At 41.5% G+C, this 72,089-nt stretch overlaps 1 protein-coding gene and 2 pseudogenes across 5 annotated transcripts, besides 1 other annotated feature; 2 read left to right on the forward strand and 1 right to left on the reverse strand.

Annotated features, from left to right (window-relative positions):
- The first annotated feature begins 5,580 nt into the window (after window positions 1-5,580).
- ZNF723 (zinc finger protein 723) lies at window positions 5,581-52,030 on the forward strand. 5 transcript variants are annotated; one of them, XM_047439223.1, is made up of 9 exons: window positions 5,581-5,819; window positions 14,463-14,696; window positions 16,983-17,089; window positions 17,193-17,388; window positions 17,784-17,904; window positions 18,549-18,670; window positions 41,624-41,750; window positions 42,561-42,656; window positions 50,481-52,030. In XM_047439223.1, the coding sequence occupies exons 6-9, from the start codon at window positions 18,668-18,670 to the stop codon at window positions 51,794-51,796; spliced, it is 1,542 nt and encodes a 513-aa protein (XP_047295179.1). In that variant the 5' UTR covers window positions 5,581-5,819; window positions 14,463-14,696; window positions 16,983-17,089; window positions 17,193-17,388; window positions 17,784-17,904; window positions 18,549-18,667; the 3' UTR covers window positions 51,797-52,030. The 5 variants fall into 5 exon arrangements, with proteins under 5 accessions (XP_047295179.1, XP_024307420.1, XP_047295181.1 ...); XM_024451652.2 differs by lacking the exon at window positions 5,581-5,819 and adding an exon at window positions 13,438-13,856; XM_047439225.1 differs by lacking the exons at window positions 5,581-5,819; window positions 18,549-18,670 and adding an exon at window positions 13,438-13,856.
- BNIP3P35 (BCL2 interacting protein 3 pseudogene 35) lies at window positions 33,795-34,284 on the reverse strand (annotated as a pseudogene).
- Window positions 54,568-54,969, forward strand: VN1R88P (vomeronasal 1 receptor 88 pseudogene; annotated as a pseudogene).
- Window positions 64,178-64,949: an enhancer, noted in NCBI's record as "NANOG-H3K27ac hESC enhancer chr19:23053617-23054388 (GRCh37/hg19 assembly coordinates)". NCBI's record gives its function as "activates a minimal SCP1, AML or CMV promoter by ChIP-STARR-seq in primed H9 embryonic stem cells {active_cell/tissue: H9 hESC(primed)}" and the evidence as "EXISTENCE:reporter gene assay evidence [ECO:0000049][PMID:30033119]".

Here is a 72,089-nt window from a genome sequence, read left to right on the forward strand (position 1 = left end):
TGTCAATCACTCAGACTCGCTGGGCCTCCAGCCCTCCCTGAAGCCCTCGCACTCATCAGGTGACGGCCTCCCTCTGTGTGGCTGCCAGGCTGGGGATGGGGGTGTCTGTGCTTCCCTTGCCCAAGCCGAGAGTGGCCTGTTCCCAGGGGGCAGGCTTCCTCCTTGGTTGGCAGCCAGGAGTCTGGAGCGCAGGTGCCGGGCAGGCAGCACTGGGAGCGCTCGGCGACTTAGCTGGAGGCCTAAGGAGCCACCCCTCACGGACCAGAGCGCCTTTGCAAGGTGGGCTCGCCGCACACTCTGCTCCTCTTCTGTGGCCCCGGGGCCCCTCCTAGAACACCCTCCTCATCTCGGGGGACCTTGACCGCCAGCAGCCCCACACCTGCTACCTCTGCCTGGCGTTGGGTGCGCACCTCTAGGGACAGATGGATCCCTTAGCCCAGCGGGCTTGACAGCAGGGTGGGGGCAGTGGGGGCTCCAGAGAGTGTCACCGCCTTATGCTGGCCACCGCCGGGCAGGGGCTGGGCTCAGCTGACACCCTACATCCGCCCTCCAGATTCCAGTGTCTGACTTCGGCGAATCTGGACCGGACGCGTGGTCTGGGGCCTGGACTGTGGACGCCCATGGGCCGGGCTCCCCGCGGGGACCTCGCACTTGGGTGGGGACCCTGCGGCTCCAGGCGCCACACACATCAGTGCGCCCGCTCTGGCTGTGAATTTCGGGGAGGGGCGGCAGCAGAGCACGTGGGCTGGCTGGGTGGGGACGATCACCCGCCAGCGCCTTTTCCCACCCGGGCGCCCTTTCCAGTCCCCGCGTCGCCTGCAGGGCCGCCCCTCCTCCGCCCGCTGGTTCCTCCCCACTCGCCGCTCTCCAGCCCCGCGCGGCTCTGTGGCCCGGGCTCCAAGGCGGGGGCCGCCCACGACGGCCACCGGCAGGGACAGCGGGGGCAAATTTCCCAGAGCGGTAAGCCGGCCCCAGCCAGCCCCACGGCAGGGATGGCTTCGAATCCGAGCCCCCGACACCCCGGCCCCGTCCGCCCAGCCCGCACCCTGCGTGGCTCGCTGCCCGCCCGTCCCGCACCCGCTCGGTCACTCGGGCTGGGGCCCCCTGCAGGGTGGGCGCGACCCAGCGCCGCCGCACGGAGCCTGAACCCAAACCCCAAACCCGGACCGCAGGATCCCCGCCCTCTAGGAACCAGGACGGGCCCTCCTAGCGGGTATTTGGGGACCTGGGTGTGTATCTGTGGAAACAATTGGTCAAAAGTGGCTTTTTGTTTTCCCAAAGGTAAAGGCTCCTTTGTAATTATGTATTTTCTTCTTATTTACTTAAAACTGATAGAATCTCATCATTTAGATGAATCCATAATTGTGTCAGTGAATTTGAGTACACTTTTTAAAGTTTTTCTCAGTTTAATTAGTCCTTTTTTTTGTTTCTAGTTTAAGAAGAATTTTAAATTCTACCTAAAATTAGTAAAGTGAACTCCAAAATATCTGAGATAGGTCTCAATTTAGAAAATTTATTTTGCCAAGATTAAGGGCACACCTGTGACACAGCCTCAGGAGGTGGTGACAATGCGTGCCCAAGGTGATTGGGGCACAGCTTGATTTTATGCTTTTTTTTTTTTTTGAGACGGAGTTTCGCCCTTGTTGCCCAGGCTGGAGCGCAGTGGTGCAATCTCTGCTCACCGCAACATTTGCCTCCCGGGTTCAAGCAATTCTCCTGCCTCAGCCTCCTGGGTAGCTGGGACTACAGGCGCCCGCCACCACGCCCAGCTAATTTTTTGTATTTTTAGTAGAGACAGGGTTTCACCGTGTTAGCCAGGAGGGTCTCGATCTCCTGACCTCGTGATCCGCCTGCCTCGGCCTCCCAAAGTGCTGGGATTACAGGCGTGAGCCACCGTGCCCAGCCCTGATTTTATACATTTTAGGAGACAGGAAACATCAATCAATATATGGAAGATGTACATCGTCCAAGAAGGTGGGAGAACTCGAAGCAGGGCAGGAGCTTCCAGGTCATAGGTAGATAAAGGACTAATGGTTGGTTGCAATTTTTCTGAGATTCTGATTAGCCTTTTACAGGGGTATTTCCAGGTCTGTCTCTCCTAAGCTTGCCCAAGAGAAACTTGACACCAAGGTTGTATAATTTTAATCTGTTTTTGCCAAATTTTTGTCTATTTCATAACTTACAATAACAGGTAATTTAACCAAAACCCTTATGGTTTTCTAGCACAATTATATTATAAGCTACATATGTATTCTTAGCAAGGTAAAAGCAATAGAAATGATGATGATAAAATAACAACTTTTCTGTGCATGAATAGCCCTTCAGCTGGTGACATCACACAGCCCACTGTTGAGGTTCCGAGTCCTACACCCACATGCAATCAAAAGATGGAAAATCGACTTGCACACATGGATCTGGTTTACAGGCTGGTTGTTGACTCTCACACCGTGATTCAGCAAACCTGTAAGGCTGTGACTTTACTAAGAAGACAAAGTTTGCAGGAGGAATAGAGGCTTTGATGCAGTCCACTGCTGAGATTGTGACTTATGTACTTAGACTCAACATTCAGGAGGTGTTGACTCTTATACCTAGAACTGGGACATGTGTGAAATTATTATTATTTTCCTTTTTTTTTTGAGATGGAGTCTTGCTCTGTCAACCAGGCTGGAGTACAGTGGCGTGATCTTGGCTCACTTCAATCTTCACCTCCTGGGTTCAAGTGATTCTCCTTTCTCAGCCTCCACAGTAACTGGGATTACAGGCATGCATCACAACGTCCAGCTAATTTTTGTATTTTTAGTGGAGACAAGGTTTCATCATGTTGGCCAGGCTGGTCTTGAACTCTTGACCTCAGGTGATCTGCCTGCCTCAGCCTCCCAAAGTGCTGGGATTACGGGTGTGAGCCACTGCGCTTGGCCATGTGTGGAATTATTAGTCTCACCCCTGGATCTTATTGCAGATGTTATTGTGACATATGCCTCTCCCAGCACCTGAGTGATTTGACTCTCTTGTGAGGTCTTAGCTGACAGATTGGATTGTGGCATATCACCTAGGTGATATGACACTATTCGCCTGCCTTGGCACTACCTACTTGGGGCTTTGTGACATATGTCTGTGCTCATAACTAAGATGATGTGATTCTCTTCTCTTACCTGGTCTCTGCTCACATGGGAGATAATGACATATTGCTGGGACCAATACCAAAGTGACATTACTCTTTTACCTTGACCTTCTTCTCAGAAAACATTGGGACATATTGTTGGGCCCACCACCAACATGATGTGAGTCTTCTGTGTGGTCTCTGACCACAGAGATCATCGTGACATATCTCTGAAAGTTCAAAACTATTTGAAGCGATTATCTTGTTATGCCTGCTCTTTGCCCATAGGAGAGAATGTAACATTTCTGTGGGCCCAGCACCTAGTTGATATAAGTGTGCCTGGCCCATGCCTACAAAAGAAAGACTGACTTATCCATGGGTCCAGCACACAGGTGATTCCATTCTACTGCCTTGATTATTGCCCACAAGAATCACTGTTACATATTTTTGGGCTCTCCTCCTAGGTGATGTGAGACTCTTTTCCTTCCCTGGTCCCATCCACAAAGGAGATTGTGACATATCACTTGACCCAGCACCTACGTGATCTGTCTCTCATCTGATGCCTTGGCCCTTCCCACTGGGCTGATCATGACATATAGCTGGGCACAGCTACTAGGTTATGTGACTCTTCTCTTCCTGAGTCCTGCCCACAGGGAGCATTGTGACCTATCTCTAAACACTTCACCTAGATAATGGGACTCTTTCATCTGGGCCCTCCCCAAAGAGGCTATTGTGACATGTTTGGATCAAGCACCTAGGAAATATTACTGTTCTCTCCTACCTGTTACCTGTTACTGGTAGTGAATCCGTATGGGTACAGGTCTGCAGCAACCTCAATTCTTGCCTCCTCAGAAGAAAAAAACTCAACTGAGGGGCATAAGGCAGAAGGAGAGACCAAGGCAAGTAATAGAGCAGGAGTGAAAGTTTATTAGAACAGGAACAAAAGGAAAAAATGTACACTTGGAAGAGGACCAAGTGGATGACTTAAAAGGCAAGTGCACAGTTTGACCTTTGGAGCTGGGGTTTTGTATGTTGGCATACTTCTGGAGTCTTGAATTACTTCTCCCCATTCACCCAACTCCTGAGATCTTATTGGGAAGCTGCTGATCACCAGTTTCAGCTGTTTTCTATCTATTAAGAGACTGCCTTTCACTAGTGCCAGCTGTGCTGTAACCAATTATTACTTTAGAGGGACAGCTAACAACTGCCTCACCTGACCATCACCTGATCATTGACTGACTCTCCTGGTGTGTGTGTGGGGCCCTCACTTGCCCTGTTCATACCTGACTAGCTACCTACTGTAACGCTGCATGCATTGTGTATTGTGACATATAACAGGGCCCAATATCTAGGTGAGGTGACTCTACTGCAAGGGCCCTGCCCAACAGGGGTATTATGATATATTTTTACATTCACGATTTAGGCGATTTGCCTTTCTCTTTCTGCCAGACCCCTGCCAAAATATGGATGGTGACATATCACTGGGCCTAATGCCTAGGTAATGTGACTTCTGTCTTTTGAATGGGCCCCACATATTCTGAGTACCATGACATATCACTGGGCCAAACATCTAGAAGATGGGAGGTGCCGACCTGTGTACTGTAAACAGAACTTTAGCCCTACCACTCTCAAGAGCCTCGTGACATATCTCTGCATTTGTCACCTAGGAGATGTGACTCTCCCCTGCTGCCTTCACCCTGCTCACAGGGAAGGTTGTGATATAACATTGACCCAGCAACAGGATGATGTGTTTCCTTTTCCTAGGCCTTGCTCACAGGGACCATTGTGACATATCACTGGGCCCAGCACCCAGGTGCTGTGACTCTGCTGCCTGTGCCCTGCCTGTGTCCTGCTTTCAGAATAGGATTGTAACATAGACCTGGCTGAGTACCCAGGTGATGTGACTCTTCTCTCTGGTTCCTGCCGTCAGAGAAGATTGCGATATATCCCTGGCCTAGCATCAAAATGATGTGACTCTCCTGTCACTCTCTATCCACAGGTAGGATTGTGAAGTATATCTTCGTTCAACTCATCAGTGAGATAGTAACTTTCATACCTCAAACCAACCAATAGGAGAGACACTATCTTTTGAAGCTAGGCTTTGGGAAATAGATAAGATCCCATTTCTCCTCTCTGTATGAAGATCACAGTGGATGTCTGCTGTCTTATATATCACATCAGCCCCTCATGTGTTACAGAGGGTGTCATCACAGGGCCCAGCACACAGGTGACATGGCATTTCTTATTTTTTGAGACGGAGTCCCTCTCTGTCCCCCAGGCTGGAGTGCAGTGGCACAATATTGGTGCTCACTACAACCTCCGCCTCCCGGATTCAAGCAGTTCTCTTGTCTCAGCCTTCCCAATAGCTGAGACTACAGGTGCCCGCCACCACGCTTGGCTAATTTTTTGTATTTTTAGTAGAGACGGAGTTTCACCGTGTTAGCCAGAATGGTCTCGATCCCTGACCTCGTGATCCACCTGCCTCAGCCTCCTAAAGTGCTGGGATTACAGGTGTGAGCCACCTCACCCGGCCAACATGACATTTCTTGTGTGCACACCCTGTCATCCATCAGGATTGTCACCCTCACGCATGAACAGAGCCTACTGGTAAGGTCTTGAATTTCACACGTGAATGCAGTCTACAGTTGAAATTGTGATTGTCATATGTGAACATCCAGCTGCAATTGGCATGGTGATTTTCAACCTAGCTCCTAGGCAGGTGAGGACTCTTTTATCTGGAACCAGCCCATTATAGAGATGTTGACTCTCACAACTGAGCTTAGTTCCACAGGTACAATCATGGGTCCATACCATCATGAAGGTCATAGAGCAGTTTGTAACTCTCACTAATACTGCAGAAAGCTCTCGGGTGGTACTGGGTCTTAAAGAACCTAGCGCACAGGTGAGATTGTGACACTCATATGCAAACCCAGTCAACAGTAAAAATTGTCCTCTTTTGACATGAACACAGCCCACTGTTGAGGTCCCAAGTCTCCCTCATGAAAACAGTTTAAAGGTACGAAATTGACTCTTATATGTAGATTCAGTTCACAGGTGGGTTGGTGATGCTCAGACCAATATTCAGCACACCTGTGAGTCTGTGACTCCAGTAAGCATCCACAGTCTGTAGGAGAAACTGAGGCCCTCGTAAACGAATCAAGTGCACCATTGAGACTGTGACTCTTGTACTTAGACTCAACATATAGAAGGTGTTTTTTTTGTTTGTTTGTTTGTTTTTGTTTTGTTTTGTTTTTGTGACAGAGTCTCACTTTGTCACCCAGGCTGGAGTACGGTGTCATGATCTTGGCTGACTGCAACCTCCACCTCCTGGGTTCAAGCGATTCTCTTGCCTCAGCCTCCCAAGTAGCTGGGATTACAGGCACCCGCCACCATGCCTGGCTAATTTTTGTATTTTTAGTAGAGACGGAGTTTCACCATGTTGGCCAGACTGGTGGAGGTGTTGACTCTCAAATTTAGAAATGGGACATGTGTAAGATTGTTAATCTAATCTCCAAATTGTCTTGCAGGTGTTATTGTGACATATGTCTCTGCTTAGTACTTGAGTGATTTGACTCTCCTGCCTGGGCCCAGTCCATAGATGCAAGTGTGACATATGGCAGAACCCAGCACTTAGGAGTTGTGACTCCATACTCCTGCCTTTGTGCTGCCCCTAGGGTTGGAGGGGGGAGGATTGCAACTTATCACTGGGCCTTGCATCCAAGTAATGTAAGTCTTTCTTTTCTTGGCAATGCCTACAGGGGACACTGATATATTCCTGGGTCCCAAACCCAGTTTATGTTATTCTCCTATTTGTTCCCTGCTCACATGGCCCATTTCTACTAAAAATACAAAAATTAGTCAGGCATTGTGGCGGGTGTCTGTAATCACAGCTGCTTGGGAGGCTGAGGCAGGAGAATTGCTTGAATCCAGGAGGTGGGTGTTGCAGTGAGCCAAGATTGAGCCACTGCACTCCCGCCTGGATGACAGAGTGAGACTCCGTCTCAAAAACAAACAAACAAACAAAAAAACTGACTATCATATGTGAGCATCTGGTCAAATTTGGGGTAGCAAAACTTTTTTGTTTTTTTTTTTGAGATGGAGTGTTGCTCTGTTGCTCATGCTGGAGTGCAGTGGCTTGATCTTGGCTCACCACAACCTCCAGCTCCCAGGTTCAAGCGATTCTCCTACCTCAGCCACCCGAGTAGCTGGGACTACAGGCGTGTGCCACCAAGCCCGGCTAATTTTTGTATTTTTAGTAGAGATGGGGTTTCACTATGTTGGCCAGTCTGGTCTTGTGATCTTATGATCTTATGATCCGCCCACCTCGGCCTCCCAAAGTGCTGGGATTATAGGTGTAAGCCACCACGCCCGGCCAGCAAAACATTTTTAAATGAAGCTCATAGGAAGATGAAGGCTCTTGTATCTGGATTCAGAAAATTGAAAAGATGTTGACTCATATCTGGGCTTAATTACCTTAGATGCACTCATAGGTTTATACCAGCATGAAAGTCTCAGACTCGATTGTAACTCTCATTCAAACTGTATAAAGCCCTAGGATAGTACAAAGAGTGACGTAATAGGGCCAAGCACACAGGTGAGATTATCACACTCATGTGCACACCCTGCCAACAGTAAAGACTGTCATTCTCCCATATGAACATGGCCCACTGTTGAGACTTTGAACCTCACACACAAAGACAGCTGAAAGTTGGAAAATTGAATTACATATGTGGTTCTGGTCCACAGATGTTTTGTTGACTCTCAAAGCAAGATTCAGGACACCTGTGAGCCTCTGACTCCACTAGGGGAACACAATTCACAGGAGAGATTGAGGCTTTCAAATACAGATCCAGACCACCTTTGAGATGGTGACTCATGTAATTAGACACAACATACAGCAGGTATTGACTCTCATACCTAGAACCAGGACATGTGTGGGATTCTTAATCTCATCCCTAGACCTTCTTGCACATGTGATTGTGACATATGCCTCTTCCCAGCACCTGAGTGATTTAACCTTTCTGCCTGGGCCCTACAGATGGAATTGTGGCATATCACTGAACTCATACCTAGGTGACGTGAGCCTATACTTTTGCCTTAGCACTTTTCACAGACAGCATAGTGACATATCACTGGCCCTAGAACCCAGGTGAAGTGACTTTCCTCTATTGCTTGGTCTCTGCCCAAGAACAGATTGTGATATGTCACTGGGCCTATCACCTAGGTGATATGATTTTTCTCTCCTACCTGGACCCAACACTTTCATAATGCAAATCTCCTGCTTGGGCTCGCCTACAGAGGTATTATAATATATCTGTTCATTTATCACCTAGGGGATGTGACTCTCCTTTTCTGCCTGAACCCTGCTGAAAGGGAGAATTCTGACATATCACTGGGCCCAGAATCTAGGTTATGCTACTTTTCTGTTTTTCCTGGGCCCCACATATTTTAGGTATTGTTACATATTGCTAGGTGTCATTCCTTTGGGCTGGGATGCTCTGGCTTGCCCACAAGGGGCCTTGTAAAATATTTCTGTATCTGACACCTAAGATATGTGAGTTTCCTCTTTTGCCTGCATCCTGTCCACAGAAAATGTTGTGATATATCACTGGACCCAGGCACCAGGTGATGTGTCTGTCCTGCCAAGGCTGTGCCCAGAGGGAGCATTGTGACATATCACTGAGTTCAGCACCCAGGTGATATGGCTTTGCTGCCTGTGCTCTGCTTTCAGGAGGGGATTGTACTATATCTGTGGCTGAGTACCTAGGTGATATGACTCCCGCGTGGTTTCTGCCCTCAGGGAAGATTTTGACATACCCTTGCCAAAAACCTACTTGATGTGACTTTCCTGGTTGCTCCCTAGCCACAGGTAGAATTGTGACATATATTTTGGCCAGCTACCAGGTGCATTGGTTACCTCATACCTCAAACCAGCTAATAGAAGAGACACTACCTCCGATAGCTAGACTTAGGAAAATGAGTAAGATCATGGGTCTCCTCTTTGTGTAAAGGCCATAAAGGATTACTGTTCTTTTACATATCATATAAAGCCCTTGAGGGGTACAGAAAATGTCATCACAGGGCACAATAAAAGTGAGATTGTGTTTCTTGTATGTGAATCCCATCAACTGTTAAGACTGTCACCCTGACACAAGGACAGAGCCCATTGGAGAGGTCCTGAATTTCACACGTTGACACAGCCCACAGTTCAGATTGTGACTGTCATATGTGAACACCCAGCTACAATTGGGATGGTGATGTATTTCTAATTCTGGCAGGTTAAATCTCTTCTATCTGGACATATCCAACTGGAGAGATGTTGACTCTCATTACTGGGCTTGGGGCCACAGGAAGGATCATGGGTCTATATGAGCACAAATGTCTCAGAGCATATTGTGACTTTAATGTATATTGTAGAAAGCCCTTTGGTGGTACAGAGGGTGTCCTAACAGAGCACAGCACGCAGGTGAGATTGTGACACTCATATATACACCAAGCTGACAGTAAATATTGTCATTCTTCTGGATAAACACAGGCCACTGTTTAGGTTCTGGATCTCACACCCAAAGTAAGTTGAAATTGAAAAATTGATGCATAAATGGATTCAGTTCACAGATGGGTTGGTGACTCTCAGACCAAGATCCAGCATATCTATGAGGCATTGACTTCACTAAAGGGACACTGTCTGCAGGAGGGATTAAGGCTTTTATGAACAGATTCAGTAAACTGTTGAGATTGTGGGTTATAAACTTAGACCCAACATACAGGAGGTGGCGCCTCTTATACCTAAAACCAAGAAGTGCAGGATTGTTAATCTCTTCTCTGGACCTTCCTGCAGCTGTGATTGTGACGTATACCTCAGCCTAGCACTTGAGCAGATTTACTGTCCTGCCTGGGCTCAGCCCACAGATTGGATAGTGACATCTTGCTGCATCCAGCATTTAGTCAATGCGAATCTACACTCTTGTCTTGGTTCTGACCATAGAGAGAATTTTGACATATCACTGCTCCTTGCACATAGGCTATGTGACTGTCCTGCCTGTGTTTTGCCCACATGGGCCATTGTAACATATTGCTGAGTCCAGCACCCAGGTGATATGATCCTCCAGCCTTTCCTCTGCCTACACAAGATAGTGTGACATATCTTTGGGTCCCTCACATGGGTGATGTGACTCTCCTGCCTCACCCTTGTTTCAAGGGATATTGTGACATAACTGCTGTAACCAGCACCTAGGTGATGCGGCTATTTTCCACTGCTTGGGCTGTGCCCAATGAGGAATTGTGAAGTGTCTCTCTGCCCAGTACCTAGGTAATTTGACTCTCCTCTTTTTCCTGGGCACTGCATACATTGCGTATTTGAAAATATGGCTGAATCCAACAGCTAGGTGATGCAACTATCTTACAAAGGCCCTGCCTAGAGATGTATTACGATGCATTTTTTATTTATTACTTAGGTGATGTGACTATCTTCTTCTGCCTTGGCCCTGCCTAATTTGAGAATTGTGAAATATCACTGGACCCGGCACCTAAGTTATGTAATTCTCTTCTATTGCCTGGGCCCTACATATTTTGGGTATTGTGACATATCACTGCACCAAACACCAAAGAGATAAGAAGCTCCTGCCTAGGCTATGCCTACAGCAGCCCTTGTGACATATTTCTGAATTCATTATGTATGAGATGTGACTCTCCTCTTCCGCTTGCACTCTTTCTATAGAAAGATTATGACATATCACTGGGCCCAGCAATTAGGTGAGGTGTCTGTCCTGCTTGGACCTTGCCCACTGGGAGCACTGTGACATATTGCTGGGCCCAGCACTGAGGTGATGTGACTCCTTTCTGGACCCTGCCTTTAGGAAGAATTGTGACATATCGCTAGCCCAAAACCAAAGTGATGAAACTTTCTTGCTTACTCTATAACCACAGGTAGGATTGTGACATGTATCTTTGCCCAGCTCATAGGTATGATTATGATTGATACGTTGAATTAGCCAATAGAAGAAATGCTATCTCTCACAGAAAGGCTTAAGGGAAATGAATAAATCCTTAGGTCTCTTCTTTATACAAAGGTTGTAGGTGAGTACCACTGTCTCACATGTCATATAACGCCTTTGGGTGGCATACAGTGTCATCACAGGGCCCAGCACACAGGTGAGATTGTGTTTTTCATGTGCACACTGTGCCAACCATTAGGATTGATACTCTCATGAATAAACAGAGCACACTTCTGAGGTTCTGAATCTCACACTCAGATGCAGTTCAAAGTTGGAACTGTGACGGTCATATGTAAATATCCAGCCACAGTTGAGATGGTTATTCATTTCTAAACCTAGCTAATAGGCAGGGGAGAACTCTTCTATGTAAACCCAGTTACTTGGAGAGATGATGACTCTCATACCTGGGCTTAATTTCACAGGTACAGTCATTGGTCCATAGCAGCATAAAGGTCTCAGAGTGGAATGCCACTCTTAGGTATATCATATAAATTCATCAGGTGGTACACAGATTGCTCTAACAAGGCCCAGCACGCAGGTGAAATTGTGACACACATATTCACACACAGATGACACTAAAAATTGTCATCCTTCCACATGAATACAGCCCTCAGTTGAGGTTCTAAACCTCACACCCAGAAGAACTCACAAATTGAATAATTGACTCTCATACATGGATCCAGTCCACAGGTGTGTTGATGACTAAGACCAAGATAGACACACCTTAGAGGCTGCAACTTCACCAAGGGGACACAGTTTGCAGGAGGGATTGAGTCTCCCATGCAAGGGTCCAGTCTACAATTGAGATTGTGACTCATGTACTTTTATCTGACATACAGGAGATGTTGATTCTCATATCTAAATCCAGGACATTTGGGAGACTGTTAGTCATATCTATGGACTTTCTTGCAGGTGTAATTGTGGCATATGTTTCTGCCCAGTACCTGAGTGATTTTACTTTCCTGTATGACCCAAGCCCACAGATGTGATTGTTACATACCAGTGGACCCAGCACCTAGGTGATGCAATTATATTTTTCTCCCTTGGTGCTGTTTGCAGTGGGGCTTTGTGATGTATCACTGAACCCAGCACCCAGGTTATGAGACTCTTCTGCCTGTGCCCTGCCCAGATATGCCATTGTGCTATATTGCTGCATCCAACACTATGGTCATGTAACCCACTTGCCTGGGCTCTGCCTACAGAGGGAATTGTGACATATCTCTGCACCTATTACTCAGGTGATGTGACTCTTCTCCTGCATAGTCCCTGCTCATCAGAGGGATTTTGACTAATTCTTAGGCCCAGCACCTAGCTGATATGATTCTTCTTTCTAGGTCCTGCCTGTAGGGGAGATAGTGACATATCACTAGGCTCAACAGCAAGGTGATGTTTTTCTTCTGCTTTGGCCCTGCCCTCAAAAGTCATTGTGATGTATTGCTGAGTCCAGCACCAAGGTGATGCCCAGTTCTTGCCTGAATCCTGCCCACAGGAGGCAATGTGACTTATCTCTGTGTCCATCAACAATTTGATGTAACTTTACTCTTTTGCCTGGGCTTTTAGCATAGGAGAGATTGTGATATATCTCCATGACCTAGGTTACATGACTGTCCTCTTCTGCCTGGGCCATGCCCACAAAAGGGAGAGTGACTTTTCACTGGGCCCAGCACATAGGTGATGTAATTCTTCCTCCTGGTCACTGCTCACAGGGTTTATTATGACATATCTTTAGGCCCATCACCTAGGTGATATGACTATAGTTTTCTTCCTAGGACCTTTTGACAGGACTGTGATATGTCACTTGGCCCAGCACCTATGTGATGTGACTGCTCTCATAACTGACCCCTGCCATCTAGGGTGATTTTGACATACAGCTGATCCCAGTTTTTAAATTATGGCACTCTTTTTTACTTTGTGAGTCCTGACCACAGAAAGCATTGCAACATATCTCTTGGCCTCTGACGTACAATATGTAACTATCCTGCCTAAAACCTATTTTCAGGGGGTGTTGTAACATATTGCTGAACCCACCATCTAGGTGATGTGACTGTCCCATACTGGATGGGCTCTGAGCAAAATGGGACTGTGATGTATCACTAGGGTCAGCACCTAAGTGAAGTGATTCTCCTCTTTTTCCCAGGCCCTGCATACATTGTGTATTGTGACATATGTGTGGGTCAAACACCTAGGTGATTTGACTCTTCTGCCTGGAGCTTTCATACAGCATACTATGACATGTCTTTTCATTTATTACCTGTGTTATGTGACTCTCCTTTTCTGCCTGGGCCATGCCAAAAGGGGGGATTGTAACATATCACTGGACCAAGCACCCAGGTGATGTGACTCTCCTATTTTATCCAGCCCCCACATATTTTTAGTATTCTGATACATGGCTGGGCCCAACACCTAGGGGTTGGAAATCTCCTTTCTCTGCCATGCTCACAGTGGACCTCATGACATATCTCTGCACGTGTCACTTAAAAGATGTGACCCTTTTCTGCCTGCACGCTGCCCATAGGAAAAATTGTGAAATACTCATGGGCCCCCAAACCAGGTGGTGTGTCTCTCCTGCCTAGGCCTTGTTCACAGGGAGAATTGTGACATATCACTGGACTCAGCACCCAAGTGATTTGACTCTGCTGCCTGTGCCCTGCTTTCATTAGAGGATATTCACATATCCCTGGCAGAAAACCAGATGATGTGACTCTTCTTCCGGGTCCCTTCTCTCAGAGAATATTATAATATATTCCTGACTCAAGACCCAGGTAATGTGACTCTCCTGCTTCCTTCCTATCCACAGGTGGGATTGTGACATATGTCTTTGTTCAGATCATAGATGCAATAATGACTCTAATACCTCAAACCATCCAATAAGAGATATACTGTCTCTTCTAGCTAGGTTTAGAGAAACAGGTAAGATCCTGGGTCTCCTGTTTGCATAAAAATAATATCAAATTACCACTCTCTTGCTTATGGTATAAAGCAGTTTGATGGGACAGAAAGTGTCATCATATGGTCCAGCACGGCACACACGTGATACGGTGTTTCTCATATGCACACCCTGTGAACCATTAGAACTGTCACCCTTACATATGAACAGAGCCCACTTTTGAGAACACAGGTAAAACTGTGACTCTCCTATGCACACTCAGCCAACAGTAAACATTGTCACCCTCCTAAATGGAAACCATCCACTGTTGAGGCTGTGAATCTCCCACGTGGAGGTAGTCAAAAGTTGGAATTGTGACTCTCATACATGGATCTTGTCCATAGGTAGAATGGTAACTCAATGAACAGGATTCAGCACAGCTGTGAGGCTGTGATTCAGATATTGAGACTCAGTTTGCATTTGAAATTGTGTCTTCACGCAGGAATACAGTCCACCATTAAGACGGTGACTCATGTACTTGGACCAAACATAAAGAAGGTCTTGACTTTCATACCTGGAGCCAGAAAATGTATGGAATTTTGAATCTCATTTCTGGACCTGCTTGCAGGCGTGATTGTGACATATACCTTGGTCCAGCACCTGAGTGATTTGACTATCCTGCCTGGGTAAAGCCTCAAAATGGAATTGTGACACATGCCTGGTGCAAGCATCTAAGGTATTTTACTCTCCTGCGTAGACCCTGTCCTCAGGGAGAATTGTGACATCCTGCTGGACCCATCGCCTAGGTTATATATTCTCTCCTGCCTGGGCCCTTTACACAGGGTGGATTGTGACATATTGCTGTGTCCTGCATGCAGATAATGTGACTTTCCTGCCTGAACCCTGCCCACAGAAGGCACTGTGAAATACTCCTGGGCCCAGTACCCAGGTTATGTGACTTTACTGCCACAGCCCTGCCCACAGAGTGGACATTGACGTATTTTTGGTCCAGCATTCAGGTGATCTGAATCTCTTGCCTGCTCCATTCACACAGCTTAAATTTAGACATATGTATTTTCAAGCTCTTAGACATTATAGTCAAGCTTATATGGGAACCCAGCCAATAAGAGTAATTTTGACTCTCTTAGCTAGATTTTGGACAGTGGGTAGAGTCCTGGATCACCTACGTTTAGAAAGGTCACAGAGGTTTATAAAATTTATGCATAATTGGCCAGGTGCAGTGGCTCATGCCTGTAATCCCAGTCCTCTGGGGGGCCAAGGCGGGTGGATCACCTGAGGTCAGGAGTTCAAGACCAGCCTGCCCAATATGGTGAAACCCCATCTCTACTAAAAATACAAAAAATTAGCCAGTTGTGGTGGTGTGCGTCTGTAATCCCAGCTACTCAGGAGGCTGAGGCAGGAGAATCACTTGAACCCGGGTGGCAGAGGTTGCAGTGAGCTGATATCATGCCATCGTACTCCAGTCTGGGTGACAAGAGCGAGACTCCATCTCAAAAAAAATTATGCATACTTTAGAAATACTTTGTGTGCTACAGAGAATGTAATAATAGGGTCTACCACACAGGTAAGATTGTGACTTCTCACAGGCATACCAAGCCAACAATTAGGATTGTCACTTCCAAACATGAAAGAAGCACACTGGTGATGTCCTGAACCTCACATGCAGATGCAGTTCACAGTTAAAATTCTGACTGTCATATGTAAATCTGGGAACAGGTTGAATAGTGACTGATTTCTGGACCCAGCTCAGAGGCACAGTGATTAGTTGCATTACCTGGACCTAGCCAATAGGAGATATGTTGACTCTTATAGGTAGCCTTCAAGCAATGGGCAAGGTCCTGGGCTTTCTACTTGTATGAAGGTCACAGAAGATTGTAAAACTCATGCATGTTGTATGATCCCTTCCAATGGTACAGAGAGTGTCATAACAGTTTCCAGCACACAGTTAAAATTGTGATTCTCAGCTGGGGGCAGTGGCGCATGCCTGTAATTCCATCAGTTTGGGAGGCCGAGGCAGGCGGATCACGAGGTCAGGAGATCAAGACCATCCTGGCTAACATGGTGAAACGCTGTCACTACTAAAAATACAAAAAATTAGCTGGGTGTGGTGGTGGGTGCCTGTAGTCCCAGCTACTCAGGAGGCTGAGGCAGGAGAATTGCGTGAACCTGGGAGGCAAAGCTTGCAGTGAGCTGAGATCGCGCCACTGCACTCCAGCCTGGACAACAGAGTGAGACTCCATCTCAAAAAAGAAAAAAATTGTGATTCTCATAGGCATACCCTGCCAACAATGAGGGCTGTCATTCTCACAAATGGAAAAAGACTTCTGGTTTGGTCCTAAATATCACATGTGGATGCAGTCCACAGTTGAAATTGTGACTGTTATATTTGGATCTGGCCACAGGTAAAATGGTGACTCACTTCTGTATCCAACTCACAGGCATAGTGAGAACTCTCACACCTGGATCTAGCCAATAAGAGAGATGTTAGCTCTCATTCCTGGGCTTAGGACAATGGGTAAGATTATGAGTTTATACCAGCACATAGATCCAAGAGTGGGTTGTGGCTCTCAGGCATACCGTATAAAGCCCTCAGGTGTCACCAAGAGTGTGGTAACAGGGCCCAGTGCACAGGTGAGATAGTGACTCTGGTATGCACGCCCAGTTCACAGTAAGAATTTTCACCTTCTTAAATAGCCACAGTCCACTGTTGAGGTTCTGAATCTCAAACTCAAAGGAGCTGAAAGTTAGAATTGTGACTCTCATATGAGGATCAGGTCCACAGACGAGATAGTGAATCTTGGACCAACATTCAACACACCGGTGAGGCTGTGACTCTTCTACCAGGACACAGTCTAAGAATTGAGGCTGTCATGCACAAATCCAGTCTACTATTGAGATTCTGACTCGCATACTTAGACCAAACACTCAGAAGATCTTGACTATGATCTCTAGAGCTGGAAGTGTTTGGGATTGTTTATCTCATCCCTGAATCTTTCTGCAGGTGTGATTGTGGCATATGTCTTTGCCCATACCCTGAGTGATTTTAGTTTCCTGCCTGAGCCCAGCCCATAGATGGAATTGTGACATATACCAAGGCCAAGCACCAAGGTAATATGACTCTTCTCATCTGCCTGAACCTGTCACTTAGAAGTAATTGTGACATATTTCTGAATCCAGCACGTGGGTGATGTGACTCTCCTCTTGTGCCTAGGCCTTGCCTACAAGAAAGATTGTGTCATATCACTGAGCCCAGCACCTATGTGATGTACTTCTTCTGCCATAGTTCTCCCCACATAAGACACTGTGACATATTTCTGGGCCAATTACATAAGTTAAATGAGTCTTTGCTTATGCCTGGATCTCACCCTCAGAAGAACTTATGACATGTTGCTGGACCCAGCACCTAGGTAATTTGAGTCTTCTCTGCTGCCTGGCCCCTGCCAACAGAAGGGATTTTAAACTATTGCTTAAACTAGCACATAAATTTTGTGACTCACTTCTTTTGCTAAGCCCTGCTAACCGTGGGAATTACAACATATTGCTGAAACCAGGATAATGCAACAATCCTCTCTTGCCTGGGCCTTGCCCACAGTGGGCATTGTTACATATTACTGGGCCCATCTTCTAAGTAATGTGACTGTCCTCTTCTGCTTGGGACCTGCAACATGAAAGACTGTGGAATATCGCTAGGCCCAGAACCCAGTTGGTGTGACTCTCTTCTTTCTTGATCCTGCTCATAGTGCAGATTGAGATATTCCTGTCCTAGCATCCAAGTGATGTGACTCTTCTTCCTGGTTCCTAGCTACAGGTGGGATTGTGACATATGCCTGGGACGTGGTCACTGGTACAATGATGACACCCACAAACTTCAACCCACAAACCAGGAGAAATATTGATTCTGTCTGCTAGGCTTTGGGCAACAGGTAAAGTCTTCGTCTGTTACTTGCATGAAAGGTCAGAGAAAATTACAATACTCATGCAAATTGTATAAAGCTTTCAGCTGGTGCAGAGAGTGTCATAACAAAGCCCAGCACACAGGTGAAATTTTGACTCTCAAATGCACACCCAGCCAATAGTTAGAATTTTTACCCACACACATGTTTTTAGCCTACAGTTAAGGTCCCAAATCTCACATGTAAATGCTGTTCACAGTTGGAATTGTGACTGGTATATGTGGATCTAGCCACAGGTAGGATGGTAATTAACTTCTGAACCCAACTGACAGGTGTAATGATGACTCTAATACCTGGATGCAGCAAATTAGAGAGAGGTTGACTCTAATACCTGTGCTTAGGGCAAGGGTACAATCATGGGTCATAACAGCACAAGAGTCTCAGAGCAGATTGTGACTCTCAGGAATATTATACAAAGCCTTTGAGTGGTACATGGAATGTCATAGCAGTACCAATCACGGAGGTGACATTGTGATTCTTATATGCACACCCACCCAAATGTAAAAGTTGTCACCCTCCCACAGGGACACTGATCACCTTGAGGTTCTGAATCTGACACTAAGAGGCAATCGAAAGTTAAAATTGTGACTCTCATATGTGGATCCCATCCACAGGTGGGGTAGTGACTCTTGAGAAAGAATTCAACATGCCGGTGAGCCTGTGACTTTCATACCAGGACACCGTCCTTGGGTGGGATTGGGACTCTCATTCACAGATCCGATATATCATTGAAATGGTGAGTCCTGTACTTGCACATAACTCACAGGAGATGTTGACTCTCATAACTAAAGCTGAGACATGTGCAGAATTATAAATCTAACCACAGAAGCTTCATGAATGTGTGATTTTTACAGACCTATTTGCCTAGCATTTGAGTAATTCCACTCGTCTGTGTAGGCCAAGCCCTTAGATGGTGTTGTGACATGAATTGAGTCAAGAATCTAGGTGATGTAACTTTCTTTCCTGGGTGCTGCCCTCAAAGGAGATTTTGACATATTGCTGGGCCCAGCACATTAGTGATGTGATTCTTTTCTCCTGCCTGGTTCCTACACACTGGGAGCATTGTGGCATATCACTGAGCCCAACACCTAGGTGATATGACTCTCCTCCCATGTCTGGGCCCTGCCCACATTAGGGATGGTGACATATCACTGGGCCCAGCACCCAGGTGAAGTGAATATCCTCTCCTGTTTGGCTTCTGCATACAGGGGCATGGTGACATACTGCAGTGCCCAACATTATGATAATGTGATTTTACTGCATGGGCAGTGTTCACAGGATGGTATTGTGACATGTAAGTGGACCCAGCACCTAGATAATGTGACTCTCCTCTCCTGCCCAGGCCCTGCTTATAGAGCAAATTACGACATATTGCTGAGTCTAGCACCTGGGTGATGTGACTCTCCTGCCTTAGCCTTGCTCACAGGGGACATTTTGACATATCTTTGGGTTCATCACCTAGATGATGTGACTCTCTTCTTCTGCCTGTGCTTTACCCACAGGAAAGCTTGGATCATATCACTGGGCTGAGCATCCAGGTAATCTGATTCTGTTTTTGAGCCTTGCCCACTGGGGGCATTGTGACATTTCACTAGGCCCAGCATTTAGGTGATGTGACTCTCTTGCCTGGGTCCTGCCCATAGGGGAACTGTGACATATTTCTGGTCCAGTGCCCAGGGGATGTGATGCTCTAGCCTGGTCTCTGCTCCCAGGTGGAATTGTGACATATACCTATGCCCGGCTAACAGGGATGAAGATGACTCTTGTACCTGGACTCAGCTAATAGGAGAGATTGTAACTTTCATAGCCAACATTAGGGCAACCAGTAATGTCCTGGGTTTCCTAATTGTATGAATATCAAAAAGGATTACATCACTTACTCATATTACATAAAGCAGTCAAGTGTACAGAGAGTATTATAACAGGGCTCAGCACAGAGGTGAGATTGTGACTTTCATATGCACACCCAGGCAACAGTTATAACTGTCACTCTCTCACATGGACACAGCCCACTGGTAAAATCCTGAATCTGACTCATGAACACAGTTCACAGTTGGAATTGTGACTATCATATGTGGATACAGCCACCAGTCAAATGCGGACTCGTGTATGAACTCAGCTCACAGGAATGGTGATAACTGTCATACCTGGATCCAACCAATAAGGGTTCATTCACAGTTTTCTAATGGCTCTACGAACAACAGAAATAAAAAAGGTATCTCTTTATGGGGTATACTTATATGTAGAGAATTTTGCTGCCAACTTATATATAAAAAAACTTTCACCTTGATAGGTAAAAGATGAAGGGCTAATGTGAGTGAGAAGTTTTAAAGAAACATTTGTTGCCTCATAATATCAGAAACAGAATATTGATCCACTGCTTTTAACCTACTTCATAAGTCAAAAATAACTTCTTCAGAATAGGTTAAAGAGCATTGCCAGCAGGCCATTACTCTTCTGAATGGGCATCATTTGTTAGATCATTTTTTCCATGGCTTAGCATAAATGAAGCAATGGTTAGGAATTTATCCCCCAAAATAGGGCTGTATAGCAGATTCTAATGTAAAGGCTGTGGTTACACAATAGGTATTAAATGTTCTAACTAAAGTTGTGCTAAATAATAGAATTTCTTTTGATTACTTACTGGATAAACAGAGAACTACTTGTGTAATTGCTAATACTTGTAGTTGCACATGGTAGAATACATTGTGTATTACAGAGATGCAGTTGTAGGGGATTAATGAACAGGCTGCTTGGTTGAAATGAGTAGATCATTATCTAGCTAATTATTTAATCTATTGGATTTTAGTTGGTTGTTCATGGGGACCTTGGCTAAGAAGCATGGTTTCAACTATTTTTTTTTTTTGTTTTTTTGTTTGTTTGTTTGTTTGTTTGAGACAAAGTCTTGCTCTGTAGCTCAGGCTGGAGAGCAGTGGCATGATCTTGGCTTACCACAACCTCCACCTCCTGGGTTCAAGTGATTCTCCTGCCTCAGCCTCCAGAGTGGCTGGGATTATAGGTACGCATTACTGCACATGGTTAATTTTTAGTATTTTTAGTAGAGACAGAATTTCACCATGTTGGCCAGGCTGGTCTTGAACTCCTGACCTCAGGTAATCTGCCTGCCTCGGCCTCCCAAAGTGTTAGGAAACAGGCCACCGTGCCTGGCCTGTTTCAACTTTTGGCATTATTCTCCTGCTAGTCAAAATAGTAGTCTCCCAGGCCGGGCGTGGTGGCTCACACCTGTAATCCTAGCACTTTGGGAGGTTGAGGTGGGTGGATCACCTGAGGTCGTGAGTTCGAGACCAGCCTGACCAAAATGGAGAAACCCCATCTCTACTAAAAATACAAAAATAAAATTAGCTGGGTGTGGTGGCACATGCCTGTAATCTCAGCTACTCAGGAGGCTGAGGCAGGAGAATCACTTGAACCCGGGAGGCGGATGTTGCAGTGAGCTGAGATTGTGACTTTGCACTCCAGCCAGGGCAACAAGAGTGAAACTCCATCTAAAAAAAATAAATGAATAAAATTGTAGTATCCCTACTGCACCGTATTCTCTCAAAAATTATAAATGTTTGCATGCAGTCATCTCTAGAATGTTAAATAGTCTCTTGTTGACTGGCCTGACAGAAACTCAAAGACATATGTGACTATGAAGACACCATAACCTGTGAATAACATTATAAGGACAAAAACCCGAAATAATGGAAATTGAGAGTGCCACTAAGGCCTAGAGTTTTGGTCACACTCTGACCTACGTAAGAACTTCACCAAAAAGCCAGGGTTTTAAAAAACAAAGTTGGCGGGGGGTGGTGGCTCACGTCTGTAATCCCAGAACTTTGGGACGCCGGGGCGGGCAGATCACAAGGTCAGGAGATGGAGACCATCATGGCCAACAAGGTGAAACCCCATGTCTACTAAAAATACAAAAATTAGCTGGGTTTGGTGGCGCGTGCCTGTAATCCCAGCTACTCAGGGGGCTGTGGCAAGAGAATCGCTTGAACCCAGGAGGCAGAGGTTGCTGTGAGCTGAGATTGTGCTATTCCACTCCAGCCTGGTGACAGAGCGAGACTCCCTCTCAAAAAAACAAAACAAAACAAAGTTATTGGAGGCCATCGTTCTAAACTGAGCTTGTACACTAGTTCCAAACAGACCAAACCAAACCAAAATGAGTCACCTGTGCTAAATGTGACATAATCCAACTGAAAATTGAAGAAAATAGGTAGATCCTAAAACAGGCCAGGTTTATATTTTTCTTCTGGAAACAGCAGATTTCAACACAAGGAAGCCCCTTCTAATCCTTTAAAAAATAAATAATAGGCCAGACACGGTGGCTCACACCTGTAATACTAACACTTTGGGAGGCTGAGGTGGGTGGATCACTTGAGGTCAGGAGTTCAAGACCAGTCTGGCCAACATGGTGAAACTCCATCGCTACTAAAAATACAAAAATTAGCCAGGCATGGTGGCAGGCACCTGTAATCACAGCTACTTGGGAGGCTAAGGCAGGAGAATCGTTTGAACCTGGGAGGAGGAGGTTGCAGTGAGCTGAGATTGCGCCCTTGCACTCCAGCCTGGGTGACAGAGTGAAACTTCATCTCAGTAATAAACAAACAAACAAACATAATAAAATAACCGGAAGCCCATGTTTCTACTTAAAAAAAAAAAAAACACAGTTCTGCTATTTTACAGTAGGATTTGACACTACGTAAGTACTCTTTTTTTTTTTTTTGAGATGCCGTCTTGCTCTGTGGCCCAGACTGGAGTGCAGCGGCGAGATTTCCGTGCACTACAACATCTGCCTCCTGGGTTCAAGTGATTATCCTGCCTCAGCTTCTGGCGTAGCTGGGATTACAGGCACCTGCTATCATGCCCGGCTAATTTTTGTATTTTTGTAGAGACAGAGTTTTACCATGTTGGCCAGGCTGGTCTTGAACTCCTGACCTCAGGTGATCTGTCTGCCTCGGCCTTCCAAAGTGCTGGGATTACAGGCGTGAACAACCACGCCCGGCCAATAAGTACATTTTTGATGACAACAGAGTGATATCAATATCTAAAGTTTTGATATATCTCTCAAAATTGAGAAGATGACCAAAAGGGAGAAATTGTTAAATTAATTATATTCTAATGCTGCCACTTTCATGTTTAATTTTTTTGATAGGTTTTTTTTCATACTAAACTGAAACCTAACTTGATAAATAAATAGACTGTACCCATTCTTGTACCAGCCACATTGTATTGGCAAATATAAGAATGTCAACTGTTCAAATCACGTTCAAATAAGGCAAATTCTAAGCTGTAATCAATATGGCTCTTTCTGTACATCCTTGAATTTTCTGTATGCCACTTTGCTTTTTCCACCATGTAGCTATGCTGGAGTATCTCTGAGCCTACTCTGGATCCACAGGGTATCTGATTTGCAAATCATTTTTTGCTCAGTTTAAGCCTGTTAAATTTAATTTCTCTAAAGTTTTTTTTTTCTTTTACAAGTTTTGAAATTATGTCTATGATGAAAAATAAATAATATTCTTGGGCTTTGACTTTTTAAGCTTATCTCTCAGCTTTTCTTTCAAATTATCCTATGTCTGTTCAAAATGCTCCTGCAATTTTTTTTGAGACAGTGTCTCACTCTTTTATCCTGGCTAGAGTGTGGTGGTGTAACCAATTATTTCTCATTGTAGCCTTAATTGTCTTGGCTCACACAATCCTCCTGGTTCAGTAACCTGGGACTACAGGCAGGCAACATCATGCCTGGCTAATTTTTAAAAATTGTTTTCATAGACATAGGATCTTACTATGTTGCCCAGGCTGTACTTGAACTCCTGAACCCAAGTGATTCTTTCAACTCAGCCTCCCAAAGTGCTAGGATTACAAGTGTGAGGCGCCGTGTGCTTCTGCAATTTCTTGACAGGACTATTCTCAATAATAAAGAGTACTACACAGGCACAAATCTAAAAAAAAAAAATCCAGCTTCTAGTGTAAAAGTATAATTCTCCAGTATTTCATGGGTCTGCAGAAGCCCCATCTATGGGGCAGCATTGATCAACAAATTCAGTTTATTCTGAGTTTCAGCCCAGCCACTTAGTAGGTGTGGGTCTTTGGACAAGTTTCTTGATGTAAAAGAGTTGTATAAACCACATATGCAAAAAAGGCAGAATAATATTGATTGTAAAAATTGCAGCAATTTTTCTTTTTTTCTTTTTCTTTTTGAGATGGAGTCTCATTCTGTCGCCTAGGCTGGAGTGCAGTGGTGCGATCTTGGCTCACTGCAACCTCTGCCTCCTGGGTTGAAGCAATTCTCCTGCCTCAGCCTCCTGAGTAGCTGGGATTATAGGTGCGCACCACCATGTCCGGCTAATTTTTGTATTTTTCTTAGAGACAGGGTTTCGCCATGTTGGCCAGGCTGGTCTTGAACTCCTGACCTCAGGTGATTCACCTACCTCGGCCTCCCAGAGTGCTGGGATGACAGGCGTGAGCCACCGTGCCCGGCCATAGCAATTTTTCACCCCTCCTATATCCATGCCCATTGCCAGATGCTTTTACAGCTGCTCCCATTGAGATACAGAATCTGTTTTACAAAGCTTAAATCTGGCTGACCTTGTTTGCTCAGGACAGTAGAAACCTGAGAACCGACAGTGTGCTAGTTTGGTGAAGGGCTGAAATGGTCTTGAATACTACCTTTTTCTTTTTAAAGTTTGGCAATGGCCGGGTGCAGTGACTCACTCCTGCAATCCCAGTATTTTGGGAGGCCGAGGCGGGCGGATCACCTGAGGTCAGGAGTTCGAGACCAGCGTGCCCAACATGGTGAAACCTTGTCTTTAATAAGAATATAAAAATTAGCTGGGTGTGGTGGCGGATGCCTGTAATCCAAGCTACCCAGGAGGCTGAGGCAGGACAATCACTTGAGACTGGGAGGCGGAGGTTGCAGTGAGGCGAGACTGTTTGAATGCACTCCAACCTGGGCAACAGAGCGAGACTCCGTATCAAAAAAAAAAAATTAAAATTCACATGTGGCTCACATTTTATTTCAGAAGATTGCCTTTTTAAAAAAAATCTTGGCCGGGCGCGATGGCTCACGCCTGTAATCCCAGCACTTTGGGAAGCCGAGGCGGGCGGATCACCTGTCAGGAGTTTGAGACCAGTCTGGCCAACAGGGTGAAACCCCGTCTCTACTAAAAGTCCAAAAATTAGCCGGGCATGGTGGCAGGCGCCTGTAATCCCAGCTACTCAGGAGGCTGAGGCAGAAGAATCGCTTGAACCCGGAAGGCAGAGGTTGCAGTGAGCCGAGATCGTGCCACGGCACTCCATCCTGGGCGACAAGAGCGAGACTCTGTCTCAAAAAAAAAAATAATAAATAAATAAAATCTTAGGCTGCCTCTTTAAAGAACTGAAGCCAGGAAGGTCATAAAAGCCGAAATTTTAAAATAGCTGTTATTATATTCTTTTCCTTTGTGAATAGCCATATTCAAACAAAGTTAATGGCAAATCCCCTCTGAGGTGGGCCTGGCTCATTTCAGGGAGGAAGCCCTGCCTGAAAACGCCACAGCTTAGGCTGTCACTCTTTCTTCATTGAACCCAGCATCTGATCACATCTTCTGTCACTCCAGGCCTGAATGGGCGGGGCCTTAAACGGCATCCATTCAGGGATGCTTGACTAAGAGCCGTCCAATCAGACCCGCAGCTAGAGCGGACAGGGCGGCTTCCGGGATTTGGCGCGGCCTTTTGAGTTCCTGGTCTCTGTGGCCTCCTGACCTACATGCATTGGGAGATCCACAGCTAAGACGCCAGGACTCCCTGGAAGCCTAGAAATGGTGAGAGTACCGGGTCCGACATCCCGAGAGAGGGGAAGGGCTGGTTGGAACCGGTGGGAAGTGGCTGTGGCGGGACTCAGGCCTCCCTGCTGTCAGCCCCACAATCTGCGCTCGGAGTTCTAGCCTGGCCCGGCCTCAGACACCTTCAGCGATAAGATGGCGGCTGTACTGACAGCCGGGCCCGAGCGTCTTGTCTCTTCCCTGGCAGTGACCGTGCCCTGGCCTGGAGCCCTCTCTGGGCAGCTCTGCACCCGCAGCGCCGAGTCTCTCCCAGATTGTGCAGGGACCAGGGGAGGGTCGTCAGGGGAGAATCCTGACTCGGGTGAGGAGTTCCTGAATGGGAGCAGCTTTGGTCCGTGGGGTTCCTAGTTCATCTTTTCTCTGAAATATTTATGGGAGTCATCGCAAAAATATTAAAGAATTTAAAGAGTTGTTCAAAAATTATAGAGCACCCCTATGGGTTGTAGTTTGTGGTCCATTAGAGGGGCTTGAAGAAAAGACTTTTATAAGATGCATGATGAAAAAACCCAAATTCTGTAATCAGGCACAGTTACGTAGTTTCCTAATTTCCACCTTGAGCCTACAAATTTCCTGATTATGTAATCAGAGCTTAATTAGCTGTTTATATTTGGTTAAGACTGAATTTCGTTTCCTCTAATGTAGTAATTTTTTAAAAATAAATAAATGCATTTGAGTTAGATTTTTTTTTTAAGTAGGAATCCAGAGAGTAGATTTCCACCTCAGCCTAATTCCATATCACTTAACTATTTTCTTTTTTTTCTTTTTTTGAGACGGAATTTCACTCTTTCGCCTAGACTGGAGTACCGTGGCGCAATCTCGGCTCACTGCAGTCTCCGCCTTCCTGTTTCAAGCGATTCTCCTGTCTCAGCTTCTTGAGTAGCTGGGATTACAGGCGCCTGCCACCACGGCCGGCTAATTTTTGTATTTTTGGTAGAGACGGGGTTTCACCATGTTGGCCAGGATGGTTTCAAACTCCTGACCTCGTGATCCGCCCGCCTCGGCCTCCCAAAGTGCTGGGAGTACAGGCGTGAGCCACCGCTTCTGGCTATGCCCTGCATTTTTCACATGTTTTTCAAGAAGGGTCTCAAATGTACCCCCCAATCCTCCTTTACTCTAGCCTAACTGTGGCTTAAAGTAAAATACTAAATTTCCAGCTCCTTCTGACAATTCCAAACGCTAACTTTTCCTCCGTAATAAAGATTATTAATTTTTTTTTTCTTTTTTGAAACAGAGTCTCACTCTGTTGCCCAGGCTGGAGTGCAATGGCATGATCTCGGCTCACTGCAACCTCCACCTCCCGGGTTCAAGCGATTCTCCTGCCTCAGCCTCCCGAGTAGCTGGATTATAGGCACGTGCCACCACGCCTGGCTATTTTTTGTAGAGACGGGGTTTTGTAGAGACCATGTTGGGCAGGCTGGTCTTGAACTCCTGACCTCAGGTGATCCACCCGCCTCGACCTCCTAAAGTGCTGGGATTACAGGCGTGAGACACCGCGCCCGGCCGCTATTTGTTTTTTAGCGTACTTTTTTTTTTTTTTTTTTTTTTCCGAGTCTCCTTCTGTTGCTCAGGCTGGAGTACTGTGGCTCACCGCAACCTCCGCCTCCCAGGCTCAAGTGATTTTCCTGCCTCAGCCTCCTAGGTAGCTGGGATTAGAAGCATACACCACCACGCCCGGCTAATTTTTGTATTTTTAGTGGAGACGGGGTTTCACCATGTTGGCCAGGCTGGTATCGAACACCTGACTTCAGGTGATCTGCCCGCCTTAGCCTCCCAAAGTGCTGGGATTGCAGGCATGAGCCACTGCGCCCAGCCTGGTGTACATTCTTGATAATGTATTTTAATTAATCTTTTTTTTTTTACAGCGCATTGGATGGAACATTTAAAGAGATTCGTTTTCTATTTTTAAGTCTTTTCCTTTAGAAGAAAGCAAAGAATAATCCCCTTGCAATGTACTGTAAATAAATCTTTGTGTGTCTTTCTCTTTATCTTCCCTAGGCACAGAGATCTTATGAGAACGTTTTGGGGTAATTTTTTTTTTTTGGAAACTTTATGGGGTTTTGTGTCCGCAGTCACCATTTAGTGTTTTTCTCCTTCTGGATTTTAGTACTCTCTGTGAATAAACGAAGATACTGTGTCTATGTCTGCTACAGTGTCTAGGTAATATCCGCTCCTGGGTCGTTTTCTGCCATAGGACAACCTGAGGTATGGAGTGTAGCCTCTCCAGGGAGGAAGTTGATGCCCTGGGGCTGAGAGGCATCTCCTGGCATATTCTTCCTTTGAAAAGCTGACATTTAGACATTAAGATTGTCTTCACCTAACCCATCTTCCATTTCTTGGAGACACATTGCTGGTCAGCCAATCAGATGCTGGTACTGAGAGCAAAACAGAAATAATTTCTGCCACCTGGATTCTCTAAGATTTGTGAAAAAAAAATAGTATCCCCAAAGACAGGAAAAAAAACCTGACCCCAGTGAGAAAGTGCAAGAATTTGCAAAGTAAACTGCACTTGAGGCACTCACTGGGGCATAGTGCAGTGTCTCCTCAGAGGGGGTCATTGAGCATTTAACTGAGCAGGGTGGGGTGGGAGAATCTAAGTGATTGGATGACCTGACTTGACACATGACTGAGACACATCTGTGTGTGTGATTTTTTTTGTTTGTTGGTTGTTTTTTTTTTTTTGAGATGGAGTTTCTCTCTTGTCACCCAGGCTTACTGTATCCTCTGCCTTCCGGGTTCAAGCAGTTATCCTTTCTAAGCCTCCGGAGTAGCTGGGATTACAGGCGCCTGCCACCACACCCAGCTAATTTTTGTATTTTTTAGCAGAGACGGGGTTTCACCACGTTGGCCAGGCTGGTCCTGAACTCCTGACCTCAGGTAATCCACCCGCTTCAGCCTCCCAAAGTGTTGGGATTACAGGCGTGAGCCACCACGCCTGTAATCCCTGGGTTTGCCACCTTGAAAAGATTTGTTTGCTTATATTGACTTCAGTTTCTTAACTGAAAATTGCATTTTATTAGTAGAGCTTGAAAGGTTAAAAAGAAAATGTTTACAAAGGGCATAAAAGAGGTGAGTTTCAAAATATATTCCATTTGTTAAGAGTTCGCATTTACCGTTTTTTTTGTTTGTTTGTTTTTGTTTGTTTTTCCCAGAATGAGTTTAGGAAACTTCTCAGGTGTGTTTTTATGGGTAATTTCAAACAGAATTCCAAGGCTTAGATTTTGTAATGCTATCAAGGCAAATAATAGGGAAATCTCTCTTTTATTTTGGCTGTAGAAAATAAATACATTTCCACAAGAAAATGTGGTAGATAATTGGTGAGTTGCATAGATTCATGAAAACAACAGTTTTTCTTTCTGTATGGTAAATTTCTGACAGTGAATATTTTTGTTCTATAGCCTGTGATCTTGATTTCTGATTTTAATGCTAAATATTACAAGATGAAACTTGGTACCTCTTAGGAATGTTCCCATATGATTGTTTACTACATAATTTTTAATGCAAATAATAAAATAATACATTTATTGTCTGAAAGGAATAGATACTTTGGGTTTTCTTGTTGAGGTATGAAATGTAAGCACCTTAAAATTTTTTTCCTTCATATGAACACTGTGTTTCAGTAATTTTGCTAGATGTTTTAGTTTTAAAAACTGAGTAAATAACTGACATAAAAATTGAAGCTTGAGCCCAGGGACTCCAAGCTAAGGCTAATATTGAGCCTGCAAAAGGAGGTTATTAAAGGCACCGTTAGTTCTTCCTGGGGAGCCTCCGCTGCAGATTTCCCAGCCTGCTCACCCTAGCCATGGAAGAAGCTTTTATTCCGAGAGAAGCTACACAGCCCTGGAAAGCTGGGGACCCTCAGGCAGACGCAGTTAAGGTTAAGATGGAATGGGACTGAAAGGATCTCACTGAAGATAAAGTTATTCTTGCTTTGAGGCAGTTTCTAGACTTTTAGAAATAAAACAAAGTCAGATTTATGTAAAAAAAAATTAAATTCTAAAGGAGTATTGCAGCAGGAGGAAGTACCAACCATAAGATATTTAAGGATTGCAAAGGATAGGCAGACAAGGGCTTTCTTCCATAGGAAGGAGCAAATAAGATTAGAAAGAAGGTGGTAGGGGAATGGCAAATGGAGGGTGAAAAATCAGATTCTAGATCACAGAATATTTTATCCTGAAGTCAGCATGTTCTTAGAAGGGACATAAAATTGGGTTTATTTTGGCTCAGACTGAGAATAGCTCAAAGTTCAGGAGCTGTGGGAAGAAGATAAACTTAAGTGAAGTTTGATTAACAAGTATTCTATTTTGACCACTGAAGACAAATTCAGCCAATTTTTCTATGAGAAAAAGATTTGCAGAGTCTATGTCTGGCTGTGATAGGTAAGCACAAAAAGGATAGAGAATTTTATTTATTATAGCTATTTACCAGGATTATCTTTATGCTTCATCTTTCTTCCATTTGACATTTCCTGGGTTGTATCTTTTATTATAAACTGGTCAGCATAACTGCAGTGTTTTGCTGAGGTCTGTGAGTAGCTCTATCAAGTTATTGAACTTGAGGGAGATTATGGAAGTCCCCAGTTTTTAAACAGTAGCTCAGAAACACAGATGGGGATGGCACGATTACTCATGCCTGTAATCCTAGCATTTTGGGAGGCTGAGGTGGGCAGATCCCTTGAAGTCAGGAATTCAAGACGAGCCTGGCCAACATGGTGAAACCCTGTCTCTACTAAAAATACAAAAATTAGCTGGGCGTGGTGGTGTGTGGCTGTAATCCCAGCTACTTGGGAAGCTGAGGCAGGAGAATCACTTGAACCCTGGAGGCAGAGATTGTGCCACTGCACTCCAGCCTGGGCTACAGAGCGAGACTCTGGCTTAAAAAAAAAAAAAAAGAAAGAAAGAAAAAAGAAAAGAAAGAAAGAAAGAAAGGAAGAAATGTAGATGGGCCCATGGAGTTTGTGACTGGCATCTGCAATAAGGACAATATTGTGGGACTGAGCCCTGAACCAAGGTCTGTGCTGACTCTGGGTGGTTTCAGAATTCAAATGTTAGACAGTGAGTTGGTGTTGAAGAATTGTTTGGTGTTAACAAACAATTTGGTGCCAGAAAAAATATCATGGAGGCCTGGCCTGGAATAAAACTCTGGGCGTGTGGGAAGGAGAGGCTCTGCTTTCCTGTACACAGGCCGTCACACTGCTCATTGTTCTGTGATTCCAGATCTCCTCTTAGGGTGAGAGAGGACTGAAAACTTAGAGAAAAGGAGTTCTGATGACAGACCCCATTTTTCCACAGCTGCCACCACAGGATTCCCACCCACTCACAGTCATGCCCACTGGACATTGACATGTGCACAGCCCTTCCAGGACTAGGCACCACCCTCAAAAATTTAACCATGGCATTTTTGATCCTAGTGTTTTTTGCCAAAATCCCACAAAATTGTCTACAAATTTTTGGCATATCCCTACCCCCAGACACTGAATCTGCAGCAGCAACCTCTTTTCTCCACCAACTTGGGGTTCTGGGCCACCTGTTCATAATCTCACCTGCCTGCATGGACCCAGAAATAAGTAGCACAAGCCAGTCCTGCCTACACTGCACTCTTCTCCACCCATTGAGTTCCTTTCTCTTAACTCTTATTTTTGTTTTAGGGGTACACGTGCAGGTTTACTATATAGGTAAAATTGTGTCATGGAAGTTTGATGTAAATTATTTTGTCACTGAGGTACTAAGCATAACACCAAACAGATTTTTGTTTTTTAATCTTCTTTGTTCTCCCACTCTCCACCCCCAGGTAGGCCTCAGTGTCTGTTGTTTTCCCCTTTGTGTCCATGTGTTGTTATTATTTAGCTCTTACTTAGAAATGAGAACATGGAGCCGGGCACGGTGGCTCACACTTGTAATCCCAGCACTTTGGGAGGCTGAGGCGAGTGGATCACGAGGTCAGGAGTTTGAGACCAGCCTGACCAACATGGTGAAACCCCGTCTCTACTAAAAACACAAAAATTAGCCGGGCGTGGTGGCACACGCCTGTAATCCCAGCTACTCAGGAGGCTGAGGCAGGAGAATTGCTTGGACCCGGGAGGCGGAGGTTGTGGTGAGCTGAGATCTAGCCATTGCATTCCAGCCCGGTCGACAAAGCTAGACTCTGTCTCAAAAAGAAAAAAAAAGAACATGCATTTGCTTTTGTCTTTCAGCATTAGTTTTCTAAGGATAATGGGTCATAGTTTCATCCATGTTGCTGCAAAAAACATGATCTTGTTCTTTTTTATGGCCACACAGTATTCCATGATATTTATATACTATATTTTTCTTTTTATATAAATATTCTACTTTATTTTCTTCTTATTTTATTATTATTATTTTTTGAGATGGAGTTTCACTCTTGTTGCCCAAGCTGGAGTGCAATGGCATGATCTCTGCTCACCGCAACCTCTGCCTCCTGGGTTCAAGTGATTCTCTTGCCTCAGCCTCCTGAGTAGCTGGGCTTACAGGCATGCGCCACTATGCCTGGCTAATTTTGTATTTTTAGTAGAGACAGGGTTTCTCCATGTTGGCCAGGCTGGTCTCGAACTCCTTACCTTAGGTGATCTGCCCTCCTCGGCCTCCCAAAATGCTGGGATTACGGGCATGAGCCACCACGCCCGGCCTTCTAGAAATGGGGTTTCTTCATGTTGCCTTGGCTGTTCACAAACTCTTGAACTCAGGCAGTCTGCCTGCCTCGGCCTCTTAAATTGCTGTGATTACAGGCATGAGCCACCGCCCTTCTGTATTATATTTTCTTTATCCAGTTTACCATTGATAAGGATTCAGGTTGATTCCATGTCTGTGCTATTGTGAATAGTTCTGCAGTGACCATGAATGTGCATGTGTTTTTATGGCAGAATAACTTATATTTCTTTGGGCATATACCCATTTATGAGGGTGCTGGGTCAAATGCTAATTCTGTTTTTAGTTCTCTGAGGAATCACCAAACTGCTTTTCACAATGGCTGAACTAATTTACACTCCCACCAGCAGCGTATAAGTACTCCTTTATCTCCACAACCTTGCCAGCATGTTTTTTTTTGGTTTTTTTTTTTTTTTTTTGAGACAGAGTCTCACTCTGTTGCCCAGGCTGGAGTGCAGTGGCATGATCTCAGCTGATTGCAGTCTCCACCTCCTGCTTCCCAGGTTCAAGCGATTCTCATGTCTCAGCCTCCTGAACAGCTGGGATTACAGGCATTTGCCACCATGCCTGGCTAATATTTTTTATTTTTAGTAGAGATGGGGTTTCACCATGTTGTCCAGGCTGCTCTCGAACTCCCGGCCTCAAGTGATCCACCCATCTCGGCCTCCCAAAGTGCTAGGATTACAGGCATGAGCCACTGCGCTTGGCCCTGCATCTGTAATTTTTTGATGTTTTAATTATAGCCATTTTGGCTTGTGTGAGAAGGTATCTCATTGTGTATTTTCTTTGCATTTCTCTAATTAATGATGAGTATTTTTTTTCATATGCTTGTTAGCCACACGTATGCCTCCTTTTGAAAAGCATCCGTTCATCTTCTTTGCTTCCTTTTTAATAAGGTTGTTTGTTTTTCCTTGTAAATTTATTTAAGTATTTTATGGATTGTGGATATTAGTTGTTTGTCAGCAGCATAGTTTGCAAACATATTATTCTATTCTGTAGGTTGTCTGTTTACTCTGTTGATAGTTTCCTTTGCTGTGAAGAAGCTCTTTGGTTTAGTTAGGTCTCATTTGTCAATTTTTGCTTTTGTTGCAATTGTTTTTAATATTTTCTTTTTTCTTTTTTTTTGAGACGGAGTTTCGCTCATTGCCCAGGCTGGAGTGCAATGGCATGATCTGGGCTCACTGCAATCTCCGCCTCCTGGGTTCAAGTGATTCTCCTGCCTCAGCCTCCCAAGAAGCTGGGATAACAGGCATGCGCCACCATGCCTGGCTAATTTTGTATTTTTAGTATAGGCAGGGTTTCACCATGTTGGTCAGACTGGTCTCGAACTCCTAACCTCAGGTGATCCACCTGCCTCAGCATCCCAAAGTGCTGGGATTACAGGTATGAGCCACCGCAACTGGCCTGTCCCGTTTCTTTATAACGCTCATGTTTCTCACGCTGAGAATAGTTGTGCACTTTGGGTATTTAAAGAGAAATATTTTTTTAGAGGAATATTTTCTGGTGGACTTGATCAATATTATATCTAATCTGAGTTTTGTTTTTAAAGATGCTTTTAACTTTTTATTTTCTCTTGATATAATCTTGCTCAGATGGAGAGCTGTTTTTTGCGTGAATTCTTTGGGTTTCTGTTTCAGAAGCCCTATTAGTATCCCATGATATCTGTGAATGAGGTGGGCTGTCACAGGGAGAACTTAGACCTATCTCTATCCGGACTCATGCTGGAAATCCAGCAGTACTTTTTTCATGTCACCATTTTAAATAGAAGCTGAGGCTGAAACACTGCTCCCATTCCCATTATCGTGAAGGTGCAGTTTCACCCAGGAGGCCTGCAGGCTCTCCTCCTGCAGCTCAGGCTTCATTGTCTGATGTGACACTGGAGTGCTGCTGTGGCAATTGGGGTTCATGTAAGATGTGAGCTGCCAGCTATGAGCTTTGTGTTGTGGGCTGTGTGTCAATGGCAGATAGTAGGCGTCAAGAGAGGACATGGCCATCAGGAGAGGGCAAGCAGGGTGCTCTAGCCCAGTGCTAAAGGAGTTAAAGAGCCATTGCTTTAAAATATAAATAGCCAAAAAGATAACACCCTATTCAGCCATTTCTGTAGGAGAGTGGGAGCCTACCTTCAGCAGGCACTTGGCTTCATGTTGCAGAATTAACCTCCTGTTATGAAGATGTGAAAAGTTTATTTTGTCATTGAATATAACCAATAAGCTTACACCGATGGCCTTGCCAATTGCCAGGTGAATTTAGGATGAACTACATATGACATGGTGCTGTAAATTTTTCCACTTGTGGACTAACTGTGGTGACTGTCTTTCTGGCTTGACGATCTCTTGAGCAGATTGACTGTGATGCGTGTCACATTCAGGTTAAATTGTGTAATAAAACAGTTTTCTTTCTGTTCTATCATTTTGGAGTTTTTCTGGGGCTGGAGAAAATTTTTCTTTTAATTATATTTTCCACACACTGTCTAGAATTACCAGACATTATATAAACTCATAAGATGCCAACCAAGCTTTACTCTAGAGGAGACTTCCTCTCAGGCTTCCAGTCAACTCACAGATTTCTACAAACTTCACAGGGTAGCAATCAACCATTTCACCTCTTTTAGTGACTGTTGTGTCTTCAGACCTGAAACTGATTCAGAGACCAGGGGGACCAGAAACCCAATCAGAGTAACATGTGAGTGTTGAGTAGACATGTAGACATGAGAATCTCCACTCTCCCCTTCCTCCTATTGCTAAAATACCCACAAATATGCAAGTAACACCTGCTGCAGATCCAAATTCTGAATCTAGGTCTTGAGATCTGGGAACCAAAAAAAAAGAAAAAAACAAACCTTTCATCTGAGGAATGCAAGTCCTTTTAGTTGTCAAACTCAGAGAGACATTAAAATGAGAACACAATTTTGTCTTTCTCCCACCTTTGAACTATGTTTTGTTGTTGTTGTTGTTGTTTTGAGACAGTCTTGGTCTGTCCCCAAGGCCAGAGTGCAGTGACGCAATCTTTGCTCACTGGAACCTCCACCTCCTAGGTTCAAGCGATTCTCCTGCCTCAGCTTCCCAAGTAGCTGGGATTACAGGCATGTGCCATAACAGCTGGCTAATTTTTGTATTTTTAGTAAAGAAGGGGTTTCACTGTGTTGGCCAGGCTGGTGTTGAACTCTTGACCTCAGGTGATCGACCCGCCTCGGCCTTCCAAAGTGCTGGAAAATTACAGGCATGAGCCACTGCGCCTGGTCCTGAACTAAGAGTTTTTTTTAATCTCTTAAAACTGTTAACTGTTGCCACTAGTAGCTATAAATTAATAATGCCACACTGGACACTATAACCCATACTCTAAATTTTAATGATGTATATCCAATCAATAATCAATGTCATTTCTGTAAATATAATAAAAATTTCTGGTAAACAACTTTGTATCAGCCATCTCTCTCTCCCTCTCTTTTTGCCTTTTCAGATCAACTTGTAACTGCTCCTAATCAAAGTGTAGATGACAGGCAACTTGAAGGTTTGCTCCCAGGTTACAATCCTCAAGCTTTGCCCAAATAAACGGTCTACTTACATTCATGTTGCCTTAGCTTTTTTTCTTTTAGGTAGACATATCTTTCAGAATGTGCTAAAGCAGCCTCTATAAGGTGATCTTTCCTTTGATTGTACTCTGCTTGCTGTAACACCCAAGAATGAAGAGCCAGGTTGATCCCACCTAGAATCTGCAAATAAGGTCTGTTCTCTTCCTGGAATTTACAAGATAAGGCCAGACTTTGAATTGAGAATGTAGAGAAAACTAACTAGACATTTTATGCATTGTCAGATGTCAACATAGACATCTTAAAGTTCCTCTTTGAGAATGTGATTCTTTCAGCTTCTCAGATCTTGTCCAGTGACCTGCTACAGTTATGTGAGGGCCACCAGGTATAAATAGAATCTGATGGCAGAATACGTAAGTGTGAACAAGCATCTTCAGAGTTATAGAAAGGTGATAATGTATCCAGAGCCATAACCACAACTACACCTGTCCCTAAAATGTGGGACTGGAGTAGAATATTCCTGTTCTTCCTCTTACCTAAGAGCTGGATAATCAGGACAGGTGATCCAGGTTCTGGAGCTTCTCCAGGGCAGTTTAATTTTTTGTTTAGAATTAGCCTGAGTCTCTCCTGTCTGTTTTATCATTGGGCCATCAGCCCAGGGTCACTGGGAACTCTCACAATAAGCTGGGTGTCTTTGAGACATTTGAGGATGTCCAGAGCAGAATTGTGCCAGGTTAACAAAAGTGGTTAATTCTGCTTCTATCTCAGTGTAAAAAATTGAGTCTTCTTGTGTTTGCTCCTCCCCTTACACAAGAAATGACTTTGGTGGGTACCCAGATGAATGTTTCTCCAGTTTTCAGATACTTGGGTGAAAAACAACCAGGATGTCTGGAGACTCAAACAAATAAACAAATTGCTTTTATTTTATATGGCGATTAGAAAAATAGATGAAGCAGTCATCCAGGAACCATCCAGGAACTTTTAGACTAGACTAGCAACTGAATAAAGGGTTGAATTAAGCATCATATGGTTGATTCATTGAACAGATGTGTGCAAAAAAATTTGCCTTTATTTGGGCCCCTTTCTTTATATTGTAGTGACTTCTTATGTCATCACCTGAAGGGATATTTATGAACAGAAGAGTTGTTATTATTATATGCGTTTCTATTACCTGCTAAGAATACATATTTATCTTCTAATAATTACCCTAGAGAACCTTAAGACATTTATTTAAATTGCTTATTAGTATGCATTATATAATGGACAGGGCAGTGGCTAAAAAAAATTATACAAACTCTGAGATTTAAGTTTCTCTTAGGCAAGTTTAGGAAAGCAGAACTGGAAATACGCCAGTGGCACAGAGAACAGAATTCTACATAAGGTCCACTCCCTGCCCCAGTTCTGTTCAGATTCACTCTATTTGGGGTCTTGTTTAGATCTGGCCCCACTCTGGAGTCTTGCCTCACAGAACTGATTGGAAGAGATGAGAGTTTTGGCTGGTGAATCCTGCTGCCTTTCTAAAGCTGGTACTTACAATTTTCTGAACCCCAAAGGAGATAAAGGGAAAAATAAAGTATGTATTTTAATGTCTTAATTTTTAAATTTTCTATTAAATCAGTGCTTGCAGATTCCATTTAGCATCTTGTTTTCTATTCCTGCAGATTCAGTAGTTGCTCCACTAGTCACACAAAAAAAATATAAACACAATAAAAGTTTCTCTAAACTGCGTTAAACTTTTCTCTATTCAGGTAATTTGTCTACATTTAGCTTTTATTGTATACATTTTCTTTAAAAAACCAAGAACAGAAACAGAAGATGAAATACATGTGCTGGGCCCTTAACCTAATGCTGGGAATTATTAAATACTTAGTACCAAATCGCAGTGTGTTATGAGGATTAAATCACATAATGTATTATTCGTATTAGTACTCTGCAACATACTCTTGAGCACATAGTACCTGCTTAAACATTGCATTAGTACATGTGTATATGTTGTTTTCCAAATGTAGGCTTATTCAGGCACTCCTACCTTTTATTGCCTCTGTAAACTTTAAAGAACCAGCAAAGAATTTGATGCTTTAGGATGGAGATTAGTTATCTTCATTTGTGCCAGAAGTAATTGTGTTGTGAAAAGAGTACGGAGTTTAAGGGACTCTGTGCTGTGCCTGCTTTCTCTAATGCTAATAATGAGCCCAGGGGGAGCATCATCAGCATTGACAGGGGACTTAGTTAAAACACACATTCATGGCCGGCGTGGTGGCTCATGCCTGTAATCCCATTTGGGAGGCCGAGGCGGGTGGATCATGAGGTCAGGAGATCGAGACCATCCTGGCTAACATGGTGAAACCCCATCTCTACTAAAAATAGAAAAAAAATTAGCCGGGCATGGTGGCAGGCGCCTGTAGTCCCAGCTACTTGGGAGGCTGAGGCAGGAGAATGGCATGAACCCGGGAGGCGGAGGTTGCAGTGAGCCGATATCACGCCACTGCACTCCAGCCTGGGTGACAGAGCGAGACTCTGTCTCAAAAACAAAACAAAAACACTCATGTACCCTTTGAAAACCTGCAGAATCACATTACATAAAGAGGGACTAAAATTACTGAGTGGTTTATAAGCTCGTTAAAGCTTGAGAGACAATGCTTAGCTAAGTGGTTATAAACCCAGGGTTCTATTAGTTTGGTGCAAAAGTTATTACAGTTTCTGCCATTGTAATTAATGTGGATTACTTAGATGTGGATACTCAGATTACATGGCCAATTCACAGAAATATCTTTGCTCGTGCCCTTTCCACGGGTTCTTTTTATTGTTGGACACATCCATGTTGTTTTAATTAAGAGCCTCATGTGATTCTAAGGTGAGGCCAGAATCACTTATGAGGGGTTGAAGATACACTCATGAGAGTTCAGTTTCACCTGTTTACTACAGGGTGATTATAGGGCCTGTTCTGTTTGGGTTTGGTATGGACAGGGCAGTGTGGCCCATATTTTTATTACTGTAGCAGAGATTGTTGGTGTCTGTAGCAGGGGAGGGCACCTAAAGAGAGGAAAGGAGAAACTTTTATTTCTTCTTCATGGGGAAACTCATTGTTCCTGAATTTTTCATGTTATAAAGGACAGAAATGGATGGACTTTTTCAGCGGGTCTTGGTACTTCTGCCTGTGGGTGTGGTGGTAGCAGGTAAACAGGTGGTGCTGACACCTTTAAAGGCATATTCTCAAGATGCAGGTCTAATTTGTCCAGAGAATCTCAACTGAAAAGGAATCCCAGAGAAGGAGGAGATAGGGAAAAAATATGCCTTTTTTTTTTTTTTTTTTAGCTAAACACATCTCAGATCAAGAACTGCGTCCACTCTGCCTCGTGGATTTCCATGCATTTAGTACTTGCAAACCTTTACTTCTCTTGCGTTTTTCCTCCCTAATGAGTTTGTTTTAACTACTTTTGAAAATTTTATTGATAGTCAAGGGTCTCTGAACAATATTTCTTTTTAGAGCCTTTTCTAAGTTCTCCACATCATGGCTTTTTATATGCCATGGAGGATTCTCACCATTAATTTATGATCTGCAGTATTAAAAATGTTTCCTTTGTGGCTGTTGAACATGGGAGGGTGGGGATACTCAAGATTCCTGTTGGGGAAAAGCTGGTATCCTTAGTAAAGATGGAGAACAGGTACTGTTGAGGCTCCATTTGTGTTCCCCATTAGCACTATGCAGAACGGGATTAAGGAAATGCTTACTTAAACAAGATGACGGCCAGGTGCGGTGGCTCCCACCTGTAATCCCAGCAGTTTGGGAGGCTGAGCAGGTTGGATCACCTGAGGTCAGGAGTTCAAGAGCAGCCTGGCCAACATGGCGAAACCTCATCTCTACTAAAAATACAAAAATTAGCCAGGCATGGTGGCGCATGCCTGTAATCCCAGCTACTTGATAGGCCGAGGCAGGAGAATCGCTTGAACCCGGGAGGTGGAGGTTGCACTGAGGCAAGATTGCGCCACTGCCCTCCAGCCTGGATGACACAATGAGACTCTGTCTCAAGAAAAAATGATGAGATTTATTACCCAGAAAGTTTGAAAGATAATTATCAGGAGATAACTGCTCTCTAGGGTGCTCAAAAAAGACTCCTTAAAATCACTACTAAAAATTACAGAAAATGGGAAATATCTGTATCTTGAATTTTGCATAAAACTGATGTTTCTGTATGGTTGCATTCAGCCTATAATTTCCTTTTTTTTTTTTTTTTTTTTTTTTTTTTGAGATGGAGTTTTGCTCTTGATGCCGTGCTGGGATTACAGGCATGAGCCACTACCCCCAACCAGCCTATAATTTACTTTTTGGGAACAATATTTCAGCAGTGATGCTGTGTTATGTGTGTATCAGCACATCATACAAATTTTTCCTACTGCTGTTGATGTTTATGATTCACTTGGATAAGCACTCTCTGACAGATTTTTTTTTTTTTTTACTATAATTTTTTTCTTTGTTATTTTATTTTATTATTATTTTTGAGACAGGGCCTCACTCTGTTGCCCAGCTTGGAATGTAGTGGCGTGATCTCGACTCACTGCAACCTCTGCCTCCTAGGTTCAAGCAATTCCCCTGCCTCAGCCTTGCAAGTTGCTGGGACTACAGGTGCCCACCGCCATGCCAGACTAATTTTTGTAAAGGCCTTTTTTTTTTTAATTAAGTATCTTTATGCAGCTGATGTGTGTAAACTATCAAATTTAATTTGGCAGCTGCTCTTTCTTAGAGTTTCTTTGCATATATCTGTCCTTGGAAAATGAAGAGTTTCATCTTTTATAGTCCAGAAAAACTGGAAAAAACACAGGTTCTTCCATATACTGGATGTTTGATAAAATATTCTTCTTAGGCCAAAATCATTGGCATTATTGGTGAGCTTGTTAGAAATTCAGAAACTCAGACTTTATTCCAGATGTTCTGGAAAAAAAAAAAATCTCCATTACAAGATCTCCAGTTTATTGTACACATTAAAATTTGCTAGGTACCTTCTAACTCAACATGTCTTTTCCATCTCAAAAATACACAGAACTCATTCTCTATGATGTTAATATAGCACTCAAAAATATACATGCTTGTGTTAATGCCTTTAATTTTATACTTTATTATCCAGAAAAGTATCATATATACACTGATGTTGTGGATCTTATTCCACTCTTTTTTTCAGAATTAGAGAATACATAAGAGAATATTTCTGTGTTGAAAATTATTTTCGGCCAGGCGTGGTGTCTCACACCTGTAATCCCAGCACTTTGGGAGGCCAAGGCGGATGCATCATCCGAGGTCAGGAGTTCGAGACCAGCCTGGCCAATATGATGAAACCCCATCTCTACTAAAAATACAAAAATTAGCTGGGCGTGGTGGTGGGTGTCTTGTAATCCCAGCTACTTGGGAGACTGAGGCAAGAGAATCACTTGAACCCAGGAGGCAGAGGTTGCAGTGAGCCGAAATTGCACCATTGTACTCCAGCCTGGGCAACAAGTGCAAGACTCTGTCTTAAAAAAAAAAAAAAAAAAATTATTGGAGGATTTCAGTCATTCCTATAAGTCAGAACCTGTTCTCTTTACTCTCTCATTTCACCTTCAGTCAAATTAAAAATTCTGCCGTTGGCCACCCGGTAAATATGTGTGTATGTGTGTGTGTGTTTTTTTTTCAGGGACCATTGACATTCACAGATGTGGCAATAAAATTTTCTCTGGAGGAGTGGCAATTCCTGGACACTGCACAGCAGAATTTATATAGGGATGTGATGTTAGAGAACTACAGAAACCTGGTCTTCCTGGGTGAGAATAACTTCAATACACAATCCTCAGATACTGTAAATGTTTCTTTTTTTGGTGTTGTAGAATGTTTTTTGGTAATTGATGCTTTGCATAAATGAGTTTCACATCACTGTTTTGAAGAAAAGCTTGGGAATTTGTCAGTGTAGAAAAGAATTTCTTCAAGATAAACATCTTGAAGTTCACCTTGATCTGAACTTTCCACATTCCTGAGCAGACCTGTAGTTTTTACTCACCATTAGCGATCATTTCAAAATTTAGTGACATAAAATATTGTTGCCCACACCTTAACATCTAAGTGTCACCACCAGCTTTTGATTCAGTGGTACTGGGTAGAGAAATTATTTTATTTATTTATTTATTTATTTATTTATTTATTTATTTATTTATGAGATGGAATGTTGCTGTTGCCCAGGCTGGAGTACAATGGTGCGATTTTGGCTCACTGCAATCCTCACCTCCCAGGTTCAAGAGATTCTCCAGCCTCAGCTTTCTGAGTCGCTGGGAGTAGAGGCATGTGCCACCAAGCCCAGCTAATTTTTGTATTTTTAGTAGAGATGGGGTTTCACCATGTTGGCCAGGCTGGTCTCGAACTTCTGACCTCAAGTGATCCACCCTCCTTGGCCTCCCAAAGTGCTGGGATTACAGGCATGAGTCACCGCAGCCAGCCCATTTTCTAAATATTAAGAAATTACTGTTATAAATTACTGTTTTGGGATGAATATACTAGAATATTCTATTATGTTCTCTTTACTGAGCACATTATTTGAAGAATATGAGGAACATTCATGTTATTTATTTTTAATAAAACAGGTGTTGGTGTCTCTAAGCCAGATTTAATCACCTGTCTGGAGCAAGGAAAAGAGCCCTGGAATATGAAGAGACACAAGATGGTAGCCAAGCCCCCAGGTAGGTGGAGAGTGAACACAATGGACAACACAGATAAGACGTCCAAAGGTCAAGGAGAAAGCCAGTCCTTAAAATAGATTTTGGGAAGCTGTGTTCCAAAGAAAATAGTTTCAGGAAAGCCTGAGAGTTTAAAAAATTTTACTCTCACATAGGGGCATCTTCTGCATTGTGCTATTAAATTTTCTAAGGATTCTACTTTCCCTTTTGTGATCTTCCTTGAAGTTTACAGTGACAGCCAAAGTCTTCTTCATGGCATATAAGAGACTGCACAATCTACTTTTTCATATTTTCAAGGGAACCATAAATATCTGCATAATTTTATAAAACTCTGTTAGGCTGGGCAAATGTCTCACACCAGTAAACCCAGCACTTTGGGAGGCCGAGGCGGGTGGATCACCTGAGGTCAGGAGTTCGAGACCAGCCTGGCCAACATGGTGAAACCCCTTCTCTACCAAAAATACAAAAATTTGTTGCTCGTGGTGGCGCACTTCTGTAATCCCAGCTATTTGGTAGGCTGAGTCAGGAGAATCGCTTGAATTAAGGAAGCAGAGGTTCCTTAATTCTGATGTCGTGCCATTGCACTCCAGCTTGTGTGAGAAGAGTGAAAGTCCATCTCAAAAGTAAAAAAAAAGAAACAAAAACCTATGTTAAACTGTTTTTCATGTTTTCTTGTTTTATCGTGTTTAAAATATGTGAGAGTAGTGGTTTCTGTTCCATTTGTTTTTTCATTTTTCTGCATAATTCATCCTGTTTTTATTAGTATAGTCTTGAAATACAGTTTGGAATTATTATATTAAGTATGACATCCTCCTGGTTTGTTTTTTTTTTGTCAAGATTGCTTTGGCTATTCAAAGTTTATTGAAGTTTTATGTAAATTTTAGGATTGTGTTTTACATTACTATATAAAAGATAGCACTGGAGGCTTTTTTTGAGATGGAGTTTTGCTCTTGTTGCCCAGGCTGGAGTGTAATGGCACCCTCTTGGCTCACTGTAACCTCCGCCTCCCGGATTCAAGTGATTCTGCTGCCTCAGCCTCCCGAGTAGCTGGGATTACAGGCACGTGCCACCATGCCCAGCTAATTTTTGTATTTTTAGTAGAGCCGGGGTTTCACCATGTAGGCCAGGCTAGTCTCAAACTCCTGACATCAGGTGATCGGCCCACGTCGGCCTCCCAAAGTGCTGGGATCACAGGCGCTGGGTCTTTTTTTTTTTTCTTTTTACTGAGATGGAGTTTTGCACTTGCTGCCCAGGCTGGAGTGCAATGGCACGATCTTGGCTCACTGCAACCTCCGCCTCCTGGGTTCAAGTGATTCTCCTGTCTCAGCTTCCCCAGTAGCTGGGATTATAGGCATGAGCCACCATGCCCAGCTACATTTCTTTTTATTAAATTGTTTAATTTATATTTAAAATAATTGCTTAAAGATATGAAGTTACTATTAAGAGTTTATTATTTTTTTAGATACGTTTTTTCTCATTTCCTGTTTTACTGCCTTAATTTTTGTTTAATTTTGTTGTGACATGCCTTGCTTATTTTTTATTCTGTTTCACATGCTTTCTACAAATGCAACGCAGTCATCCTGAAATATAATGTGATCATGTTGAAAAATGGAGATTACATAAAACATCTTAAAGTTAAAACAATACATTTTAATATCATAACTTCAATTGAATACAAAACCTATATCTTTATATTTTCCAGTTTGTTATTGATATTATAAATATTATCTTGTGTATCTATTAATAAATGTAGGCAGATTTAAGTGTTGTTTTTTCTATTTACAGAAGAAGTTTAAGGGTTTTATGCACCATCATTATAATAGAATTCTATATGTGTCTCTATATTTACATTTAACAGAGAGCTATTTATTTATTTATTTATTTATTACTATTTTTTTTGAGATGGAGTCTTGCTCTGTTGCCTAGGCTGGAGCGCGGTGGCACGATCTTGGCTCACTGCAACCACTGCCTCATGGGTTCAAGCAATTCTCCTGCCTCAGCCTCTTGAGTAGCTGAGATTACAGGCACGAGCAACCACACCCAACTAATTTTTCTATTTTTAGTAGAGACGGGGTTTCAGCATGTTGGTGAGGCTGGTCTTGAATTCCTGATGTCAGGTGATCTGCCTGCCTTGACCTCCTAAAGTGCTGGGATTACAGGCGTGAGGCACCGCGCCCAGCCTATATACATTTTCATGATGCTGTCCAGCATGATTTTATTTTTCAACATAATGGACTCATTTTAGGATTTCTTTTTATTTATGTGCAGTCTCACTGTATTGCTCAGACTAATCTTGAACTCCTGGTCTCAAGTGATCTGACTGTCTTTGCCTCCTAATGCTATCGGATTACAGGCATGAGCCACTGTGCCTGGCCACCATGTAGCATTTGTTATAGGACTGTGTTAGTGGTGATGAACTCCCTCACTTTTCATTTGGGAAAGTCTTTATTTTTGTCTTGTTTTTGAAGTAAAATAATTTTGAATAAAGTATTACTTGTTAGAACTTTTTTTTTGAGACGGAGTTTTGCTCTTGTTGCCCAGGCTGGAGGGCAATGGCGCGATCTGGGCTCACCGCTACTTCCGCCTCCTGGGTTCAAGCGATTCTCCTGCCTCAGCCTCCGGAATAGCTGGGATTGCAGGCATGTGCCACCACGCCTGGCTAATTTTTTTGTATTTTTAGTAGAGACGGGGTTTCTGCATGTTGGTCAGACTGGTCTCAAACTCCCAACCTCAGGTGATCTGCCCCCTTCGGCCTCCCAAAGTGCTGGGATTACAGGTGTGAGCCACTGCGCCCAGCTAGAATTTTTTTTATAAAATCAAAATTGGTAAAGTTCTCAGTTTTTGTTTCTTCAAGTAATCTCTGTATTACTTTTTCTTTTATAGTCTTCTTTTAAGATTTCTTTCATAAATATATTGATCTACTTTATAGTGTCCAATAAGCTTTACATTGCATGTTTAGTGTTTTACAATTTTGTTTCTGTGTTATATATTTTAGAATATGCCACCTCATAGCAGTTAATTGTGTTTTGATGTTTTAGTTTATATTATCATTTTATATGACAATATTAAAGTCTGTACAATTTAAGAATGGATAGAGCAAAATCAAATATTAGTCTTTCATTCATATATCTGTTTCCAATATAGTTATGTTTGTTTCCCTGTATAAATATTATCTCTATCTTTTATGACTGTATATTTTTTGTGTAGGTTTGTTGTGAATGGTTGTTTAATCTTTTCTAGGTAAGCTGTCATAAACATTTTACTAGTTTTAGCATCTATTTGTGAATATATTATTTTTGTGTGGGGAAAAATTTTGGACTTGACAATAATTTAAAAACTTATCAGAACTTTATTAGGTATTATTGTTCATTTTTACTTGTCAAAAACACATAATCTTTACAGTCAAATGTTTTTAAATATTCGGTTTAGTCATATTAATGGTATTGACAATGCTATGCAACATATCCCTAGAATGTTTTTATCTCACAAAGCTAAATCTTGACACATTGAACAGCTACCAGTTTTTTTCATTTCTTGGTGCTTTTCAAATGCCACTATGTTTTCTGTTTTTAACAGTGTAACTGCTACATATATCTCATTCTATCTCTGACTTTTTATGACTGGCTCGTTTCATTTTGCATAATATCATCAAGCTTTATCTTTATAGTTGTTAAGAATATTTTCTGCTTATAAATCCTGAGTGATATTCCAGTATTTTTATATTTCAAATTATTTCTACTGAATGATTTGGTGACAGAAATTTGCATTGCTTTTAGTTATTGGCTTTCAGTAAAAACTGTAATAATTATAGATATGCAAATAGCTCTTTATATAACTATATATATGACAGTTTATATATGTGCTGCATTCTCTTTTATTATTCTGCTTTTTAACTTTTATATTCATAGTAAATTGTTTTAATTCTGTAGCTCGTAATGTGTTTTGAAATCAGGAACTGTAATGCCTTCAACATTGTTTCTTTTTTTGAAGATTGTTGAGTATTTTATTTTCTCTTGAGATTCCATATACTTTTGCTATTGCTGTTTACATTTTTTCAAAAATGCAGTTAGAAATTTAGTTAAATATCATTAAATCTGTAGATTACATTGAGCAGCATGGACATCTTCAAAATATTAATTATTTCAGTTTTTGAATAGATGCATTCTCCAGAGTGTGCTGTTTAATTTTTATATATTTATAAATTTTTCAGGTTTTTTTCTATTATTGTTTTATACCCTCATTCCATTTTGGTCATACAAAGTAATGCATAAAAATTTTGTTTTATGAAATTTGTTAAGACTTTTTTCAAGGAGAATCTTGTAAGATCGTGTGAGTATTTATTTATTTATCTGAGACAGAGCCTTGCTCTGTCACCCAGGCTGGAGTGCAATGGCCTGATCTTGGCTCAGTGCAACCTCCTCCTCCCAGGTGAACCTGCCTCAGCCTTCCAAGTAGCTGGAATTGCAGGCACCTGAACCATGCCCAGCTAATTTTTGTATTTTTAGTAGAGACAGGGTTTCACCATGTTGGCCAGGCTGGTCTCGAGCTCCTAACCTCAGGTGATCTGCCTGCCTTGGCCTCCCAAACTGCTGGGATTATAGGCTTGAGTCATCACAACCGGCCATATGAGTTATTGAGAAGGGTGTGTATCCTGATGTTGAGGAGTGTTCTCTATACTTCTTTTAGAAATAAATGTTTTATACTCTCTTCAAATTTTCTCTTTCCTTATTAATATTCTATCTTGTTTTATTTTTATTACAGAAAGTGGCGTATTAAAATATCCTACTATAATTATATTGCTCTCTATGTGTTTCTTTAATTCTGTCAATATTTGCTTTATATATTTGAAAGCCAAATGTGAGATACACACACACACACACACACATTTGTTATGTTTACACTAAATGACTCTATTATTGTTAATTTCCTTCTTTGTCTCCATATAGTTTTGACTTAGAATACATTTTATAAAATATGACACTTTGACTTCAGATATAGCTTATGTAATATTATTTTGATCTCTTCTTCTCTCATTTGGTTAGTATCTGCATAGAATGTGTATGTCCGTCTTGCCACTTTCTGTCTTTTTTTATCATTAAATCTCAGCTGACTCTTGCAGGAAAGTAAGTTGGATTTTGGGTTTTAAGATTTTTTAAATAAATCCTTTTATTGAAAATATGTCTCTTGATTGGAAAATTAATTGTATATATATTTAAATAATTTTCTGAAACAAAAACTTAATAATGTTTTATTGTTTTATTTGATTCTTGTATCTTTGTCCCTCATTTTCTCTCTTTCTGCCCTCTTTTGTGTCTGTTTCACTTTTGTATTAATATGCTTTTACTTCTTGTTTTTTTCATCTAAACATATATTCTTTGTGGTACCTTGGGGATTACACAAAACCTCTAAAAGATATGAGAATATATTTTAATCTAGTAAAAAGTGAACTTCAGCTGAATACGAAAATGTTTCTTTGGCTGTGCTTGGTGGTTTACACCTGTAATCCCATCACTTTGGGAGGCTGAGGTGGACAGATCACTTGAGGTCGGGAGTTCGAGTCCAGCCTGACCAACATGGAGAAACCCTGTCTCTACTAAAAATATGAAAGTTTCCAGGCGTGGTGGCACATGCCTGTAATCCCAGCTACTCTGTCAGCTGAGGCAAGAGAATCGCTTGAACCCAGAAGGTGGAGGTCACAGTGAGCTGAGATTGTGCCATTGCACTCCAGCCTGGGCAACAAGATTGAAACTCCATCTCAAAAAAAAAAATATTCTTCCTCAAATTTTTTATTTTTATATTCTCTAGAATTCTTTAAATTTTATAGAATAATTACAAATGTTTTCTGCACCGTTATAACAATGGTAGGAAATTTCATTTTTATGTAAGTATGTACATATCTTTCCTAGAAAATAATGTATTTTTATATGATTATGTGTTTTCTTTTTTTTTTTTTTTTGAGATGGAGTCTCTCTCTGTCACCCAGGCTGGAGTACAGTGGTGCAGTCCTGGCTCACTGCAACCTCCACCTCCCGGGTTCAAGTGATTCTCCTTCCTCAGACTCCTGAATAGCTGGGATTATAGACACACACCACCACACATGTCTAATTTTTGTATTTTTAGTGGAGATGGGGTTTTGCCATGTTGGCCAGGCTGATCTTGAACTCCTGACCTAAGGTGATCCATCTGCCGTGGCCTCCCAAAATGCTGGTACTACAGGTGTGAGTCACCACACCTGGCCTGTCATTTTCTTGAATCATATTATTTTCAATGGAAGAAACTGCTTTCAGTATCTTTTATGTATAGGGCACATGCAGTGCCAATATACTTTTTCAGAATTTGATTACTTTGGAAGGTTTTTTTATTTTTGGCAGGACAGATTTGCTGATGGTATTATTCTCACTTGATAGGTATTTTTCCAGGACTTTGACTATATCACACAGTTCCCTTCTGGCCTCCAAAATTTTTGTTGACAGTTCAGTGGTTATCTGAAAGCCTGCTTGTAAGTGATACATCACTTTTTTCTTGCAGTTTCCAAGATTCTCTTTTTGTCTGTGACTTTTAAAAGTGTGCTTATATATGTGTTTGTTATAAGTATCTTTGTGTGTTTCCTAGTTTGTTTGTTGAGCTTCTTCGTTTTTATTTTATCTTTCTTTTAGAATTTTTTTGTTTGTTTGTTTTTGTTTTTTGAGACAGAGTCTTGCTCTTGTCTCCCAGGCTGGAGTGCAATGGCGTGGTCTTGGCTCACTGCAACTTCCACCTCCCAGGTTCAAGCAATTCTCCTGCCTCAGCCTCCTGAGTAGCTGGGACTACAGGTGCTTGCCACCACACCCAGCTAATTTTTTGTATTTTTAGTAGAGATGAGGTTTCACCATGTTAGCCAGTATGGTCTTTATCTCCTGACCTCATGATCTGCCCACCTCGGCCTCCCGAAGTGCTGGGATTATAGACATGAGCCACTGTGCCTGGCCAGAATTTTTTAGTTATAATTTCTTTTTGTATTTTTTACCTCCACAATTTCTGTTTTTTTGATATTTCATACTTTTGTTACCCTCATTTTTCTGTTTTTCTGTAGTTGTCTGTGTTTCCATTTCACTCGTTGAGTATTATTCAATTTAGGACATTATTAAAATCTACCTGTTACATAATTTATGGCATAGTCTGAAAACAATTGTCTTGGTTAGAGATTTTGGGAGTCTATCAAACAGGTTCTTATGATGTGTCTTGTCTGAATTTAGTTTTTACTTTCTAGTTAAAGGAGTTTATTCATGTTTCTTTATATTCATCGCTTGCTACACCTGTTCCCTGCCTGTGGTACTGCAGTTTCTCTGCTGCTGTAACATTTACATTTAGTCTCAGCAAACTCAAAGGGTCACTTCAAAGTATATGACCAGTTATTTTAGCACTTTATGTCATTGGAAACAGAAACCAAGTGTCTGGAAAAGCCCCTCAAAGACAGAAATAAAGATGTATGTGCCAGTATTTTACTTGTCTTTTAAAAAAGAATTCAGGAGCTTACAATTTACTTGTAAAGGCTCTTTGCTATATTGGGGAGCAGAAAGAGCTGTTTTGGGTAGATGCAATAAACTTTTCTCTTCATTCTATGAGGCTCTTTGTGGCACTGCACATACTTAACTCATTTATACATTTTCCACAAATGTATTTTGGTCTGTATGTTTTTGTTACATTTATGTCTATGAAGTAATTATGGCCTATGGTATTTTGCTATGCCATCTTATGTAGTTTGTATAATTTTATAGCTTAGATTTGTAAAGTATATCCATCTGAGTCTAGTAAGATGAAGTAATTTGTTATTTCTATTTTTTTCAGTTGTGTGTTCTCATTTTGCCCAAGACCTTTGGCCAGAGCAGGGCATAAAAGATTCTTTCCAAAAAGTAATACTGAGAAGCTATGGAAAATATGGACATGACAATTTACAATTAAGAAAAGGCTGTGAAAGTGTGGATGAGTGTAAGATGCACAAAGGAGGTTATGATGAACTTAAGCAATGTTTGACAACTACCCCGAGCAAAATATTTCAATGTGATAAATATGTAAAAGTCTTTCATAAATTTTCAAGTTCAAATAGCCAGAAGATAAGACATACTGGAAATAATTCTTTCAAATGTAAAGAATGTGGCAAATCATTTTGCATGCTTTCACACCTAACTAAACATGAAAGAAATCATACTAGAGTGAATTGTTACAAATGTGAAGAATGTGGCAAAGCCTTTAGTGTGCCCTCAAAGCTTAATAATCATAAGAGAATTCATACTGGAGAGAAACCCTACAAATGTGAAGAATGTGGCAAAGCCTTTAATGTGTCCTCAAGCCTTAATAATCATAAGAGAATTCATACTGGAGAGAAACCCTACAAATGTGAAGAATGTGGCAAAACCTTTAATATGTTCTCAAGCCTTAATAATCATAAGAGAATTCACACTGGAGAGAAACCCTACAAATGTAAAGAATGTGGCAAAGCCTTTAATGTGTTCTCAAGCCTTAATAATCATAAGAGAATTCATACTGGAGAGAAACCCTACAAATGTGAAGAATGTGGCAAAGCCTTTAACCAGCCCTCACACCTTGCTACACATAAGAGAATTCATACTGGAGAGAAACTCTACAAATGTGAAGAATGTGGCAAAGCATTCAGCCAGTCCTCACACATTACTACACATAAGAGAATTCACACTGGAGAGAAACCCTACAAATGTGAAGAATGTGGCAAAGCTTTTAAAGTATCTGTACACCTTACTACACATAAGAGAATTCATACTGGAGAGAAACCCTACAAATGTGAAGAATGTGGCAAAGCCTTTAACCAATCCTCAGCCCTTACTACACATAAGATAATTCATACTGGAGAAAGACCTTACAAATGTAAACAATGTGGTAAAGGTTTTAGCCAATCCTCAACCCTTACTAAACATAAGATAATTCATACTAAAGAGAAACCCTACAAATGTGAAGAATGTGGCAAAGCTTTTAACCAATATTCAACCCTTAATAAACATAAGATAATTCATGCTAGAGAGAAGCCTTACAAATGTGAAGAATGTGGCAAAGCCTTTAACAAGTCCTCAATTCTTAACAGACATAAGATAATTCATACTAAAGAGAAATCACAAACCTTAAAGATGTGACAATGCTTTTTATGAAATCCCAAACTTTTTTAAACATAAAAGAAATGCTGGTGGCCAGGCACAGTAGCTTACGCCTGTAATCCCAGCACTTTGGGAGGCCGAGGCGGGCAGATCACCTGAGGTCAGGAGTTCGAGACCAACCTAACATGGTGAAACAACGTCTCTACTAAAATACAAAAAAAATTAGCCGGGTGTAGTGGTGGGCGCCTGTAATCCCAGCTAGTTGGGAGGCTGAGGCAGGAGAATCGCTTGAACCCGGGAGGTGGAGGTTGCAGTGATCTGAGATCACGCCATTGCACTCCAGCCTGGGCAACAGGACGAGACTCTCTCAAAAAAAACAAAAACAAAAAAAAGTGCTGGTGAGAACTCATAGAAATGTGAAGAATATGAGAAAGCCTTTAAATGGTTGTCTCACTTGATTGTAGGTAAGATACTTTATACTGGAGAAAACTCCTACAAGTGTGAAGAATGTGGCAAAACTTTTGACTAATGCTCACACCTTGGTGCACAGGAAATAATTTATATTTTAGACAACTTGTACAAGTATAAAGAATGTGACGAAGCCATTAATAACTGCTCACATTTTAACATCAGAGAGCTAATACAAGCATTAAAGGTGCAATTACTGTCAAAAGATCTTCCAGAAAATATAAGCCTTTAAAATGTATTAAATTTATTGCTGTAAATTCTTATGTCTTACAGTTCAGAATCTCTTCATGCAAATTCTGTTTTTACTTTTCTAGTACTCATACTAGACCCATAATTTTCTTGATTCTTATTTCGTTTTGTTTTATAGGTTATAAAGTATTCATTATATTAGCTGGTCAGTGATTATAGTAATTGTTTTTATGAAATTTAGTAGTGCACACAAAATAATTTTCAAAGGTAATTCCATTAGTGTATTAAGTTTTATTTAGTGTTAGAACATTCCATTTTGTTCTTTTAAGTGCAGAAACTTATATAAGCCTACTTTTTTTTTTTTTTAAGATGGAGTTTCACTCTTATCACCCAGGCTGGAGTGCAATGGTGCAATCTTGGCTCGTTGCAGCCTCCACCTCCTGGGTTCAAGTGATTCTCCTCCCTCAGCCTCCTGAGTAGCTGGGATTACAGGCATCTGTCACCCCGCCTGGCTAATTTTTTTATTTTTAGTAGAGACAGGGTTTCATCATGTTGGCAAGGCTGGTCTCGAGCTCCTGACCTCAAATGATCTGCCCACCTCAGCCTCCCAAAGTGCTGGGATTATAGGCATGAGAGACCGCACCCAGCCAAGCCAACCTTTATTTAGTTATTTTAAAAAAATTTTTAATAATTGACATAAATACATTTATTTATTGAGTCAATTTGTCCAGGTAAGTACTGGGGAAGCTTCATAAGTTTTGAGGATATTTTTATACATAAATATATCAAACATGAGAGTGCTTGCTGTATAACAGATGCTCCGTAATGCAGAAATATTTGTGTTAAAATTAGTTTGTAACTTTGATTCGGAAATTAAAAATACCATTGGGCCAGGTGCGATGGCTCACACCTATAATCCCAGCACTTTGGAGGTTCGAGGCGGGCAGATAACAGGATCAGGAGATCAAGACCATCCTGGCTAACACGGTGAAACCCCGTCTCCACTAAAAATACAAAAAAATTAGCCAGGTGTGGTAGTGGATGCCTGTAGTCCCAGCTACTCAGGATGCTGAGGCAGGAGAATGGTGTGAATCCAGGAGGCAGAGCTTGCAGTAAGCCCATATGGCGCCACTGCACTCCAGCCTGGGTGACAGAGCGAGACTCCGTCTCAAAGAAAAAAAAAAAGAAAAAATATTGGCTGGGCATGGTGGCTCATGCCTGTAATCCCAACACTTTGGGAGGCCGAGGTGGGTAGATTGCCTGAGGTCAGGAGTTCAAGACCAGCCTGGCTAACATGGTGAAACCCCAGCACTACAAAAATACAAAAATTAGCCAGGCATGATGGCAGGTGCCTGTAACTCCAGCTACTTGGAAGGCTGAGACATGAGAATTGCTTGAATGAGGGAGGCAGAGGTTGCAGTGAGCCGAGATCACGCCATTGCACTCCAGCCTGGGCGACAGAGCGAGACTTTTGTCTCAAAAAAAAAAAAAATACAAACAAAATAAAATATCAATGCTGAAGATATAACATTGATTTTTTTCATGTGGAGATGACACTTTTTTTCAGGCTTCAAAGCTGAATCTTGCTGAATTTAAAGAGAAATTCTGCTGCTTTAATTTCCTAATTATCTTGATTTTTTTTCACTTTTTATGTGTATTCTAACTATGTATGCATCACAGCCCTTTTTCTTCTTGCTCTGTTATGGCTACAGTTTTCTCTCTGTTATCTCCATGCCATGTCATTTCACATGGTACTTTGTAGGTTCTGAGGAGAAAGTTGGTACTTTTTAATGCATTGAAAAATTGGTTTTAACTAGAGAGTTTGCTTATCAATATAACTTTTAGATTAATTAAAATAAAAGACATACACTTTCCACAAGAATGTATCAGCATAGAATATATCATATATCAGTAAGAAGAATATATCAGTTAGCATGGTTTTGTTTGTTTATAAAAGAAAAACCTTATTAGATTCTCACACAAAGAGTGAAAAATATAGTGTGCTAAAATATATATCTTAGAAATTTTATTTTTGAGCAAGTTGACTGCAAGTGAACAATTTCGAATTTAATTTTATAATATAGCATAACTTATGTTTCTATACAGTATCTTCAACTTTTAAGTGTGAATGTTAAAGTTGGCAAAATAATAAAATGATCTCTGGATTTGAAATTTGATGTAATTTTTTTTTCATGTTGCTATTACAATTTGGAGGAATTTCTCACTTTTTTTCCTAGATTGCAGTTTTTACTCTTTGTCACCTAACTGTAGTCAACTCCCTGGTCATTTTCTCTGGAAAACTTTTGGAGAACATGGCTGCTTTTGGATTAAAATATTTCCCATTATTTTGCATAAAAAACGAGTTTACTGTGTTCACAGAGTGGCTAGTCATGGGACCATAAGCAACAGCTCCAACTTTTAGTGTTTTTCATACTGTTACCATCAACAACAGAAACTCCAGGTACCCCATGCTCGAAGTAAAAGCCCTAACGTACATTGGCTCTTCCCATACACTCTGCTGGGTCCAGAAAATGCTGTTAAATACTAGAGTTTCTAAGCTGGGCATGGTGGCTCATGCCTGTAATCCCAGCACTTTGGAAGGCTGAAGTGGGTGGATCACCTGAGGTCAGGAGTTTGACACCAGCCTGGCCAACATGGCAAAACCCCATCTTTACCAAAAATAGAAAAATTAACTGGGTATGGTGGTGGGCACCTGTACTTGGGAGGCTGAGGCAGAAGAATCCCTTGAATCCGGGAGGCGGAGGTTGCGTTGAGCCAAGATCGTGCCATTGTACTCCACTCTGTCTCTAAATAAATAAATAAAATAAATAAATATCAGAGTTCCTATGGTCATGGCTGACAAACTAAGTGACAAAAACTAATTTTGATACTATTCAGCTGTTTATGACAAAGACAGTATTTGAAACATTGTTATATGTGTGTGTATATATATATACATATGTATATAACATATATATAATTTTTAGACAAGAGTCCTGCTCTGTCACCCAGGCTGAAGTGCAGTGGCATAGTCTCAGCTTACTAAAACTTCCACATTTCAGGTTCAAGCAATTCTCAAGCCTCAACCTCTCGAGTAGCTGGGATTACAGGTTGGTGGCACCATGCCCAGCTACTTTTTCTATTTTTCATAGAGATGGGGTTTCTTCATGTTGGCCAGGCTGGTCTTGAACTCTTGATCTCAAGCGATTCACCCACCTTGGCCTCCCAAATTGCTGGAATTACAGGTGTGAGCCACTGCACCCATTTAATTATATATATATTATATATATGTAATATAATATATATATTATATATATGTAATATAATATATATATTATATATATGTAATATAATATATATGTAATATAATATATATATTATATATATGTAATATAATATATATATTATATATATGTAATATAATATATATATTATATATATGTAATATAATATATATATTATATATGTAATATAATATATAATATATGTAATATAATATATATTATATATGTAATATAATATATATTATATATGTAATATAATATATATTATATATGTAATATAATATATTATATATATATTATATTTATATATATATATATATATTTTTTTTTTCGAGATGATTTCAATCTGTCCCCCAGGCTGGAGTGCAGTGCAGCCTCCACCTCCTAGGTTTAAGTGATTCTCCTGCCTCAGTCTTCTGAGTAGCTGGGACTACAGGCAGACACCACCACTCCTTGCTAATTTTTTGTATTTTTGGTAAAGACAGTTTCACCCTGTTAGCCAGGCTGCTCTTGAACTCCTGACCTCAAGTGATCTGCCCACTTTGGCCTCTCAAAGCACTGGGATTACAGGCATGAGTCACCATGCCAAGCTAAAAATATATTTTTCCAGTTGACAGATAAAATGTGTATTCTGCAATACAATATTTTTAAGTACATATACATTGTCACATGCTTAATTCTAGGTAATTAATGCTTTACCTCATGTAGTTAACATTTTTGTTGTGAGACCACATAGCATTGTCTTAACATTTTTCAAAACTAGAAATACATTATAATGAACTATAGTCACTGTGCTGTAAAATAAATCTTCTGGACTTATTCCTCCTATTCAAGTATAATTATATATTTTCTTTCCAACTCCCCATTTCTTCTAAACACGTTGGCATCTGGTATTCACCATTTTATTCTCTACAGCAATGAGATTGTTTTTTAGAATTCTTGTGTAAGTGAGGCTGGGCATTGTGTCTCACGCTTGTAATCCCAGCACACTGGGAAGCCGAGGCAGGTGAATCACTTGAGGACAGGAGTTTGACACCAGCCTGGCCAAAGTGGTGAAACCCTGTCTCTACTAAAAATACAAAAAAATTAGCCAGGCATGGTGGTGGGCGCCTATAATCCCAGCTACTTGGGAGGCTGAGGCAGGAGAATTGCTTGAACCCAGCAGGTGGAGGTTGCAGTGAGCTGAGATCACACCATTGCAATCCAGCCTGGGAAACGAGCAAAACTCTGTCTTAAAAAAAAAAAAGAATTAATCTGTAAGTGATATCATAAGATAGTATTCATTCTGTGCCTGGCTTATTTAATATAATGTTCTCCAGGTTAATCCATGTCACTGAAAGTAATAGAATTTTCTTTTTTAAAAGATGAATAGTATTCAATTGTGTATGCCTACCACATTATTTTTATTTACTCATTAGATGTCAAACTGTTGACTCTATTTTGGCTATTGTGAGGAGTGCTACAAACAACATAGAAGTGCAAATGTTTCTTCATCCTGATTTTATTTGTTGTGGATATATGTCCAGTATTGAAATTCTTGTATTATATGATAGTTTTGATCTTATTTTTTTTGTGAGATCTCTTTTGTTTTTCATAATGGCTGTCCTCATTTACATGAAAACCAACAGTGTGCAAGCATCCCCTTTTCTTCACTTCTATGCCAACACTTTATTTTTATTTTTATTTTTTTGAGACGGAGTCTCGCACTTGTTGCCCAGGCTGGAGTGCAATGGCACAATCTTGGCTCACCGCAAGCTCTGCCTCCCAGGTTCAAGTGATTGTCCTGCCTCAGCCTCCCGAGTAGCTGGGATTACAGGCATGTGCCACCACGCCTGGCTAATTTTGTATTTTTAGTAGAGACAGGGTTTCTCCATGTTGGTCAGGCTGGTCTTGAACTCCTGACCTTAGGTGATCCACCCGCCTCGGCCTCCCAAAGTGTTGGGACTACAGGCATGAGCCACTGTGCTTGGTCACTTTTATTTTTAATAAAAATCATTTTAACAGTAGTGAGCTGATACCTTGTAGTTTTTTTTTTTTTTTGGCATGCCTTTCTCTGATAACAATTGACATTGAGCATTTTTTAATATATTTGTTGGACATGTATATGTCTTGAAATATATTTAAGGTTTTTGCTCATTTTTAGTAGTTATTTGTTTTCGTTGTATAGTTATTTGAGGTTTTTTTTTTTTTTTTTTTTTTTTTTTTTTTTTTTTGAGACAGCGTTTCTCTCTGTATCCTAGGCTGGAGTGCAGTGATGCGATCATGGCTCACTGCACCCTGGACCTCCCAGGTTCAAGTGATCCTCACACCTCAGCCTCTTAAATAGCTGGGACTACATGCATACACCACCAGCCTGGCTAATTTTTTTTATTACTTTTTGTAGAGACAGGGGTCTCACTGTGCTGCCCAGGCTGGCCTTGAACTCCTGGGCTCAAGCAGTTCTCCCACCAGGGCCTTCCAAAGTGCTGGGATTACAGGTGTGAGTCACTGTGCCCAGCCGAGAATGCTTTTTTTTTTTTTTTTTTTTGAGACGGAGTCTTGCTCTCTCGCCCAGGCTGGAGTGCAGTGGCGCGATCTTGGCTCAGTGCAAGCTCCTCCTCCCGGGTTCACGCCATTCTCCTGCCTCAGCCTCCCGCGTAGCTGGGACTACAGGCGCCCGCCACCACGCCCGGCTAATTTTTTATATTTTTAGTAGAGACGGGGTTTCACCGTGTTAGCCAGGATGGTCTCGATCTCCTGACCTCGTGATCCACCCGCCTCGGCCTCCCAAACTGCTGGGATTACAGGCGTGAGCCACCGCACCCGGCCCCCCTTTTTTTTTTTTTTTTTGAGTTGGAGTCTTGCTCTGTTGCCAGGCTGGAGTGCAGTGGCGCGATCTCGGCTTACTGCAACCTCTGACACCCTAGTTCAAGCGATTCTCCTGCCTCAGCCTCCCAAGTAGCTGGGATTACAGGCACGCACCACCATGCCCAGCTAATTTTTGTATATTTAGTAGAGACGGTTTCGCCATGTCCTCGGCCTCGGCCTCAGCCTCTCAAAGTGCTGGGATTATAGGCATGAGCCACTGTGCCCGGTCTTGAGTTTCTTATATATTTTTTATATTAAGCTCTTGTCGTGTATGATTTGCAAATATTTTGTCTGTTTTTTAGTTGTTTCATTCTGTTTTACCAGATTCTGTGCAGCAGCTTTTTAATTAAAAGTAATCTGAGTAATCAATTTTTCCTTTGGTTATCTGGGATTTTGATGTTAAATAAAAAAATTCACTGCCCAAATCAATGTTATTATGCTTTCACTCTATATTTTTTGTACTAATTTTAGAGTTTCAGGCCTTACATTTAAGAACCTAATTTATTTTGAGTTGATTTTTATATATGGTGTGAGATTAGGGTCTCATTGCTCTGTATGTGGGTGTAAAGTTTCCTTAACCATTTATTGAAAATACTGTTCTTTCCCTAAGAAATTGTCACCCTTACATTTGTGTAAAATGTGTTTCGTTTCTTCCTTTAATGTTCTTTAGATTATAATGTACAGGTCTTTCAACTTTTTGGTTAAATGTATTTCAAAGTATAGTTACTAGATTATTTGTAGATGGGATTGTTTTTAAATTTCATTTTGATATATTTATTACTGTATAGAAATGCTACTGAATTTTAGATATTGCTTTTGTATTCTGTGAGTTTAATGAATTTGTTTATTATAATAGCTTTTGGTAAAGTCTTAGGCTTTTCTATACTTAAGATTATGTATAGAAATAAAAGGTTATTAAACAGGGATAATTTAACTTACTTTTTCCAATTTGGATGCCTTTGGTTTTATTCCCTTCTCTGTTATATTTAGTAAGACTAAAAAAAGTGCACATTCTTGCCTTGTTCTAGCTCTTAGAATAAAATCTTAAACTTTTTTTGTTTATTTAGTATGTTGTTAGCTGTGCATTTTTTTGTTACATATAGCATTTATCAGCTTGAGGTGCAATGCTGCTATACCTAATTTTTTCAGAGATGTATTATGAGGGACTGTTGAATTTTGTCAAACTTTTATTCTGCATCTGTTAGTAGAGTTGTGAAATCACAACTAATTCTACATAAATACCAAACATTCTCAGAGACTTGTACGAACATCTCTGTGCATTCAAAGTACAAAATTTAGAGAAAATAGATAAACTGAATACATACAACTTCCAAGTTTGAATCAGGAATAAACAGAAGTCTTGAGAGCAAAAATGCATAAAATTGTATAATGAATTAGTAATTAAAAGAAACCCTACCAACCACAAAAAGCCCTGGATCAGATGAATCTGCAGAAAATTTTACCACGTATGCAAAGATGAGCTGGTCCTAATCATACTGATTGTATTCCAAAAAAAATCATGGTGGGATTCCACCCTAACTTATTACATAAAATTAGTATCATGTTGCTCTCAAAATCTAGTGAAGACAGAACAACAAAAACAACTACAGGCCTATATTCCTGGTGAACATAGAAACAAAAATCCTCCATGAAATACTAGGAAGCTGAGTTCATAAGCAAATAAAGTTACTTTGCCACAGTCATATGAGCTTTATTCTATGAATGCAATAATGTTTCATAATATGCAAGTCAATAAGTGTAATTCACCATGTGAAGGTAATTTTAAGCAAAAAAGTATATATCACAATATATGCAGAAATAGCATTCAAGAAAATTAAATATTGACTGATGAACATATTCGCAAAAAACCAGGCATTCAAGAAACATACCTCAAAATAATAAGAGGCATCTATGACAAATCCTCAGCCAACATCATACCGAACAGGAAAAAGCTGGACGCATTCTCTCTAAAAATAAAAATAATACAAGAATATTCACTCTAAACCGTCCTATTCAACATGATTCTGGAAGTCCTAGCAAGAGCAATTCAAAAAAGAAAGAAAAGGAATCCAAATTTTCTGCACTGATGATATAATTCTTTTTCTAGAACCTTTAAGATTAGACCAGAAGACCCCTCTGCCTAATAAAAGACTAAAGCAAAGTCTTAGGATACAAAATTAATATACAGAAATGAGTAGCATTTCTGTACACCAGTAACATTCAAGCTGAGAAAAAAAAATCAAGAAGAGTTCCATTTACAGTAGCCACAAAGAAAAAACAATATACATAGAAATGCATTAAAGAAGTAAAATATCTCTACAAGGAGAACGTAAAACACTGCTGAAAAAAACAGAGACAAAGCAAATAAATGGAAAAGCATTTCATGCTCATGAATTTGAAGAATCAACACTTAAAATGTTCATGCTGCATAAAGCAAGCTACAGATTAAGTCCTTTTTCTATCAAACTATCAATGACTTTTTTTAAATAGAATTAAGAAAAGAAGGCTGCATGCAGTGGCTCACGCCTGTAATCCCAGCACTTTGGGAGGCTGAGGTTGGCGGATCACTTGAGGTAGGAATTTGAGACCAGCCTGGCCAACATGGTGAAACCCTATCTCTAAGAGTTACAAAAAAAAAAAAAAAAAAAAAAAAGACAGGTATGGTGGTGCATGCCTGTAATCCTAGCTACTCGGGAGGCTGATGGGAGGATTACTTGAACCCGGGAGACAGAGGTTGCAATAAGCTGAGAATGCCACTGCACACTCCAGACTGGATGACAGAGTGAGACTCCTTCTAAAAAAAAAAATTAAAATATATATGGAAGAATAAAAGAATTCAAATAGTCAAAGCAACTTTAGATAAAAAGGACAAACCTGGAGACCTTACATTACTTATCTTTAAACTGTACTATAAGCTACAGTAATCAGTATAACATGGTTCTGGTACAAAAATATACATATAGAGCAATGGAAAAAAATGAGAGAGCCCTGAAATAAAGCTACACTACTCCAACTTATTATTGAAAAAGTGTACAGAAATAAAGGAAAAATAACTTCCTATGCAATAAATGGTAGTGGGAAAACTGGCTAGTCATATGCAGAAGAAAATTGAATCCCTACCTCATATCATAAGAAATATAACAAGATAGATTAATAACTGTGAGTCTTCAAGCTACAAAAATCCTAGAAGAACATCTAGAAAGTACATTTCTAGACACTGGCCTCTAGAAATAATTTATGACTAACACCTTAAAAGTGAATGCAACAAAAATAAAAATTTTAAAATGGCACCTAAGTAAACTAAGGAGCTTTTGCACAGTAAAAAGCTATCAACAAAGTAAACATAGAGCCTACAGTGTGGAATAAATTATTTGTATACTGCATACCACAAAGGATTAATACATGGAATCTATAAGATTTAATAAGAAAGTAGACAAGTGATGTAAATACTTCTCAAAGGAAGACATAAAAGCTGCCAATAAACATGCAGAAAATTGCACAAGATCTCTAATCAGAGAGACGGAAAATTTTGGAGAGAAGAAAATCTTTATAAACTGTTGGTGAAAATGCAAATTCAGCCCCTGTGAAAGTTTCTACATTTTTCAAATAACTAAAGATAGAATTGCCATTTGACCCATTAACCCCTTTTTTGGGTATCTACCCGAAGGAAAATATTTTACTAAAATGACACCTGTACTTACATGTTGATTGCAGCACTATTTACAGTGGCAAAAACCTTGAAAAACTATAGGGTATGATGTACACTATGTGGGCAATGGAATTATTAAATGTGCAAGCCTCAACATCCTGATGTATACAGGTTACAAATCTGCACATGTACCACTTGAATCTAAGATAAAAATAATAAAATGTTTTGTGGTATAATGGCATGTTACATTTCTCCAGTTCTGAATTAGTAGTTGGAATTAGGGGTGAGAGAATTATTTGCCCCTTAGGGCATAAGGGTAAATGTTTTTATACCAGGTCTCCCCACACTCTATAAGCTAGCCTCTCTGAAAGCTCTTGGGCTATATAGCTCAAGAAGTGTTTTATTCCCAAGTATGCAGATAAAATAAAAGACCCTACATCTTTATTTTTTATGTATCAACTGTACATTAGACTATAGAGTTAATTTGTTAGTCTACTCTTTTGGGGGAAAAATGGTAAGTGGTTTAATCACATTAAAAATTTTTTTAGAAAATGTGAGGTTGTGAAAATCATGGTTAATTCCTTAATTAGGAAAATAAAACATTTTTCTAAAAAAATGCATAAAAGTCTAATGTCCATAGCCTAAGAACAATGAAACAGAGACTGTGGTTTATTTAAGACCACACTGCTGCAAATGCTTATTCCATCACAAGAAATAGAAACAATGGGTCAGAAGGTGTTTTCAGAGTACTTTTCTTAATCTATTGCAGTGTTTAAAGTTTGGTCTTTATTATCTCCTATATAAGTCTGTACTTAAAAAGCCATGAATTTTATGTTAATATGCTCACACAAATATTTTTCCTAGAAAAGTACTAGTGTGTTTGCAATGAATGTGTAGCATTTCTGGCCTACCTTGTGCTGCTGTGTTTGTGTGAAATTAGAAGACAGGAAATAAAGCAGAGTTGACCATGACATTTCTAGTTTCTACAACCACACCATCTGAAATGTAGTGTTATGTCAACAATAAATAATGACAGTATTTCAAAATATAGAAACAAATTGATACTTTATATATTTAGTTTTTTATAGTTTATAAAAATTTGTAGTTTCTGAATTATTATAAATTAAACAACTTGAACATGAAGATACCTAAAAGTTTTATCTAAATGATAGTATTAAAATTGTAATAGCTTATGATTGTGAGTCACAATTGCCCTATTGGGTTTACTGGAAAGTAGTTATTTATCTTCTAATAGTAGATAGAGAATAGGTTTTTATAATCCTAAGGATACAGATTTTTTTTTTGAGACAAAGTTTCATTCTTGTTACCCAAGTTGGAGTGCAATGAAACAAATCTTGGCTCACTGCAACCTCTACCTGGCAGCTTCAAGCGATTCTCCTACCTCAGCCTCCCAAGCAGCTGGGATTACAGGCATGTGCCACCACACCCAGATAATTTTTGTATTTTTACTAGAGACAGGGTTTCACCATGTTGGCCAGGCTGGTCTCAAACTCCTGACCTCAGGTGATCTGCCCACCTTGGCCTCCCAAAGTGCTGGGATGACAGGTGTGAGCCACCGTGCCCAGCCCAGATCTTTTAAAATTAGTACTGCTTAGATTTGTACAAAATTCATAGGCTTGCAGTAGCAGAAATTTTAATATTTTTTTCTAATAGAAGAGAAAAAGTGGCTGGGCATGATGGCTCACACCTGTAATTCCAGCACTTTGGGAGGCCGAGGCAGGTGGATCCCCTGAGGTCAGGAGTTCGAGACCAGCCTGACTAACATGGTGAAACCCTGTCTCTACTAACAATACAAAAATTAGCCGGATGTAGTGGCGGGTGCCTGTAATCCCAGCTACTTAGGAGGCTGAGGCAGGAGAATCGCTGGAACCCAGGAGGCGGAGGTTGCAGTGAGCCGAGATTGTGCCATTGCACTCCAGCCTGGGTGAAAGAGCAAGACTCAGTCTCAAAAAAGAAAAAGAAACAAAAAATCAATAAAATTAATTTTTTAAAATAAGTTTAAAAGAAACTTCATATTTGTTCATTTTTTTTTTTTTTTATTGATCATTCTTGGGTGTTTCTCGCAGAGAGGGATTTGGCAGGGTCATAGGACAATAGTGGAGGGAAGGTCAGCAGACAAACAAGTGAACAAAGGTCTCTGGTTTTCCTAGGCAGAGTGTTTGTGTCCCTGGGTACTTGAGATTAGGGAGTGGTGATGACTCTCAAGAAGCATGCTGCCTTCAAGCATCTGTTTAACAAAGCACATCTTGCACCGCCCTTAATCCATTTAACCCTGAGTGGACACAGCACATGTTTCAGAGAGCACAGGGTTGGGGGTAAGGTCATAGATCAACAGGATCTCAAGGCAGAAGAATTTTTCTTAGTACAGAACAAAATGAAAAGTCTCCCACGTCTACTACTTTCTACACAGACACAGCAACCATCCGATTTCTCAATCTTTTCCCCACCTTGCCCCCTTTTCTATTCCACAAAACCGCCATTGTCATCATGGCCCGTTCTCAATGAGCTGTTGGGTACACCTCCCAGACGGGGTGGTGGCCGGGCAGAGGGGCTCCTCACTGCCCAGTAGGGGCAGCCGGGCAGAGGCGCCGCCCCTCACCTCCCGGACGGGGCGGCTGGCCGGGCGGGGGGCTGACCTCCCCACCTCCCTCCCGGATGGGGCGGCTGGCCGGGCGGGGGGCTGACCCCCCACCTCCCTCCCGGGGGCAGCTGGCCTGGCAGGGGCTGACCCCCCCACCTCCCTCCCAGGCGGGGTGGCTGCCGGGCGGAGACGCTCCTCACTTCCCAGATGGGGTGGCAGCCAGGCAGAGGGGATCCTCACTTCTCAGATGGGGCAGTTGCCGGGCGGAGGGGCTCCTCACTTCTCAGACGGGGCGGCCGGGCAGAGACGATCCTCACCTCCCAGATGGGGTCACGGCCGGGCCGAGGCGCTCCTCACATCCCAGACGGGGCGGCGGGGCAGAGGCGCTCCCCACATCTCAGACGATGGGCGGCCGGGCAGAGACGCTCCTCACTTTCCAGATGGGATGGCGGCCGGGCAGAGACGCTCCTCACTTTCCAGACTGGGCAGCCAGGCAGAGGGGCTCCTCACATCCCAGACGATGGGCGGCCAGGCAGAGACGCTCCTCACTTCCCAGACGGGGTGGCGGCCGGGCAGAGGCTGCAATCTCCGCACTTTGGGGGGCCAAGGCAGGCAGCTGGGAGGTGGAGGTTGTAGCCAGCCGAGATCACGCCACTGCACTCCAGCCTGGGCACCATTGAGCACTGAGTTAACGAGACTCCATCTGCAATCCCGGCACCTCGGGAGGCCGAGGCTGGCGGATCACTCGCGGTTAGGAGCTGGAGACCAGCCCGGCCAACACAGCGAAACCCCGTCTCCACCAAAAAAATACGAAAACCAGTCAGGCGTGGCAGCGCGCGCCTGCAATCGCAGGCACTGGGCAGGCTGAGGCAGGAGAATCAGGCAGGGAGGTTGCAGTGAGCCGAGATGGCAGCAGCACAGTCCAGCTTTGGCTCGGCATGAGAGGGAGACCGTGGAAAGGGGAGAAGAGGAGAGAGGAGAGAGGGGAGAGAGGGGACAGGGGACAGGGGAGAGGGGAGAGGGGAGAGGGGAGAAGGCCACATTTGTTCATTAAATAAGATTTAAAACCACATTTTAAGTGACTGATCAGTAATTCCAATCTATTTCATTTTAGTCACTGAAAAAACCCTAATATCCTTTAATTATTCAAAAAATATTCAAAAAAAGTATTCTTATATTTGTGTTTCTGAAACTTTCAGAAACTGTGGACCACTTAATGGATGATGACGTACATGGAGACAACAAATTTTCTATATGATAATAGGCTCATCCTAGCTTTTATTTTTATTTTTTTAAAAATTTTTTGAGACAGAGTTTTGCTTTTATTGCCCAGGCTGGAGTGCAATGGCGCGATCTTGGCTCACTGCAAACTCCACCTCCCGGGTACAGGCAATTCTTCTGCCTCAGCCTCCTGAGTAGCTGGGATTACAGGCATGTGCCACCATGCCTGGCTAATTTGTATTTTTAGTAGAGATGAGGTTTCTCCATGTTGGTCAGGCTGGTCTTGAACTCCCGACCTTAGGTGATCTGCTCACCTTGGCCTCCCAATGTGTTGGGATTACAGGCGTGGGCCACCTCACCTGGCCTCATCCTAGCTTTTAATTTAAAAATTCAAATTATTTCAAAAGTAAAATTAATGGCTTTTTTAAGTCATGAGAGGGATAGATATCATTGTTAGAATCCATTTACCAAAGTGTCTATCTTAGGCTTCGTAATGAGTACTTTAAACCAAAAATCAAGTTCTACATACTATCTAAGTGTAAAAAGAAGTGGTTTGTAAATTCCTCTTTATTTCTACTAAGTTAGAAAATTCAAAGCCAAAATGTTAAGTTAGGAATAAAAACAAGCATTGGATAAGAGTGTGTTGGGTATAATGATTAAGAGTCAAACTCGACATCAAGTGGTTCCTGATTGCATCTCAGTTCTGCTATTTATGGGCTGTACGACCTGAATGCAGTTTCTTCACCGCTATGTGCTTGATTCTTCAGCTGTACAGTGAGAATAATGGTGCCTAAATCCTAAGGTTTTGTTAAAATTAGAGCAAGTGATACAAATAATGTCCCAGAAGAGCATCCAACGTATAGCAAGTGTACAGAAATTTTAGCTCTTATTTGTCAATTCTGTTAGATTGTGATCAATGTTAAGCCTAAAAACCAGGTGACCACATCAGTGGACTGTAACTTATGTTCATTCTACTCAGTCAGTCTGAGGCTATATAGTAGTCGAATGTTTCTAATACTATCCTTGGCAAATTCTTATATATTCACATATGTGTGTGTATGTGTTTCCTGAAAATTTTAAGATGAACAAGCACTTTCTTCTCTGGCCGAATTTCTTAAAGCTTTTTTCTCTCTTTGGTTTTAAAAAAGTGTTAATATTTTTGGTTGGCAAATCAGAGTTGTATACATTTATGGGGAACAATATGAAGTTTTATATATGTATATAATATGGAATCAAAAAGTCAAGTTAAATAACATATCAACTCAACTATCATTTTTGTGATGAGATATTTGAAATTTAGTCATTTTGAAATATACAATACATTATAGTTTACTATAGTCACACTGCTGTACAATAGATCTCAAAAGCTATTTAACCTGTCTATTTGAAACTTTGTGCCCTTTGATCAACTCCCTCTTTCCTTCCTTCCTTTCTTTCTCTTTCTTTCTTTCTTTTCTTTTCTTCTTTCCTTCTTTCTTTTTTATTCCTTTCTTTTCTTTTTTTTTTTTTTTGAGATGGATTCTTGCTCTGTTGCCCAGGCTGGAGTGCATTGGTGCAATCTCAGCTCACTGCAACCTCCCTCTTCCATATTCAACTGATTATCCTGCCCCAGCCTCCCAGATAGCTGGGATTATAAGCATGCACCACCAAGCCTGGCCAACGACTCCCTATTTTCTTCCCACCACACCACTGGAACAACTGGTAACCGTTGTTCCACTTTCTACTTTTGTGAGTTAAAATTTATTAGATTCTACATATAAATGAGGTCATGCAGTATTATTCTTTCTGTATCAGGTTTCTTCCATCTAGCATAATGTCTTCTGAATTTATCTATATGTTTTTGAAGAATAGGATTTTCCTCTTTTTTTTTTTTTTTTTTTGAGTCAAAGTTTCACTTTGTCACCCAGGCTGGAGTGCAGTGGCATGGTCTTGGCTCACTGCAACCTCCGCCTCCTGGGTTCAAACAATTCCCCTGCCTTGGCGTCCCAAGTAGCTGGGATTTACAGGTGCCCACCACCATGCCCGGCTAATTTTTTGTATTTTTTGTAGAGACGGCGTTTCACCATGTTGGCCGGGCTGGTCTTAAACTCCTGACCTCATGATCCGCCTGCCTCGGCCTCCCGAAGTGCTAGAATTACAGGCATGAGCCACCACACCTGGCCAGGATTTTCCTATCTTTAAGGCTGGATAGTATTCCATTGTGTATCCATGTCAAATTTTTTAAAAAATTAATTTAAATATATATTTATTATTGGTTGAAAAACTTGTGTTATGAAAGGATATTTCTGTGTTAAGCATGTATTAATGTAATTCAGCACTAAATATTAATAATAGCTGGTTTGTACTGAGCACTAACCATAACACTATATCCATATTAATGAGTTAAATTCTCCCAGTAACTTAATACCACAGGTATTATAATTATTCTCATTTTACAGAGGAACCAAAAGAGCCACTGAGAAAAACAACTTGCTGACAATAGCCCAGGCTGGAGTTTAGTGGTTTGATCTTGGGTCACTGCAACCTCTACCTCCCGGGTTCAAACTATTCTCATGCCTCAGCCTCCCAAATATCTGGTATTACAGACGTGGAACACCATGCCTGGCTAATTTTTGTATTTTTAGTAGAAATGGAGTTTTTACATTTTTGCCAGGCTGGTCACAAACTCCTGACTTTATGTGATCCTCCCACCTTGGCCTCCCAAATTGCTGAGATTACAGGCGCGAGCCACCATGCCCAGCCTAATATGAATGTTTCTTGAATCCAGAAAAGTTATGCAGGTAGTTTCTTGTAGGTTAACATAAAAGAACAATTAGCAAAAACATATGAAATGGGGTAAAATTAATCAAAACCACATCTTTCCAATAAGCGGTAATAATTGCTGTGCTTTTTTAAATGGCTAGATTACTAACAATATGCAAACACAAGACTTTGGCTTTGCTCAATTATTAAGTTTTTGAACATTTTGATATCTGAAATCTTGGCTAAAGTTCTTTTTTTTTTTTTTTTTTTTTTTTTGAGATGGAGTTTCGCTCTTGTTGCCCAGGCTGGAGTACAATGGTGCGATCTTGGCTCACCGCAACCTCTGCCTCCTGGGTTCAAGCGATTCTCCTGCCTCAGCCTCCTGAGTAGCTGGGATTACAAGCATGTGCCACTATGCCTGGCTAATTTTTTGTATTTTTAGTAGAGATGGAGTTTCTCCATGTTGGTCAGGCTTGTCTCGAACTCTCAACCTCAGGTGATCCGCCCGCCTCGGCCTCCCAAACTGCTGGGATTACAGGCGTGAGCCACTGCGCCTGGCCAAAGATTTTAAAAAGAATATTTTTGAGGTGGCTTTTTAGGGTTTCCATGGTAATACAAGAAGAATTTTAATAGGCAGGAAAATGCATTCTACATACACACATTGCACTTCTCTGATTTGCTTTAACATTGAAAGATTAAAGATTGCAAATCTAGTTTCTCAGTTTAGAGTAAATTAACAAAAGATTTATTTTTCAGCTGGCAAATAATTGTATAAAACTAATGGATAATAGATGCCATTAGCTGTCAAAAAATAGCATGACTAGATTCAGTAAGTATCTAGCCATGCAAATGACAATCCAATAAAATTAAAACCCTAATTGGTTCATGTGGAAAGCATTGATGTGCAGTGTCGTGCACCTCCACTCAGCACCTCCTTGGGCCTGTTTACAGAGATACCAATTTCTCCTTCGTGACTAAGGGTGAATACTGGAAACAGAGTGCTGTGTTCAGAGTTATTACTGGGAACATGGTTAACACATTTCTTTCATATTATAAAGACATTTTATGAATGTTACTCTGCATCACAAAACCTTTTAGTAAAAGATTGTTTATTTAAGTACTTAATTTGGATTTATAAAAAATGTCAATATTCTGGGTAAGTCACAAACACTTAAATCTCAATCAAATTTTATAAAACATATTTGAATAAGATAAAGTTTTCTTAGACAAGAATTGTATTTTATTACTAAATTTAGAGACAAATAGAAAACCAGTACTTTGGGCCAAATAACAGTGTTTGGCACAGAAGTACTCCCAAACAAGTGCTCTCCATCATCACCGTTAAAGTAGCAATGGCACCACGTGCTTTCCTGAAACCAGCTGGACTGTTTTCCACTGATAAAAAGTGGAGAGGACATTGAAATAATGAAGGAAGCTGATATAAATGGAATACTTATATAAAATAAAAGTAAATACAAGTGAAATACTTATATGAAATACTTTTAAAATAAAAAGTAGCATTTGATGTTTATGACTGTAGATGAAACTGTTAGTATGAGATCCTCATATTTTTACTTCTCTTGACAGGATAACTTGATTCACAATGTTCTTATTTCAAATAATATTTTTTCTGCTAGATATTTGCAAGCTTTCAGTCACATAGTACCTGAGCTCAACAGAAATCAACAAAAGAAATATTTTACCACAAGCATTTTATTATTGATGCACATGCTTATTTTACTTAAAATACATTAGCTTTTGGTGAAAGATTATACTTTTTTTTCAGTGTGTTTTTTATTGTCCTTCCAGGAAACTGCTATTCTCAGCTCTACCTGCATTGACTAATAGTGAGTAAAAGTTATGTTTGGGTAAGAAGCAAATGTGTCTTGTCTGCATCTCTTTTTTCATTTGTTGGCTGAAGAAAGTATAATGCAGATAGAAGATTAAAGAAAATAAAATCCCTGAAAGATTATTTAGAAGTCCTCTTAACCGGAAAAAAAAAAAGCCCTCAAGGAATTGTGATATAAGTAGAAAATATATTATCTTGCTAAGCCTCTAAAATTTCAGCATAAAAGGCCAGGCGCAGTGGCTCACACCTGTAATCCTAGCACTTTGGGAGGCTGAGGTGGGTGAATCACGAGGTCAGGAGATCAAGACCATCCTGGCTAACACGGTGAAACCCCGTCTCTACTAAAAATATAAAAAGTTAGTCAGGTGTGGTGGCGGGCGCCTGTAGTCCCAGCTACTCGGGAGGCTGAGGCAAGAGAATGGCGTGAACCTGGGAGGCAGAGGTTGCAGTGAGCAGAGATCTCTCCACTGCACTCCAGCCTGGGTGACACAGCAAGACTCCGTCTCAAAAAAAAAAAAATTTCAGTGTAAAACCTGTATTGCTTTAACAAATATATTATTCCTTCAGTTTTTATTTTTCAGAATATGATTCAATTTCTTGGTGAATCAAAACTGAGAGGAGAATAACTTATTTGTTAAGGTAAAAAATGTAGGGAATACTCACTGCTTATGGCCAACATCTTCTCCACCCCCAGGCCCAGGCAATCATCATTCTATGCTCTGCTGTTATTGATACAGGAGCACAAAAGAAATTATTTAGGCAAATTGTGAGGATAAGAGAGCCCTTGGCAAAGCTTCCCTTTTAACAAGAAGCAGCCCCCAACTGACTTTTTTTCAACAAAGAGTAGCCTGTAAAATCCAGCTGCAAATATAGATAAGCAAGCTAGAAGCTTGCATGGGTGAATGTCAGCAGCTGTGCCAATGGGAAAAGGCTACCTGAGGCCAAGCATTTTCAACATGGAGGCACCATATTCCCTTTTTTGTGAATCACGTGTATAAAGGAACAGGAAACATGGCACTGGCCAGGTAAAACACCCATCTGTATAGTAGAAAATTAAAGTGGGGTGGCCAGCTTCTTCATGCACTATGTAAATGGTACACCTTGTCTGACCAATCTTTTGGGCCCTATGTATATGAAACATCACCTCCTCAAGCTCATCTGTAAAACTCCATGCATTTCACCACAGAACTGGAAGACCTGCTCGAGAGCCCCTCTCTCTCTGAAGGAGACAGAGGTTTTATTTTTCTTTTGCCTATTAAACCTCTGCTCTTAAACTCACTCCTCATGTGTTTGCATTCTTAATTTTATTGCTGTGAGGCAATGAACCTCAGGTATTACCCCAGGTGAATGACACTGCTTCATTGTGGGGGCTTGTCCAGGATTATAGGAAGGGTAAGTATAAAAGCAAATGCTGGCCAGGTGCACTGGCTCACACCTGTAATTTCAGCACTTTAGGAGGCCGAGGTGGGCGGATCTCCTGA

Source organism: Homo sapiens, chromosome 19 (genome assembly GCF_000001405.40).
Source record: "Homo sapiens chromosome 19, GRCh38.p14 Primary Assembly".
In the NCBI taxonomy this organism is placed as follows: Eukaryota; Metazoa; Chordata; class Mammalia; order Primates; family Hominidae; genus Homo; species Homo sapiens.

What these genes read in the sequence shown, in the direction of transcription:
- ZNF723 (XM_047439223.1), top strand. An exon ending in CAGAAACCTGGTCTTCCTGG is followed by an intron (nt 41,751 to 42,560) that starts GTGAGAATAACT and finishes TTAATAAAACAG; the next exon opens with GTGTTGGTGTCTCTAAGCCA. An exon ending in GATGGTAGCCAAGCCCCCAG is followed by an intron (nt 42,657 to 50,480) that starts GTAGGTGGAGAG and finishes TATTTTTTTCAG; the next exon opens with TTGTGTGTTCTCATTTTGCC.